The sequence below is a fragment of the Lynx canadensis genome, chromosome A3 (genome assembly GCF_007474595.2).
Source record: "Lynx canadensis isolate LIC74 chromosome A3, mLynCan4.pri.v2, whole genome shotgun sequence".
Classification (NCBI taxonomy): domain Eukaryota; kingdom Metazoa; phylum Chordata; class Mammalia; order Carnivora; family Felidae; genus Lynx; species Lynx canadensis.
The window spans coordinates 98538077-98610165 of record NC_044305.1 but is presented as its reverse complement, the minus strand read 5'-3'; the positions used below and the strand labels follow the sequence as shown (position 1 = coordinate 98610165).

The window sequence follows — 72089 nt, the reverse complement described above, 5'->3', positions numbered from 1 at the left end:
TTTCCCCACCACCAAGCAATTCTTGGACACCAGCTGGGTGGGTGTTCTACAATTCAATTCAATTCAATCCTGACACTATCTACCTGGAGATAGCATCAGATCCCACAAGTTAAGGGCTCTGTCCCACAAACACTGTTCTCCACTTCAGATACCAATGGAAAGTACAGGTTGTCACCTGTGCTTCTGACCTGCCAATTACTGATTGGTGGTTCCCATGACCTCTTCCTTGGGTTTGATTAATTCTCATGGAATCCAGGAAACCCATTTACTCGCTAGATGACTGGTTTATTACAAAGGATATTAAAATATATGAATCAACAGCCAGGTGAAGAGATATGTAAGCGAGGTCCAGAACAAAAGGGCTTCTGTCCTCGTGGAGTTTGGGGCCTGGCACAATGGCACATGCAAGTGTTCTAGTTCACCAGTCTGGAAGCTCTCTAAACCCTCGATTTTTTTTTTTTTTTTTAATGGCGGCTTCATTACATAAGCATGGTTGATTAAATCACAGGTTATTGGTGACTGATTCAACTTCCAGCCCCTCTTACTTCCCCAGAAATCATGGGCTGGGACTGAAAGTTCCAGCCTCCTATTCCTTGTCACTCTCCTGGCAACCAGACCCCATGCTTAGGTACTTTCCAAAAGTCATCTCATTAATATAAACTCAGTTGTGGAGTTAAGGGACTTATTATGAATAATAAGACACCCATCTCACTTTTATGGCTCTGAAGGGATTTCAAGAACTGAGGACAAGTGAGCAAGCATTATAACAAAAGATTCTCCCATTGCTCTTTATCTCTTAGGAAATTCCAAGGGTTTCAGGAGCTGTGATCTAGGAAGCATGGATGAAGACCAAATCTATCTATTTTTTTTTTTATTATAAATCACAATATCACCGGATGGTTACTTGCAGAGTATTCAGGTAAAGGACATGGATTCAGAATCAGATAGACCTGAACTTGAACATACCACCAAAAGTAATAACTCTGTGACCCTGGATAAATCATTTAATCTTTCAAAGTGGAAGTCTGCAAGCAACATTCAGATCCCTCCCTTCAGAACTGCAGTACCAATTCCCCAAGGTGATGAGACCATTAGCGGCTGGTGGCTTTAAGTTCCCCTCTGTGATCGGCTCTCAGGGTTTCCTATGGGATCAGCTGAGGTCTTTGTTGACACTAATTGCAGTTCACCTTCCTCTGCCCACTCTCCGCACGTGGCTTTCCCCAGTCAAATCACTGAGTGTAAATATCTGTCCCCAAGTGCATTCCTCCCAATACATATTGCAACTCCTCTTTGAGTATCTGTTTCCTTTCAACAGTATTGACCACCTCACAATTTTGTAGATAAATAGAATAGTTCACACAAAGCATGTCATACACTTCCTGACACAATAAGCAAAAGAAGAAAGAACATGCTATTGTTGTTGCTGTAACAAACTGGGGGGAAGGCTCTGCTCTCCTTCCAGGTTTCTCTTCCTGCTGCCCCCTCCTTTTTCCTTCTTTCTCCACTAAGCTTTGCAAAAGGCTGGTTTGTGGCTGCCATAATCTTTCCTTTCCAGGCATTATTCTTAGCTCACTATAAGCTTTTTAATTTTTAATTTTTATTTTATATTTTTATTTCTTAATTTATTTTTTACTTTTTATTTTCCTGTTTAAAACTTTGGTTTCTTTGTGAAAGAAAGCTTAACATTAAGTCCAAATATTGTGTGTTCCTTGGCATCTAGGACAAGACAGGAGTACTTCAAATGCCCTAATCACAAGTTCACCTCCTCACTCTGCTCCTGGGAATAAGACTTCCTGGTGAAACATACTGTAAAGCCTGGCTCCCACTACCACTGGCTGTTCATTCCGTGCCTCACTGCAACTGTCTGGTGGTTGCATGGAGTGCGGTGTCCTTCCCTCCCAGGCTGTAAGTATACGTGATAGATAAATTGCTGTCAATCTCATCTGCCCAGTGTCTGTTGTGGGTTTGTCCATTTCCACAGCCCCAAGGCAAGGATCCATTCCTCATCAACAGGTGCAGAAGAGGTAATTAACACACTTCACTGAAAGGAAAGGGCCCTTGTCAGTGGCTAACTTTACTGTTATAAACTTTTACCTGTGAGATAAGAATTGTAAACAAGGCTCAGGTCAGTTTCAGGATGTGTAGAGGACAAGGGCAGGTGGCCCCAAAATGTACCACTTTGGCATATTGATTATTTTAAATTAAAAGTTACTTAAAAAAACAGCCAGTGCAGAAAGAACACCCTGACCTCCCTTTGTCTCCAGAAAGCAGAAAGTGAATCTCCCAAGTAAAAGATACCCTCCCTGTACCAGGAGGTAAGACACATTCTTATCACCAGAGATAAGGAACTCAGAGAAGAGAAGGCTGTATAAAGAACCCTTGCTGATTTTTACTAATTTACTACCCCCAGCCCAAATCCTGTTTAGAATTCTTTATTAATTAAAACTCCTAAACATAGGTTTTCATTGTCCTGTCAATTCCTCACAGATTTATTGTCTTTTTGTCTAAAAAGTAAAAACTGCCTACTGTCATTGCTTTGGGTTTCAATTTCATTATTGGTCCTCTGTGAACATATAATTAAATTTTGTTCCTTTCTCCTGTTAATCTGTCTCATGTGAATTTAATTCTTAGGCCAGCTAGACGAACCTTGCAGGGTTGAGGCAAACATGTCTGTATCTGCAATCACACAGGCATCAACCACTGGCATCTTATTTCAACTATTATTCCCTTGGTTACTTCTGCAATTCTTTTGTTACCCAGTCCCCTAAATTCCCTCTCTACCATGTCCCTGGATATTATTGTCCATGCCCACATATTAGGAATTTTGAATGCCTGAAGCTGGCAGGTACAACTTCCAGGGAAGGTGGTGGAGTAGGAGGTTCCTGGGCTTACCTAGTCCCATGGATACAACTAGGTAACACCACATCAGTCCAAATAACCCAGAAAATGACCCAAAGACTGGCAGAACAGAATCTCCACTGTTAAATGTAGAGAGGAGGCCACACTGAAGAGGGTAGGAAGGGCAGTTTTCTGTCAGGAGCCAAATAGACCCACAGGCCATCCACAGGAGGGAGGGAGCCTTGGGAACAAGAGAGGAAAGAGAAGCAGAGCTCCACACCAGGCACCCCAGGTACAGAGAACCCACAATGGGAAGACAAATATCTAACATTTGGCTTTAAAACCCAGAGGGGCGTGCTTTGTGAGTTTTTACTGTCAGTGAGGCTGAATACCTAGAACTTTAAAAACCAGAGGTCTGGGCTCTGGGAGAGCTGGAGGATGATGGGACACTGAGCCTTCATGCTTAAAGAGATAGCACAACAAAAAGCTTTGCTGAGATAGAGCACAGAATCAGCAATTTGAGCCACTTGGGGTATACGTGAAGGATATTTATTTAATAATCTCAGAGCATGTACTGGAGGGGAAGGGATCTTTGGGAGACTTGACAAGAGCAAAGGAGCTGGCAGGCACCATTTCCCTCTCCCTACCCCCATCTAAACTGACACCTGTGGGAACCAGCACAGCATTTGAATACTCTCCCCCTTGCTTGCTAACAGTGCGGCAGCCCTTTCATGCTTCTGCAGATCCACCTCCTCCAGCCCTGATGGCCTCAGCAGGAGTTTTCTCAGGCAGCTACAGGTCCCCTCCTGCAGCAGACTAGCACAGATTTTGCTGCCTCACATGCCTGACCCCCGCTTTCTCCTGTGGACATGCCCTCCAACATGCCTTTGGCAGGAGTCCATCCAAAGATGTGCCACAAGCCTGGCAGTGTGCAAGCAGCCCTGAGGGGCCGGCACCAGACCAAAGTGCCTCATGCCCCATGGGGAGAGGAATATAAACACAGTCAAACCAGTCTCAGTCAGCTCCAGTGGTGGGCTCGAGGCAGACATTGAGGCTGGCTGCAGGCTCTGCCCACCAAAGAAAGATTCTCAGGAGACAATACAGGGAGAGTGCCCTGCAGTTCAGTGCTATTGCAGCTCTGGAAAAGGGATGGTCTGGCTCTTCTCAAATCCAAGGTGACCCCATACCAGCCCACTAACAACACAGGGCCCAAACCTTACCCCAAGTAGGCAAAGAGGATCATTGCAGACAACTGGACTGAAGGCAAAAGTGGCTCAGCCACAATAGTAGGGTACAAGCAAACACACATAGGAGATGCCCCTCTAGTGCCAGGTTCTGGTGAACGGAAGATAGTACACTGCAGGGTACTACAGAACTTCATCTTTACAAAGTCACTACTTTCAAGACCAGGAGATATAGCTGACTTCCCTAAAACACAGCAACAGACACAGAGAGTTAGACAAAATGAGGAGACAGACGCAATATGTACTAAATGAAAGAACAGGACAAAATCGCAGCAAGAGAGCTGAAAGAACTGGAGATAAGAAACATGCCTGATAAAGAATTTAATGTTTATAGAGATACTCAATGGACTTGAGAAAAGAGTGGAGGACTTCAATGAGCGCACGACAAACAGATAAGAAACTTAAAAAAAAAGAACCAATCAGAGATAAAGTGAAAGGGCGGGCCTATGCCGGCCGACTCCATCTTGTTCTGTGTCCTCCACCTTGAGTGACTATGTCCCCGACATGACCCCTTTTCCGGGAAAATCGCAGAAACCTCAGACCGTGCCTCCTCCCCTTGAGTAACCTCCCGCTCACCCGTTCAAACTTCCTGATCAAAACATGCCCAGCGACCTGTGTAACAGGACTCCGACCCTTCCCCAGCCAATCAGCTGAGGCCACAGCCATTACCTCACCAACTGCCCCTAGACCCCTATACAACCTTTGTGCTTTTGAAACTCGCTCTCTCTCCCTGGTATCTCACCGCTGCGTCGGTGCAGGTAGGGGATTGAGCTCGAGCTAGTTCGAATAAAGGCTCTTTTGCTTTTGCATCGGACTCGGCTCCCTGGCGGTATTTGGGGATCACAAATTCTGGGCATAACAAAAGAACGCAATAACTGAATTTAAAAATACACTAGATGGAATAAAGAGTAGAACAAGAGGAAGCAGAAGAACAGATCAGCAACCTACAGGACAGTGTCATAAAAAGCAATCAAGCTTAACAGGAGAGAGAAAAATGAATATTAACAAATGAAAATAGATTCAGGGAAATCAGTGATACCATCAAGCACAGTAACATGCACATTATGGGGATCCCAGAAGGAGAAGACAGAGAAGGGGGAAGAAAATTTATTTGAAGAAATATAGCTGAACACTTCTTGAATCTGGGGAAGGAAACAGAAATCCAGATCAAGAAGGTACAGAGACCCCCAACAAAATCAACCCAAGAAGGTCCATACAAAGACACACAATCATTAAAATGGCAAAACGTAGTTATGAACAGAGAATTTTAAGAGCAACAACAGAAAAGAATACAGTTGCAGACAAGGGAAATCCCATAAGGCTATTACTGGGTTTTTCACCAGAACTTTGCAGGCCAGAAGGGAGTGGAATGGTATATTCAAAATGCTGAAAGGAAAGAACCTGCAGCCAATAATACTCTATCCAAGAAGGCTATCATTCAGAATAGAAGGAGACATAAAGAGTTTCCAAGACAAACAAAAATTAAAGGAATTCAAATCCACCAAACAATCCTTACAAGAAATATTAAAGGGGATTCTTTGAGTGGAAAGGAAAGAACATAGGCAGAGAAAAGAAAAATAGGAAACACGAAAGCATTAAAACTAAGTATGTATATAAAAATCAGTCATGGGATTTACAAAATAAAAGGATGTAAATTATGATACCATATACCTAAAACATGGGGGAAAAGGAGTGAATATTTAGTGCTTTTCGAATGGGTTTAAACCTAAGCGACCATCAACTTAATATAGACTGCTACATGCATGTTATATGTACGCTTACTGATAACCACAAATTAAAAACCGTTAATAGATATGCAAAGAATAAAGAGAAAGGAATCCAGGGATATCACTATAGAAAGCCAGCAAACTGAGAGAAGACAGCAACAGAAGAAAAAGGAACAGAACTACAAAAACAATGGTAAAAACAAGTAACAAAATGGCAATAAGTATAAACTTATGAATAATAAGTTGGAATGTAAATGAGCTAAATGCTCCAATCAAAATACATAGGGTGGTGAAATGGATAAAAAAGAAAGACCCATCTATATGCTGCCCACAAGAGACTCATTTTAGACTTAAAGACACATCAAGTTGAAAGTGAAGTGAAGGGAAAAAATTTATCAGGCAAATGGAAATGAAAAGAAATCCAAGGTAGCAACACTTATATTAGACAAAATAGACTTTAAAACAAAGATTGTAACAAGAGACAAAGATGGACACTATATAATCATAAAGGGAATAATCCAACAAGCAGATACAACAATTGCAAATACTTATGCACTAACCATGGTAGCAGCCAATACATAAAGTACCTAATAACAAATATAAAGGAAGTAATTGATAGTAATACAATAATAGTAGGGGACTTTAACCCCCTCCCCACCCCCACTTACATTAATGGATAGATCACCTAAACAGAAAATCAATAAGGAAACAGTGGCTTCTAATGACATACTGGACCAGATGGATCTAAGAAATATATTCAGAATTTTCCTCCTAAAACAGTGGAATACAATTTTCTTTTCAAGTGCACATGGAACCTTCTCCAGAATAGATCACATATTAGATCACAAAACACATCTCAACAAATTCCAAAAGATCAAAGTGACTCCATGCATCTTTTCTGACCACAACACTATGAAACTAGAAGTCAACCACAAGAAAAAATCTGGAAAGAGCACAAGTACATGGAAGTTAAATAACATGCTACTAAGTAATAAATGGATCAACTAAGAAATCAAAGAGGAAATGAATAAATGCATGGAGACAAATGAAAAGGAAAACACAATGATACCAAATCTTTGGGATGCAGCACAAGGTATTCTTTTTTTTTTTTTTTTTTTTTTTAATTTTTTTTTTCAACGTTTATTTATTTTTCGGACAGAGAGAGACAGAGCATGAACGGGGGAGGGGCAGAGAGAGAGGGAGACACAGAATCGGAAACAGGCTCCAGGCTCCGAGCCGTCAGCCCAGAGCCTGACGCGGGGCTCGAACTCCCGGACCGCGAGATCGTGACCTGGCTGAAGTCGGACGCTTAACCGACTACGCCACCCAGGCGCCCCCAGCACAAGGTATTCTAAGAAGGAAGTTTTTACCTATATAGGCCTACATCGGGAAGCAAGAAAAATCTCAAATACTCTAATCTTATACCTAAAGGAGCTGGGAAAAAAAATAAAAACAAAACCCAAAACCAGTAGAATGAAGGAAATAATAAAGATCAGAGCAGAAATAAACAAAATAGAAACTGAAAAAATAGAACAGATCAATGGTACCAGGAGCTGGTTCTTAGAAAAGATCCAAAAAATTGATAAAACTTTAGCCAGACTCATTTAAAAAAAGAGAGACAGGACTCAAACAAAATCACAAACGACAGAGAAATATCAATCAACACAACAGATATACAGAAGATTATAAGAATATATTATGAAAAATTATGTGCCAACAAATTGTACAACCTAGAAGAAATGGATAAATTCCTAGAAGCATTTAACCTCCCAAAACTGAATCAAGAAGAAATAGAAAATGTGAAGAACTCTGACTCATCTGATTTCTTAGGTGAATCCAGAAATCTACATTTTCATTAAAAATTTTTCAATTTTTAAATATTGGTTCAATTTTGTTCATCACTATTTGGGCCACACAAAATGTTTGTGGGCTATATTCTGCTCATGAGACACTTGTTTGCAATCTGGAACTGAATGATCTTTAAGTCTTTCTCAGTAAACAGCACTGTATTCATTGGGCAGGTGTTCACACATTGGTCCAGAATAATATTATGGAAGTATCTATTTCATTATATCATAACCCTGCTTTGAAAACAAAAATTAAAACAAATCAACAAAAATTCCAGAGCTGCCTGGCCTTTTAACCTTGTAGCACCCACTCTAAGGTCTTCAAAAAAATATGCTGTGTTCATTTATTTGTGTTTGTATACCTCTTCTACTGTGCCTGCCACCATGCGATCATCTATGTCCCCACTGCTTAGCCAAATCATACCAATCCTTAAGGGTCACTCAACTCATTCAAAGCAAACTTCCTTGATCAGAACAGTCATCATTAGACCACCTTTATTTCAAATCCTTGATGCATTTATAGCTGAGAGCATATAAGTTGCCTTTAAATACATTATCATGAATTAGTCGTACTATCAAGTACGTTAGCACTAGCTTTTAAACCAGAATGAGGGCTGGGACAGTTCTTGACTCATGCCATTTTTATATTTCTCAAAATGCTCAGCACTATTCTTCAGCATTAGGTAACAAATTTTCCTGTCTCTCTCAGACTGCTAGTACATAGAACAATAGCTCTAATACTCTACCACAAATGTAGCTGGTTAACACTCTTTAGCATGGGTAGGTGAGGCTATCATAACTAGAAAGCAGCCTATGTCTGGTAGAAGGTTGGGAGTGCAGTATGGAGAAAAACAGTAGATGTCAACAATTGGGTAGATGCCAGAGGTACACCTAGCACATCTTAACAATAACTACTTACTTAATATATAAAAAAGGCAAGGGGGGGGGAGGAGCCAAGATAGGAGAACAGCATGGAAGTTTTTTGTGTGTCTCACGTCCATGAACTACAACCAGATCAGCACTAAACCATCCTGCACACCTAGAAAACGGATTTGAGGATTAATACAACAATCTGCACAACCTGAACCACAGAACTCAGCAGGTACACTGTGTGGAGAGGTGAACTGGGGGAGAGAGAAGCTGTGGATGGCAGGGAGCTGTTTTTACATGCAGAGAGAGGACTGAGATGGGGGTGGGGAATATGGGAAAAGCACCCCCTCCACCCTGAAAAGCAGCTGGAGAGAAAGTGGAAAAGTGGAAACAGCCACAGGGACTGAACTAAAAAGGGAGAAAGGAGAAGGTTTAAATTCCATTAAGACTCTATAAACAGGGGGAATGCAGAGTATGAAATGCCACAGCTCAATACCTGGTGGTGCTCTGGTGAGAAGGGTGAATTCCTAGGAGCAGAGTGAAGTCCGGTGGTCTTCAGGCCACACAGTCAAGGCAGTTCCCCTGCTGGAAGGACACGTGGTAGAGGCTGTGTGTGTCCCCCAAAAGGCAAAGGCGCTAGTGGACCCAGGAGAACAACCATATTTGCTGGTGTTGGAACAAAGTCTCTGAGGGGTGGAGCCTGGTACCAGATGTGTGTTGTGATTTTCCATAATCTCTGAAATGCTGCTGCTATGCTATCTCGCGAACTTTTTCTGGGATGGGCTGGCATCTGGCCGCAGTCTCTGGGCAACGGCAGCAGCACAGTCCAGCGAATGTTCCAGGGTGCGGCCAGCACCCGGCCACTGCTCGGTGATACCTTCCTGCAGAGGGGCAGAATGGGTCAAAGCCGCAGTTCCTCAGAAGAAAGGGGCCGGGAAAACAGCCACATCTGAGATAAAACTTAGGGGGGAGGTGCTGCCTGGGGCTTGGTCACGGACAGTGTAAAGGCGGGAGTGTACAGAAGCCAAAGGCAAATGATGGTGTTTGCTGATTGGGGAGAGCAGAGTTCCGATACTGGAGACCGGTTAGCTGGGTGACGCCATTTTCACTGTTCCTGTGCATGTGCATACACACCTACAAGCGGCACAATCCACCCCAATCAGCGCCATCTAGTGGAAAACAAAGTCATTACACTAAACCCTGCCCAACTGGGCTAACCTTGCTCTTCAGGAACACCAGCCTCTGCCTCCTTAGTTTATGGCCTATAAAGCGCTTCACAGTTTGACTTCTAGGGGAAAATGAAGTAATTTCAATCATATTTCAGTCTGTTCACCGGTCCATCTATTAACTTTTCTTTTTTTTTCTTTTTTCTCTTTTTAGTTTCTTTTCTTTTTCTTGAATACAGAAAGAAAAAAAAATATTTTTATTTTCAATTTTTATTAAAAATATTTTATTTAATTTTGTTCTATATTTTTTACTTTTGTGTAAATTTTTTCAAATTCTATTTTACTTCCATCAATTTCATTTTATTCTACTTCAGTGTATTCATTTTTTTCAAATTTTCAAAGGATTTCCTTTTTTTTTTCTTTCCTCCTTTTTCTCTAATCTGTCAAGCCCCTTTCAACACCCAGACCAAAACACACCTAGGATCTATCATAATTTGATTTGTGTGTGTGTGTGTGTGTGTGTGTGTGTGTGTGTTGCTTTTAATTTTTAATTTTAATATTTTTTAATTTTAATTTTTTTTACCTCATTAATTGCTTATCTCGCTTCAAAATTATGAAATAAAGGAATTCACCCCAAAAGAAACAGCAAGAAGTCCCTAAGCCAGGGACTTAGCCAACACAGATACAAGCAAGATGTCTGAACCAGAATTTAGAATCACAATAATAAGAATACTAGCTGGGGTCAAGAATAGATTAGGATCCCTTTCTGCAGAGATAAAAGAAGTAAAAGCTAGTCAGGATGAAATAAAAAATTCTATATAACTGAGCTGAAATCTCGAATGGATGCCACAGTGGCAAGGGATGGATGAGGCAGAGCGGAGAATCAGTGATATAGAGGACAAACTTCTTGAGAATAATGAAACAGAAAAAAAGAGGGAGACTAAGGCAAAAGAGCACGATTTAAGAATAGGAGAAATCAGTGACTCACTAGAAAGGAACAATATCAGAATCATAGGGGTCCCAGAAGATGAAGAGAGAGAAAAAGGGGTAGAAGGGTTATGTGAGCAAATCATAGTGGAAAACTTTTCTAACCTGGGGAAAGACATAGACATCTAAATCCAGGAAGCAACAAAAACTGACCATCAACAAGGTATATCATAGTCAAATTCACAAAATAACTCAGGCAAGGAAAGAATCATGAAAGCAATAAGGAAAAAAAAGTCTTTAACCTATAAGGGAAGACAGATCAAGTTTGCAGCAGATCTATCCACAGAAACTCGGCAGGCAAGAAAGGAGTGGCAGAATATATTCTATGTGCTGAATCAGAAAAATGCGCAGCCAAGAATTCCTTATCCAGCAAGGCTGTCATTCAAAATAGAAGGAGAGATTAAAATTTTGCCAGAAAAACAAAAATTAAAGTAGTTTGTGACCACTAAACCAGCCCTGCAAGAAATCTTAAGAGGGATTCTCTGAGGGGAGAAAAGATGAAAATAAATAAATAAATAAATAAATAAATAAATAAATAAAACCAAAAGAAACAAAGACTAGAAAGAACCAGAGAACAACACCAGAAACTCCAACTCTACAAGCAACATAATGGCAATAAATTCGTATCTTTCAGTACTCACTCTAAACGTCAATAGACTAAATGTTCCAATCAAAAGACATAGGGTAACAGAATGGATAAGAAAACGAGTCCCATCTACATGCTGTTTACAAGAGACCCACTTTAGAACTAGATACCTTCAGATTGAAAGTAAGGGGATGGAGAATCATCTATCATGCTAGTGGTCAACAAAAGAAACCCAGAGTAGCCATACTTATATCAGATAATCTAGGTTTTAAAATAAAGACTGTATCAAGAGATGAAGAAGGGCATTATATCATAATTAAGGGGTCTATCCACCAAGAGGGCCTAACAATTGTAAAAATTTATGGTCCAAACGTGGAACACTCAAATATATAAATCAATTAATCACAAACATAAAGAAACTCATTGATAATAATACCATAATAGTCGAGGACTTCAACACCCCACTTACAACAATGGACAGATGATCTAATCAGAAAATCAACATGGAAACAATGCTTTGAATGACATTTGAATGACCAGATGTACTTAACAGGTATATTCAGAACATTTCATCCTAAAGCCGCAGAATATACATTCTTCTCCAGTGCACATGGAATGTTCTCCAGAATAGACCACATACTGGGACACAAATCAGCCCTCAACAAGTACAAAAAGATTGAGATCACATCATGCATATTTTCAGACCACAACACTATGGAACTCGAAATCAACCAAAAGAAAAAAAATTGGAATGGTAACAAATACTTGGAGCTAAAGAATATCCTACTAAAGAATGAATGGGCTAACCTACATGTTAAAGAGGAAATTAAAAAGTACACAGAAGCCAATAAAAATGATAATACCACAACCCAAAAACCTTTGTGATGCAGCAAAGGTGGTCATAAGAGGAAAGTTATACAGCAATCCAGGCCTTCCTAAAGAAGGAAGGAAGATCTCAGATACACAACCTAACCTTACACCTTAAATAACTGGAAAAAGAACAGCAAATAAACCCCCAAACCAACAGAAGACAGGAAAGAATAAAGATTAGAACAGAAATTAATGCTATTGAAACCAAAAACAAAAAAAACAACAAAACAAAACAAACCAGTAGAACAGAGCAATGAAACCAGAAGCTGGTTCTTTGAAAGAATTAACAAAATTGATAAACCACTAGACAGTTTGATTAAAAAGAAAAAGGAAAGGACCCAAATAAATAAAATCAAGAAAAAAAGAGGAGAGATCACAATCAACACAGCAGAAATAAAAACAATAATAAGACAATATTATGAACAATTATATGTCAATAAAATGGGCAATCTGGAAGAAATGGACAAATTCCTAGAAACATATACACTACCAAAACTGAAACAGAAAGAAATAGAAAATTTGAACAGACCCAAAACCAGTAAAGAAATAAAATTAGTAATCAAAAATCTGCCAAAAAACAAGAGTCCAGGGCCAGATGGCTTTCCAGGGGAATTCTACCAAACATTTAAGGAAGAGTTAACACCTATTCCCTTGAAGCTGTTCCAAAAAATAGAAATGGAAGGAAAACTTCCAAACTCTATGAAGCCAGCATTACCTTGATTCCAAAACCAGACAGAGACCCCACTAAAAAGGAAAACTATAGACCAATTTCCTTGTTGAACATGGATGCAAAATCCTCAACAAGATATTAGCCAACCAGATCCAACAATACATTAAAAAAATTATTCACCACGACCAAGTGGAATTTATACCTGGGATGCAGGGCTGGTTCAATATCTGCGAAACAATCAATGTGATTCATCACATTAATAAAAGAAAGGACAAGAACCATATGATCCTCTCAATAGATGCAGAGGAAGCATTTGACAAAATACAACATCCTTTCTTGATAAAAACCCTCAAGAAAGTGGGATATAAGGATCATACCTCAAGATCATAAAAGCCATATATGAAAGACCCAATGCTAATATCATCCTCAATGGGGAAAAACTGAGAGCTTTCCCCCTAAGGTCAGGAACAAGACAGGGATGTCCACTCTCACCACTGTTATTCAACATAGTATTGAAGTCTTAGCCTCAGCAATCAGACAACACAAAGAAATAAAAGGCATCCAAATTGGTCAGGAGGAAGTCAAACTTTCACTCTTCACAGATGACATGATACTCTATATGGAAAACCCAAAAGATTCCACCAAAGAACTGCTAGAACTGATTCATGAATTCAGCAAAGTTGCAGGATATAAAATCAATGCACAGAAATCAGTTGCATTCCTATACACCAACAATGAAGCGACAGAAAGAGAAATCAAGGAATCGATCCCATTTACAACTGCACCAAAAACCATAAAATACCTAGGAATAAATCTAACCAAAGAGGGCAAAAGCCTATACACTGAAAACTATAGAAAGCTGATGAAAGAAATTGAAGAAGACACAAAAAAAATGGAAAAAGATTCCATGCTCCTGGATAGGAAGAACAAATATTGTTAAAATGTCGATACTACCCAAAGCTATCTACATATTCAATGCAATCCCTATCAAAATAACACCAGCATTCTTCACAGAGTTAGAACAAATAATCCTAAAATTTGTATGGAACCAGAAAAGACCCCAAATAGCCAAAACAATCTTGAAAAAGAAAACCAAAGCAGGAGGTATCACAATCCCAGACTTCAAGCTGTATTACAAAGCTATAATCATCAAGACAGTATGGTAGTGGCACAAAAACAGACATTCAGATCAATGAAACGAATAGAGAACCCAGAAATGGACCCACAGTTGTATGGTCAACTAATCTTTGACAAAGCAGGAAAGAATATCGAATGGAATAAAGACAGTCTCTTCAGCAAATGGTGCTGAGAAAACTGGACAGCAACATGCAGAAAAATGAACCTGGACAGCTGTCTTACACCATACACAAAAGTAAACTCATAATGGATGAAAGACCTAAATGTGAGAAAGGAAGCCATCAAAATCCTCGAGGAGAAAGCAGGCAAAAACCTCTTTGATCTTGTCCTCAGCAACTTCTTACTCAACATGTCTCCAGAGTCAAGGGAAACAAACTGTACTATTGGGACCTCATCAAAATAAAAAGCTTCTGCACAACGAAGGAAACAATCAGCAAAAGTAAAAGGCAACCAATGGAATGGGAGAAGATATTTGTAAATGACATATCAGATTAAGGGTTAGTATCCAAAATCTATAAAGAACTTATCAAACTCAACACCCAGAAAAACAAATAATCCAGTGAAGAAATGGGCAAAAGACATGAATAGACACTTCCCCAAAGAAGACATTCAGATGGCAAACCGACACATGAAAAAATGGTCAACATCACTCATCATCAGGGAAATACAAATCAAAACCACAATGAGATACTACCTCACGCCTGTCAGAATGACTAACATTAACAACTTAGGCAACAACAGATGTTGCTGAGGATGCAGAGAAAGAGGATCTCTTTTGCACTGCTGGTGGGGATGCAAACTGGTGCAGCCACTCTGGAAAACTGTATGGAGGTTCCTCAAAAAATTAAAAATAGAACTACCCTACTACCCAGCAATTGCACTACTAGGTATTTATCCAAGGGATACAGGTATACTGTTTTGAAGGGGCATATGCATCCCAATGTTTATAGCAGACTATCAACAATTGCCAAAGTATGGAAAGAGCCCAAATGTCCATCGATGGATGAATGGATAAAGAAGAGGTGGTACATATATACAGTGGGAGTATTACTCGGCAATCAAAAAGAATGAAATTTCGCCATTTGCAACTACGTGGATGGAACTAGAGGCTATTATGCTAAGCGAAATTACTCAGAGAAAGACAAATATCATATGACTTCACTCATATGAGGACTTTAAGACACAGAACAGATGAACACAAGGGAAGGGAAGGGAAGCAAAAATAGTATAAAAATAGGGAGGGGCACAAAACAAGAGACTCTTAAATATGGAGAACAAACAGAGGGTTACTGGTGGGGTTGTGGGAGAGGGGATGGGCTAAATGGGTATGGGCATTAAGGAATGTACTCCTGAAATCATTGTTACATTATATGCTAACTAATTTGGATGTAAATTAAAAAAATAAAATTAAAATTAAAAAAATAAAAAATAAATAAATAAAAATAAAATTCTGGAACATACTGGGGAAAATAAAAGGCAAGGGGAAGGGTCATGATTATTTAACAGAGAATCTGAATTCCCAAATAAATTATCTTACAGAAAATCAAACTTGCCTTTAGAAACATTTTTGTACTTACTAAAATGAAAAAAAAAATCACATTGCAAAGAAAAATGTAGGCTTATACAGCAAGTTAAGACCATTATATTTATAAAATAAATCCTTCAAATACTTTACAGAGATTTAAATTTTCAAAAAATATATCAAATATTTACCCTTGTTTGGACAGCTAAAATACTTTGTCAAAGTGACGTTAAAATGGGCTGCAACGGATATCCTAAAAATTGTACAAGTGTGTCACTGAGGCTGGATATGCACAGGTGCATATTACATACATGTGAAATGGCTAACACTGCTGTGCATGGTATTTCTATAAATAGTTTTATCCTATAAAAGTCCTTTAGACTATCTTGAATCAAATTACAAGAAACAGTGAGGGAAAATGCTTTGACATTTGGTCAAAGAATCTAAGAATGCCAAAGTTGTAATGGTTTTGGGATTTAAGATTATTGAACATGAGATACAAGTCAAGATTCCTTACAAAATATCTGGATATGGGGAGTATATGCAAATACTCATCTGGAGAGTACAAGGTGAAGGTATATTACAGAACTCTGATTTCTTTAGGTATATTCCTATTGTTTTATTCTGTTTTATCTAGACTTAGATGGAGATTTAATCAAATAATGTTATATTAAGTTTTTCAGTTCTAATAAGCAACTTTAAGAAGAAGTACAATGGAAGGGTATAGACCTTTCTGTACTCGTACTTTTATGGCAATTTGATTTTTATTATAATGTGATATTGTAATTAACATTATGCTAAAAATAAAATGGACTGCATTATGGTTTTGCCCACAGTGTTCAAGTATTTTATTGCTAAAATATTCTACAGTGAATCCAGTAAACGTTTTCTATTTCCAATTGCCTGAGAGATGATCCAACCTTTTTTTTACCAACTGCAACTAAACTAGGCTCAGAACAGCTGTGTTGAAACCCCTCAAACCAGAGCCAGTCATCCAAAAATCTAAAATGCGAACACTTTCCACCCAAGATAGAAAAACAAACATCCAAAGAAAATCCCACAATTAATCAAGTAACCAATCAACATTCACTTCACTGTTATTCAAACTAATAGTTCTTTGAAGTTTCTGCCTTTATTATTTACTGATGGTTCCTGCAGTCACAGTGTCAATGTCAAATGGGAGAGTCCCATTGCCCCCCTTGCCCAGCAGTTTTTTTGGGCAGCAGATTATATTTTTTCCACTTAAAAAATGGCAACATTTGTACTAACGCAGAGTGCTTGATCCTTCTACAGAGTCACATTCTGTGACTATGCTCTGCACACACTCCTATTTGTCTCTTTTGTCTAGTTACATCTCACTTTCAACTATGAATGCTAATGTCTGCCCACAGAAATAAATTGGAATGTGGGAGCTGGATTTAGAATCATTCTGGCATGTTCTATTTCTTCCATTGCTCAGGCAGTATCTCTCAAGGCCAGCTTTCCACTCATGAGGTGCAAATGTGGAACGCATATTTGGGGGATGTTCCAAGCACTCCACTCCTCTTAGCCATCTCCCCCACCAGAACTGATTATCAACATTGGAGTCTATGTGCTGGCCACAAAGAAAGAATTAAAAAAGAAAAAAACCTGACAGTTCTGTTTGGCTGCAACTGGTACCTGTCAGCCTGTGGGGGGTTGGTGCGAATGCCTGGGGCGGGGGGCAAAGTGCAAGGTCAAGTGGTCATTTTATAACAAAGAAGTCAGTAAACCAGGCTGACTAGTTGACTGACCTAATTTCTAACTCCCAACTCCAACTGAAACTCTGTATTCATTTAGCAGTTATTTTCCCCTCTTCATCTATTTTCTGATTACTCCAGTTGGTTTTGAGCGTAAAAAAAAAAAAAAAAAAAAAAAAAAAAGCTTTTTTCTGGTTAAATTATATACAACTTCTAAGGCAGAATTTGAGAGAGTTGAGCCAGGGGAATTAACACTGAAATGATTTTTATAAGCTTCAACAACATTATGACTCAGGAATAAAGTAATAATTTTAAATGCTTTGAATGTTTTATGAGGAGAAAATGAGTTAGGTACTGAAGGAAGAGTTCAAGTGTTGCCACTTTGCACTGCATTCCTCACAGCTCCTACGATGCCTAGACTGGTGACCTATAACTGTGAAGGTTGTAAAAAAAAAAAGGCACGGCATGATGTAGAAAATTGAGATATAAAGGGTATTAGCCCAGGGGATGTGTCAGCTACATATACTCTGGTTATGTCAGCATGAGATGAGATAGATCTGTTTTTCCCTCCACGGTGCTGGGCCCACACGAGGCCTTTGGTTTCTTCTGTTATTGCTTGGGTATCCGGGACTGCCTATTCCTGAAAGGGAAAGCGAACGTGGAGCAGACAGCAAGCCACATCTGCCCTGGGACCAGGCATTTTGTATGCTGTTCACGGTGCTGCTGTCACAGACTCTGACCTTTCTGCCCATCTGGGACTCTGGACCTGCCTGCTCCTGTCTCGGTGAACTCCCTCATCCTGGACCCACTCTCTTCCTGGACTGCAGAATCTGCCAGGCTTTTTCTGCTCCAGACCCTTTCTCTCCCTGGCTCATTCTGAACAAAAGCTCAGTGCTACTTACCACCCTGTTCTTTTTCTTCAGTGATCACAGGCACGAGGGAGAGTTTAGCTAAATGAACTTGCTAACCTTTATTGGATGTTTTCTGTATACCAGGCACTGTTCTAAATGCTTCACTCATATCAACTCATTTGATTCTTGTGTTGACCATGTGAGGTCCATATTATTATCCCCATGCAGTAATTTGCCCAAGATAATACGGATATTAGGGGTCAGAGCCAAGATTCAAATCCAGATAGTTTGGCTCCCAAAGGCTAAACTCTTAACCATCACAACATAAGGCCTCTGTAAATAAACACCCAGGTGGTAAAATGTGAAAGCCAGAGCAGCAGGTGGAATCATTCAATATTTATTGTATTTGTAATCTGTGCCAGGCTCTTATGCCTGCAATGACAGACCCTAAGTTATACCAGATAACAATTTTACATTCTCTGAGCTTCCAATCTAGTGAACAATAAAATAAAGGACACTGTGATTGCAACTAGATGGAAATGCAGTCTATGTACTAAGAGAGCACAGCAGGAGAGTGAGCAGGTCCCAGGACACAGGATAAGGGAATGCTTTACTGTTGAGGCAGAATTTGCTCTGGATCCAAGCATTCTATTTGGGCATTAGAAGGGAAGAAAGAAGGCAGCAGTTCCAGGAAAGGGACTAACAGAGGGAGAATCTCAAGGGCACAGTGTGTACAAGGGCAGTAGCACATAACTCTGCACAAGAACTAGAAAAGGAGCAGAACATAGAGCTGAGAGGGTAAGGCCAGAATTTAGAAGATCTCATATGCCTGGTTAAAGAGTTTGCGTAAAGATTGAAAGGTGGTATACGTTAGAGGTCTTGAGCAAGCTTCAGGAGGATTGACTGAGCAGTAGACTCTGATATCAATTGCAGCTAGGAGCAACTGAACAAGAGTTAAAACAGCCTCTTAGAGGGTCATTAGGCCATGGGCAAGATGGGGGAGGTGAGCTTGAGAACCATCTGAGAAACAGGGACAAAAGTCCTACTGAGTTGGATATGAGAAGTGAGGAAGAGTGAGTTGTTGGAGCTCGTGAGAGAGAGTGTCCTGGCCCTTCCCCGTTGGTAAGTATCTTTTCCCTCCACCTGGTTTCTCAGCACATCTTACCCAACAAACGTGAAGTGCAAGACCTCCACCTCCACTACTCCCTCTTCTGTGACCCTCAACAGAAGGGATAGCCTGACTGAGATGGCTCTGTGATCCACTGTGATCAAACTCTGCTTGGTACATATGAAATTGATACTGATTAGTATGTAGAACACTTTTGGAAAATTTGTGAGGCTACATTTAGAAATTACATTAATTCTTATTGCCACAGTTTTCTTTCTTTTTTTTTTTTTTAAGTAAGTTTGACTTTAAAAAACATGTTCATTTATTTATTTATTTTTGAGAGAGAGATAAAGAGAGCAAGAGAGAGAGCAAGCGTGCGCAAGCAGGGCAGGGGTAGAGAGAGAATCCCAAGCAGGCTCCCTGCTGTCAGTGCAGATCTCAGGAACTATCAGGGCTGGAACTCAGGCACCGTGAGATCATGACCTGGTCCGAAATCAAGAGTCGGATGCTGAGCCGACTGAGCCACCCAGGCGCCCCTTATCACCACAGTTCTTTAAAAGAGTCAGGGGAACTCCCAAAGTAGCCTGGAGAGCCACAGCTCAGACAATGATACGCTGAGTTAATTGCTCACTTAGATCTTTATTTTATTCTGGGATCGGAGGAAAGGGAGAAAATGAAGTACTCTTTTGAGAAGGGCTTGGAGAGCAGGTATGACATACTGAGTAGCAATGCTGGTTGCGGGTACAGGAGGGGGAATCATGGAAATGCACCACATGTAAGTCATCCCAACCCAGGTCCAGTTTTTGTAGGATCCTTGGCGTTGAATTCGGTCAACATCTGTAGGGACAACATCCCTTGAATATTTCTGGGGGACTTTGGGAATCTAGCTTTTTTCTGTGAGAACCTTTTAAAGGAAATGTCAATAACCTTAAAAAAGGTATGGAGAGGGGCATGTGGATGGCTCAGTCAGTTAAGCATCTGACTTTGGCTCAGGTCATGATCTCGTGGTTTTTGAGTTTGAGCCCTGCACCGGGCTCTGCACTGACAGTGTGGAGCCTGCCTGGGATTCTCTCTCTCTCCCTCTCTCTGCCCCATCCACACTCTCTCTTTCTCTGTCAAAATAAACAAACTTAAATTAAAAAAAAAGTATGGAGATTATTTTGTTTAATTAGTGGTCTTAGGAGACTAGCAGATAGGTTGGACCTCGTTTGGGCAAATTATTTTACCTCCTCCCTTCAAAGAGAAGAGTAGGACCTGATGTGATGGATACATGGGGACTGCCACTTCCCTTAAAGTTCTTCTTTCTAGTATTTCCCTTCCCTTGGTCCCAGGAGAGTGAGAAAATGAGACAGAACTGGATGACTTAAACCTATCTTTCCTTCCTTGACCACAATTTCAGAACACGTGTCCTTCTGGCATAGCCATGTGATAATGGATGGCAGTTCCAAAGTCATAGAGTTGTTCCCAAAGCATGCCCAGATTCAGTCTGAGGTTGAATGACCTAGGCATCCAATCCACTGCCCTATTCATGACTGCAAATTGGAATACCAAATGCTGCTTCTTTCATGTCATTTTGTCACACGTCAATCGATATTCTCGGAGTCTGCTGCTTGCCCAACTATCACTCCTTTTATTCAGATGAAAGTCAAAGCGTTAAATAATATACAACGTACAGCCTCCATTGGTTCCTACCAATGAAACTTCATAAAAGAGGCTGATGTGCCTACCTAAAACTCGAAGTGTTATTTAATTTACCTTCACCAATCCTAATAGATCTCCTTTTTCTTCTTCAGGGGTTGCTGAAGTGTGGCTGTATTAAGTTTTATCTCTACATTTGTCTAGTATGAATCAGGTAATGGCCAGCATTGTGTTTATCCTGATTTTCACAACTGATGCCTTATCTTATGAGCAGATGTCAATCACTTTAGAGGTAGGGGCATAAGCAAAACTTGGCAGTGACATGGCAGAATCTTTCGCTCAAGGGCTGGAGTCAAGATTCTCTGGGTTGAATTCATCAGGATGTGGCATGGGTAAGAGACGGTAGTAGAGGCCAATGAAGCAAGGTTGTCATATTTAGAGTGCTAGACCTGGTTAGTAGTGGGCCACTCCTCAGTGAACCCAGAAATGTTTCCTCCTTGACTGAGTTTACTGGAAAAAAACTTGTTCCCAATATGTATGAGGCTTACCTTTTGCTCTTTGCACTCACTGTGTGAATATTCAACTTAGCCAGTGAGGAATTTGGAAGAATCATTTTCATGTGTGATTGTTTAAAATATTTTCACATGGATCAATAAGATGGACATGTAACTCTTTAGGGGGTCTAAATCCACAGCAACTCAGAGAAGCCATTTTGCATGATTTATACTGGAATTTATCCAAGGCTGTCCCAGGTCCCAAAGATAAGCATCGTGGGGCCTATGATGGCTGCATAATAAATTGAGCTGAGGATAATAGGAGAGGTCAAATCCAAATCCAAAAAGCAAACCCCTTATCTACCACCAAATCTCTTTTTTAAAAATGAATCCCTAGAAAGAGGTCATTCTGTACTTTTGCTATATTGGGATTGAGGCTTATTCACCAGTAATTGCACCCCGGAGAGATTTCTTAGCTTCTACTTGGAAACCAGGAGGGGAAATAATTCCAGGTGGGAGGTTTTTCATAGCCCATCAAATCTCCTACATAGGTTTCTTATTCTAAAATAGAAAAAGCTGGGTAGGAAGGCTGTGTTTTACTCTCTTGCCTCAACTTTTTTTTATACTTACTTGGTTTCATATTTGACAAACAATTATCAAGAAACGGCTGTTTGCCTGGCAGTGTGCTAAGCATATTTGCCTCGTGTTCCCACTAAATCACTTAATACTTGGAAAAAGATATTCAGACCTTCATTTCAAATATTGGGAAACTGGATTTCAGGAATACATAGTGCATCACAAGGTCACACAGTGAGGAAATGGTATCTCAGGGATTTGAATGTGGTTTTCTCTGAGCCTAGGATTCTTCAGATGGCAAAATGCCATCTCTTTAATTTTATAGCTACATTATAAACACATTTTTATATCTACAATGTTGATGTCTTTATTTTTGTATATACAAAATTTTACTTTTCATTTTCAACTTTTGAGAACCTAGAAGCAGAAAACATGCATCTTATTGAAAAAAAAAGTTAAGTGCATTTTAGGGGCAGATCTTGATTTGATAAAATATTATCTGATAAATATTAGATCAACAAAATTACACATTTTAAGTGGAATTAACAAGCATAGAGTTTATTCCCATACATTCTCTTTCTTTTAATGTTTATTTATTTTTTTAGAGAGAGAGAGTGCAAGCTGGGCATGGGCAGAGAGAGGAGGACAGAGGATCCAAAGCAGGCTCTGCACTGACAGCAGCAAGCCTGATGTGGAGCTCGAACTGGGGAACTGTGAGATCTTGACCTGAGCTGAAACCAACTGAGCCACCTGGGTGCCCCTACATTCTTCTTAATTCCTAAAATATCAACATGCGGTGAAATCCCAGAGTAACTGTATAACATTTTCAGTTGAGTCACCTATGATAAGCACGTAGGCATTTAAAAAAATTTTTTAATGTTTATTTATTTTCAAGACTGAGAAAGAGACAGAGAGCAAGCAGGGAAGGGGCAGAGAGAGAGGGAGACACAGAATCTGAGGCAGGCTCCAGGCTCTGAACTGTCAGCACAGGCTCTGAACTGTCAGCACAGAGCCCAACGCGGGTCTCAAACTCATGAACCGCGAGATTATGACCTGAGCTTAACCGACTGAGCCACCCTGGCACCCTAGAAGGTAAGTATTTTGATTTTTATCGTTTTACCCTTGTAACCCATGTCTCTGCAGTTGGTTAGTTTAATTCAAGGTAAGTCTCAGACCAATCAAGGCACTTACTATCTCATTATGAGATGTAATTAATAGATCATTCCTTCAAATTACTGAAGATTTTGATTTCCAACATTCTCACCTGGTAGGTCTTTAGGATGCCAGATCTCAGACTCTGTATGTAAACACTTTAACACACTGGTTGTTTACTTTTCCTACAATTCCTAGTCTGGACTTTCTGTGCTATGAGACTGTCAAGTTTCTATTTTGCATCTTTCTATTCAAGGAACTCTCATCCTGTACTTCTAACTTTTTCCTACCCTGAGGGCTCCCCTCCCTGGCCTCACTGACCCACAGACTACTTTTGCCAGGGGAAAAGTGACATTGTCTCTTTTCAGTAAAGTACATAATGGATATCAATTCCTAGAGTCTCCTCATTCATGCAAGTAGAGAATCAGAGCCAAAGTTCTCCTCCTGTGAAAGTAATCACTTGGGATGGCAGAGAACCCCAGAAATCTCCAAATTAAGATGTCTTTCTTGCTGGAGGGCATCTGTTTTTTCTAATGGCATCTTTGGAAAAGTAGGATCTCTCAGCTGCTCTGCCTAGTGGCAATTTCTAGCCCTGCAGCTTTTGCTGGAGCCCTTCTGCCTTAAGGAATTGATCCAAGCTCCCTTGGTCATAGGAAAAGTTATATTATTTTTAGTTCTACCTTCTGATTTTTTTTTTTAACTATAGAGCTCTTTAATGATAACTGTGAGACCATGCAACTAATTTATTGGTCAGGTTTTTGAAAGTTTCTTTTTAAAGTTGCAAAGAGTTTCACAAGAAAGTAAGCAGGGATATCTCAGTAGCACATATTAAGTTCTTCCCTTGTGCCCTTTCCACCATGTTGTAAGGGAGGGCTCAGCTCCACTGATTCCTTGAATGGAATGAATATTCATTTACTCACAGTTTCCAAGCATTGGGAAATGCAGGATATAACCAAAGAGAAAAATTCCTGCCTACATCAAACTTATTTTCAAGTAGGAAAGAGAGACAATAAAATAAATATGTAAAATATGTACAATAATAAATGATAAATCAGGGAAATTGTGAGTGGGGGACCATGTTCTTTAGCCCCTACTCATCCTCAGTCTCTTCAGATAGTGTTTGAACTCAGATTACTGGGTATAACGGACACTGTCTTCTGCCGCCTATCTAATATCCTTACTCCCTTGTTTTTACTAACAATGCAATACAACTCAGTTCTAGTCACGAGATACAAGCAAATGTTCCTGAGCTGGTTGTCTCAGAGACTTTAGAGAAGACTCTCTATTTCCCTTTTGCCCAGAATATGGACACAATCTCTGGAGTTGCAGCAGTCACCTTGCAATCATGAGGCAAGGTCATGCCAGAGATGGCAGAGCAGGAAAATGGAACTCAATCAGCCCTGACAACCCATCAGCCCTGACTACCAGGTTCTCTCAGCACCAATACAATGCACGACCTCCCTGGGGGACTCTACCTACAGTGTAGCCTCTGCATGTGGGGCACAATGGACCACAATTCTAAAGGCTGCAATATATATGAGATTCTCTGGAATTGTGTAACACTGCAGCACTGTTGTGTGTGTGTATGGTGTGTGGGTGTGTCTTAAATAATCCTTTGGTTTATTCACAGTTGTATTATTACATGCAGCCAAACACAACTTTAGGGTTAACAATAGCTGCATTTCTTCTTCTGAACTTTTCTTTCAGGGTACAGAGGCACATGCTCAAATTGAGTCTGAGGACAATTCAAGTATCTTATATGACAGTTACACAAAGTGAACTGTAATAGTCACTCTTTTAGTATGATTCATCTGTCAAGTTAATTTTCTTGCCAACCCAATATCTTCTAGGAACCCAATTTATTCAGAGAGGAGAATTAAAGAAAGGATGAGGTTGAAATATTAGACTTTAAGTCAAACATTAGGGCACATTCAGAATTCTGTCTTATATTGTATAAATTCAAGGGGTGGTATCTTAAACAGGTTCAAGGGGGGCTGCCCCTCAGCCCCATATCTAAGAGCTCACACACCTGGCAAGACTATTGTCTGGAATCTAGAATCTGTGTCCATTGTCACTGAACAGATTTGGCCTCATATGTCTTGCTCAAGCCATCGTATTTGCCTTGCCCTTGATCTCCTTATCTTCATCTATTCTTCCCTCTAAGTAAGTCTCCATATTACCACAGACTTCCCTTCCTCAAAGAAAATCACATTTCCTATCACCTTCTTTCTTGAAAACTTTCTTTGGATAAATGTTGCCTTCTGAATGAAGTCCAGATGCCTTAACATGGAGCACTAGGCTCCTTTTGTTATGGTAGCGTTTGACTTTCCAGCTTCAGTTCCTGTCACTCAGCAAATCTTGACAATTTCTGAATACACAGTGCCATTTGTAATTTGGACCTTTCTTTATGGGTTTTCCTTCTGTAAGAATGTTCCTCTTCCCCTCAACTTTCTTTGTTCCCCTTGCTCTTCTGTCAAAGCTCAGCAAATAGAACTATCTCTGAAGTTTTTCCTGATTTATGCAGACAGTTGTTTATACCTTACCCTTCATTATTCTTTACACATCACTTGGTACTACTTCATAACAACACATATTTCATCCCATTACAATGATCAACTATTATTTGTTTATATCTCTCTTTCTATATTATGTATTCTTAAGGGTTCATGTCCTTGTCTTATTAATCTTTATATCACAGTTTTTAGTATAAGTGCTTGGCAAATATGAGTTTTCCTAACATGAGTTTAATTTTTTCTTTAATTTAGAATTTAATCTAAGTACTTGTCTCAATCATAAGTGACCTGGTTAAAGCAGAGACCAGAATGAAGTAACCAAAAATTCCAAATGCAAACTTCTAATTATTTGGAATCAGAGCCAAAGCCTTGAATTATATTGGAAATTACTAATGAGGCCATTAGTACACTAGAGACTTTGAGCTGGATTCAGGATAATATCAGTGCACAACATAACTATCAACCAATACGTGTGGATATATCTTTATACACCTAATGGCATAAAATATATCTTAATATGTTTTGTTACTAACCAAAGCAATAATATTTTATGAGATTATACTGTACAAGGGTACATATTAATTTTCAGTTGGCTGGGATAAGAACTCATCTAATTTGATTAGATGGCAGTGGTATAAACAATACATAGTGATATCAAGGGAGCCTATTGTATTTAATGTTGATGGATGCTAACAACATCAATTCATACATGGTTCCAATTGCAGTGAGTAGGAACATTGCTTTTAGGTGCAAACCTATTAATAAATAAAACTCATTATAAAATGTCATCCAGTGGGCCTATCTTTCCCCATTGGGGAAAAATACAGCTAATGCTTATATGTGACATGTTTGAGGGGACTGAGCTAGGAGACACATGAATAATTACTGTGCTCTGTATTAGAAATTCTCAGGTTGCCATGAGAAAGTGGAGCCAGAAGGACACTGCTTACACAAAATTTTATACTGAGTAGTGGCATTACTCTATTCTGTCTCTGTCTTTCTCTCTGTCTGTCTCTCAAATAGGCATTTTGTTTGTGCCCACTGTATTTGAATGGGCTATTAGATTGTCTGTACTTTAAAATACATCAGTATAAGTTGTGTAATACATATTTGGGTGAGAGAATCAACTTGGCACCAAAGTAATTGTTTAACACTTGATATATCTTATTCAAATCCACATTCTAATGGTGGTTCGTGACCATTTTAAAGATCCTAATCAGGAGTCTACATTTTAAAGGAGGCGCAAACTGGCACTTCAGTATCACCATCCAAACCTGCACTAGCCTCTTCCTAATCAGTGTAGTTCAGAGACCAGTAACAGGCATTACCTATACACTTGTTAGAATGTAGAATCTCAGGCCCTCAACCCAGATATAATGGATCAGTCTGCATTTTAACACAACTCCCAGTGGATTCTATAAGCATTTAATTTGAGTATCACTGCACTAGGCAATTTGTTAATTAGCATATGAGATGTTAGAAATAATTTTTGCATTGGTGAAATGAGTAATTACCAAACATGTGGTTTATTAGAAATATTGTATGGGTATCTCTGCTCTTGATGGAATTTGGGGAGCCCGGTAGCTTTTTGTGTGGCACTCCGAGATGAATCTAGGACCCACTGGGTCTTGTGTCCCCGACTTAACATTAGATTCTTGGATCTGCTCTGACTGCAAGGTTAGCTGGCCCTGCTGTCAAAGTATTGTCACATTTACCTTGGAATGAAACTTTTATGCAAGGTGCTTGGCATTGTCTACAAGAACAGGGAATGAGGATGTCATATGATTCCTTTTGTACTTGCTTGTTTGTATGTGTTTCTTGGTTTGGAAACCGCCTGGCAGTTTGCTGGATATAATCTGAAACTGGCTCTTCTATGCAGAAGGCAGGGAGAGACAAAGAAAGAGGCAGCCTGCTCCAGATTGGTAGGTGGCAGGTTTAAAAATCAAGGGAACTATGAGGCTTGTTTTAGCCCCAAGACAAGTAGATCTGTGCACTCACAGGCCAAATCTTAAAGCTTTATATAGAGGCCTACATTGTGTCTAGTCACCCCCAGACGGTCTTAATACCACATCACCATCTCAAGGCTGTGTCCTTGGGGCAGCTTCTGAGAGTGAGAACCCAAGCAGAATGTACTTTCGAAGGACAGGGGACGGAGTGAGGAGCCTCTGATTGCCTGGGCCCACTTAAGGGTCAGCTGGTGGTCTGTGCTCTCAATGACCTCCCACAACAGTGTTTATAAATTTGTATGTCTGAGACTTCTTACATTATAACATGCTACCTGGTGGTGAGCACACTTATAATCCTAACAACCCTGCCATCTTGATATTGGCACCTATTGTCTCTTCATTTTGTTGGAAATCCTCCTGGTTCTCAGTATGATGAAACTTTTTTTTTTCCTAAACCTGTAACTTTTTGTGTTATAACTTTAGATCTTTTTAAACCTTTTTAGCTGAAGATCTATGACACCATTTCAGTAGAAGGAAGGGTGTTGCCTCATTATTATCAGGTGGCTATAGAAACCCAGGTTCCTTAGTCTTTGTTGACACATGAGTCCTATTACTGGTTGGCAGGCTGGGAGTTCCAACACCCTGTGTGGTTTTATCAACAGTGCACTGGTGGTAGTTTCATTACTGTCGGTGACTATGAAAGTCTTGTCTCTCCACTGGTCTCTTCTTTTTTTTTTTTTTTTTTTTTTAATGTTTATTTATTTTTGAGACAGAGAGAGACAGAGCATGAATGGGGGAGGGGCAGAGAGAGAGGGAGACACAGAATCGGAAGCAGGCTCCAGGCTCTGAGCCATCAGCCCAGAGCCCGACGCGGGGCTCGAACTCACGAACCGTGAGATCGTGACCTGGCTGAAGTCGGACGCTCAACCGACTGAGCCACCCAGGCGCCCCTCCACTGGTCTCTTCTGACTCTACCTGAGCAAAGAGAGGGCTGGGGCATCTCATTATTGTGTTTGGGAGGGGGTTAGGGGGTGGATGCACAGGTTTCCCACTTTGTCTACAGTGTGGATAAACACCAGAGATTGTTGACTCCAGACTTCTAACAAGTTCACTATAATAAAACTGATTCTAAATTAGAAAGTTGAATTCTCCAAATGAGAGGACACATCTGAAATCTTTGAGAAATCAGATCTAGTAGAAAATGGAAGGGGAAATATTCCTTATGATTTTGTTCTGGAAACTCTGCCTTTCCTGTTAATCCTTACTTAACATGTTAATCCTTACTTAACATTCCCCCATTTCCTCTATTCTGTGCTTTGTGTATGTGTGTTCTTCTGCATTGAAGACTAAGCAATTGTATTCTTGGGAAGTTATAGTAGTTTCTCAGAAACATTTTGATCTCTCTGAAAGAAATTGCTTTTGCAATGCTATGTCTGCATGCTGTTCTCTCCTTGCATTGCAGCTAAGACACAACTTCATATGGGTGAGTACATCTCTGGAAAAATTCTCTTCTACCAATTTCCCTAGCCCAGACGGCTCAGTTGCAGAAAGCTCATGGTACATTGCTCTTGAAGAAAAGAATAAGTTTTATAAGAAAGTTCAGGTCTTGACCACATATTTTCAACAGTTCTATTTTTTTTTTTTAATTATGAAGTTAATTTTCCTTCTGCTTAATGTCAATTAAGTGCATAGACTGATACCGTTTATGGAAATTACATATTTGGGCTACGGATGGAGAGAACTTTCGACCAAAGCTTCCCCTTATCTCATGTGCAGTTCTCACAGGGCAGAATCAAATTCAGGAGGCAGCAAAGGAGATTAGACTCTAAGATGCAACAGTATTTTAAGGGAGATGTCAGAAACTATCGATGTTCATATTTTAGGACAAAAAAAAATATCAATCCAGAAAATAGATCCAAGCATGAAGGATTTGAAAAAGGCTACAAAAGCAAGTACATGGACAAAAAGGTTATTTTTGCTGAGGAAATATGACAAAGTGTGAGACTGTTGTCCACGTGAGACACTAATTCTCTTTCCAAATCTTGGTAAGACTTAATTGTGATCATTATTACATTTCACTATTCTAGAAGTAGTATTACAGATAATATCCATTTCTGCCATATCATCTAGAGGGATCTGTTTAGAATTTAGTTTGTGAAAAGCAATGGTAGAGAAATGGAAAAGAGTGGCAGTTCTATAATTTCTAAAGAACTGTCAACAACAAAGGAAGAGAAACTTAGAAAAAAGCTCTACATTTTCCTGGTAAAATTGCACTTTGTTTTTTTACAAATATTTTCTTAGTACACTCCTTTATTTCTCCAGCCATCTTGTTTTCCCTTTTCTTTCTATTTCAGAGAGATTGTTGGTTGTGTGGAAAAGAGGTGGGGGGAGAGACCCATTACTGAGGATTCTCAGCCTTCCACCTTTGGTTCATGCCTTGTTCCTCTGGAGGCAATTTCTCCCTTAAACATACCTCTTATGCTGTATTAATACATTGTGTCAACTGTCTCCTGCTTTCCCATTTCCAAATATCCTGCATATATACCCCTGCCTGGATCACTTCAAGATGAAATGGTCTTCCTGGGGCTGTACATGAACAGCACATACTTAGGATCAAAACGCAGGTGAAGAATTTTAATACAGGAGCTAAATATGTTCACTTTTCTTCATGCTTGAAATCTAACTATTTTAAGAGTAAATTTCGATGTTGGTGTCTTTCATGAATTTTACCTGATACTGAATGTGGTTTTAGCTCATTCTTCATTTCTAGAATTTCTGTTTCCATCTTACCACGGATTATTGCTTCTGTCCCATTTACTCAGATTTCCCTCTAGTACTGCCAGTCATCCATAGGCTTAATCTCTCTCCTTTGTCTCTCTATCATGTTTATTATCTATCTCACTGTTTTCATGGTTTTCACTTGATTCTCAGAGAGTTCCATAAGTTCTCTGTTACATATTAGGATGAGTGGGCATGGAAAGGGGTCACACTATGCATAGCCCCAGCCAAATTCTTATGTAGTGGAAACCTGTGGTCAAATCTAGCTTAAATGAGGAGAGAGCTTCTCTGACATGCATGTGGTGGATTTCTTTCTGCACGTTATGAGGCAGGTAGTAATTCTTATTTCTCCAAAGGAACTGAATGAAAAACTGTAAGTCCCAAACTGCCCTGTTTTCACTGTCTTTCCCTGTGTCTTCAGCTTCATATGTCACCTTGACACTCAAGCATGCAGGGGACCACCCTCCTCTTGAGATGTACAGTAGAAGGGGATGGAAGAGGGCAGTGTCAATCTCTGGCTGCCTCAAAACATAGGCATTTTGGTCTTGTTTACATTTGGGGCAAGAACCATATTTTTAAGGAATGCTGTTAGGCTGAAATGGTCTTTTTCCTGTACAAGTCAGCTGTTCAGTTTCAGGCATCAAAGCCTGTGTTAGAAGTCAAAGATGATGTTTTCCAATACAACCCTTTCTGGTGATGTAGTTAATAGAAATACTTGGATCACTTTACTTTTCTTCAAAGCACTTATTTCCACCTGTAATACTAGTTTATCACTCGTTTCTCTGCCTATTGTCTCTTTCTACTTGAATATAAGCTCCCTGTGAGCAGGGAATTTGATTGCTTTGTTTACTGCTAGATTCCTAGTGCCTTGCACACAGTAGGTATTCAGTAGACGTTTGTTAAAAATAAGGACATAACCATAAATTGGAGAAGACAAAGGTGATTATCAGTCTCTTTACTTCCTTGACTCTATATTTCCAATATATAAGTATCTAAAGTTGAGGATGAGTGGTTTAGGAAGGGAAGGTAGATGGTTTATTATAGAGCATATTGGGTTTCAGGTGCCCAAAAGACATCTTCATGGAGATGTCAACTGCAAATTTAGATTGAAAAGCTGAAGCTAAAGGGATACTTTTGTGCTGAAGGAGAGACTGAAAATTCATTAGCATCTATGTAGTATCTGGCGTAGGAAAAACAGTAGGCAGATTTTGTAGTATGAAATGATCAGTGTACTGAAGATTGAATTCTTGACACACTAATATGGAACTTAAAGAAAATATTTTTACATAATTATGGCCTTCTAAGTAAAGAACACTAAATAAAAGAACAAACATTGGATGTTACAGAGTGATTGAATAGAGACTTCCATAGATAGAGATTTATCTCCAGGAGTATTGTTTTTATATTTTAAAAGGGGATAAAATCCCTGGGGCCATCTGTTTATAATTAAAAAGATTGTAAAACAGTAGGGAGCAAAGATTTATCTCAGTCTTTCTGGAGGGAAAGTGGTAGCTTAGGGATAGTTCCTATAGGAGCTTCCAGATTCATAATTTCAGGATTCTTCTCTGTGGTACCAAAGAAAAAATTATCTATGCATGCAGGGTTATATCTGACCCCCATTAGCACCTTGAAGGGAGGTACTGGGGCATGGGGAACCAATACATTTGTTGCTGTAACATAATAATACTATACCTTTGATAGAAAAACCTAATGTTTGATTTCAGGACAAAATAAATACTTTAAAAACATTGACTAATATCTATAAGGCCATTGAGAGGAAAAAAACATGCAGATGATTGAGAACGGGAAAAGATGGTATCTTAGAAGGTAACTGAGTTTTCAAGTATTTGAACTCTCAAGTAGAAGACAGATTTAATCTAATTTTAATCTAGATCATAAAGAGCTGTATAAAGGTCAGTTGTTTCACATTATTGGGAAGCAAGTTCTGGTACAAAAAGGGAAAGCATTTTTATCAAAGTTTTCAGTAATGGACCACAGTCCCCAAGAATTTAAGAAGTAATATGTTGTAATGAAAAGAACAGTAGATGAGGAATAGGACACTTCCTGGGATTTTTTTTTTAATACTCATAGCCATGGTTTTTGGGGCACATTATCATATTTGAATCTCTGTTTCCTCATCCTTAATCCATTTAACAGGCCTGTCCTGAAGATCAATCATGTAAAAGTATTGACATACAAAAATTTATAAGTTTATAAATGCCAAATGAATCTGAAATAAAGTATCCTGAATTAAAGTATTAAAGGAGAGACAAGGTGGCCAGTTCTCAAGCCATCTTGGATGTCTGACATTCTGATGACTCCAACCCCAGGTATCTCCTCATGGAAGACACCAGTGGGGACCACCCAACTGAGTCCAGTCAACACACAGAACCATGAGAAACAATAATAAATTGTTGTTTTAAATTGAGGAGTAGAGCTACATGAATATATAGAGAGATATATAGATAAATATGTATCTTAGTGTATTTCCTGTGTGAACTGGGAATATGTAAGAAACTACACCACCTGAAGATTCCCAAACCCAATCATCTGGATATGTTTTGCTAAAAGTATATCCTTTTTTCTTATCTCAGAGTTATTTGTAACTTTTTAAACTTTATGTGCTCATTTTTCCCAAGCTTCCAACACAGTTCTCTGTGGAATAACTTCACTGTGACTCCAGCTACCTGAGAGGACATAATTCAGTGTTCCTTTCCAAAGCAATTTATGGTTACCAGGGATGTGCTGAAAATATATTGCATAGGGAGAACACCTGGGTTCCCCTTATAGTATTTTCTTTGCTTAAGAAAATAGAATTATGTAAAGAAAAAGAAATATATGTTTTCATTCTTTGAGAGGGGACATAAGCACCTGAGAATTGCATGAGACTATGTCTTACTTTTGAGGAAATGGCCCAATTTGGGCATCCTTTTCCTAAGATTGAGTGCTGATGTTATTTCACCATGGGACATGGTTTCTCAGCAAGGAGGTATGTGATAGATGTGTGTGTATATATATCTCTATCTATCTATCTATCTATCTATATCTGCCCTTAACTTGTCAAAATGCTTTCACATATATTAATAAAATTAGAGTATTAAAGTGAGTAAGAATGTCAGACAAAAGCAAGTCTAATTTCTTCATTTTCCAAATAAGGACAATGGAGGGTAGTAGGTAAAGTGATTTGCTCATGGCCATTTAGCTAGTTGGTGGCAGAATCCAGATTCTTCAGTTTCTGTCCACTAATCATTTCTGTCTTGGGAGACCCCTCTGGTCAATACAGCATTTGTTTGTCTAGTTTTACAATGAGTGAATTAAGGAAGGATATCATTATGTTTGAGTGATTTAATTCAGGTCAAACAGGTAATTTAAACCATAACCCCAAACACTGCTAAGACCCTTTATCATCTCAGCAATTCCATTCCTAGGCATATAAGGCAAAAAACAGAACAGAACAGAACAAAACAAAACAAAACAAAACAAACATCCACATGAAAACTTGTACATAGCTTTCCCATCTTGCAAGATGGAAGGCGAAAAAGCTGAGAAGCCAGATACTAAGGAGAAGAAACCTGAAGCCAAGAAGGCTGATGCTGGTGGCAAGGTTAAGAAGGGTAACCTTAAAGCTAAAACATCAAATAAGGGGAAGCCCCACTGCAGCCAAAACCCTGTCCTAGTCAGAGGAATTGGCAGATATTCCTGATTGGCTATGTACTGGAGAAAGGCTATGTAAAAGAGGAAGTATTCAGCAGCTAAATCCAGGATTGAAAAGAAAAAGAAGGAGAAGGTTCTTGCTACTGTCACAAAACCAGTTGGTGGTGACAAGAATGGTGGTACCTGAGTGGTTAAACTTCACAAAATGCCTAGGTATTATTCTACTGAAGATGTGCTACGGAAGCTGTTGAGCCATGGCAAAAAACCTTTCAGTCAGCCTGTGAGGAAACCGCGAGCTAGCATCACTGCTGGACCATTTTGGTCATCCTCACTGAGTGCCACAGAGGCAAGAGGGTGGTTTTCCTGAAGCAACTGAGCAGTGGCTTGCTACTTGTGACTGGACCTCTGCCCCTTACTCGAGTTCCTCTGCGTAGAACACACCAGAAATTTGTCATCACCTCCACCAAAATTGATATCAGCAGTGTGAAAATCCCCGAACACCTCACTGATGCTTACTTTAAGAAGAAGAAGCTGCATAAACCCATACACCAGGAAGGTGAGATCTTCGGCATGGAGAAAGAGAAATACGAGATTACAGAGCAGCGCAAGGTTGATCAGAAAGCTGTGGACTCGCAAATTCTGCCAAAAATCAAAGCTGTTCCTCAGCTTCAGGGCTACCTCTGCTCTATGTCTGCTCTCGTGAATGGCGTTTACCTTCACAAACTGGTGTTCTAAATTTCTTAAAAAGAACCTAATTAAATAATGGATCTATCAAAAAAAATTTGTACATAAATGCTGACACCATTCACGATAGACAAAAAGTGAAAACAACCCAAACGTCCACCAACTGATGGGTGGATACACAAATTACGGTATTTCCACGCAACGGAATATTATTCAGCAATAAGAAATAATGAAATAGTGGTATATTCTACAACATGGGTTAGTTTTGAAAACATTAAGTATAAGAAACCAGATGTTAAAGGTCACATATTGCATGATTCCATTTATATGGAATATCTAAAATAGGCAAATCCATAGAGTCAGAAATTGGATTAGTGGTTGCCTGAGGCTGGGGGTAGTGGGAGAACAGGGTGACTAATAAAGGACATGTGGTTTCCTTTTGCAGTGATGAAAGTGTTCTAAAATTGATTGTGGTAGTGACTGCACAACTATGTGAGTATACTGTTGGAAAATGTCATCAAAAAGACATGACTACTGATTAACCCATGAGCCAGACCTGGGCACTTGGAGGCACCTTACCCACTCCCCTCTCCTTGGAATGTGGGTTCTGCTTGCCTTTCCCATTCCCAGAGGCTGCTTCAAAGACAAATCCTTGGGCTGGTGATGTCATGTTGGAAACACTTACATGGTATATGTGACTGAGCCTCGTTAGGGCCTCTTTATAAACTTCTAAGATTTGGAGGGCTGATGCAGGAATCCATTCATCTTGCAACAGCCCAAGACAAGTTTCATATGCAGGTTCCCTTTGATTATTACAACTGCTACCTATTAATCTGGGAGTGGCCTACCTCTTTCTTTACTTTCTTCCTGCCTTCTGTTTTTGGGGACTAGTTTCAGATTATACCTTGGAAGCTTCTGAGAGGGTTGCAAACCAACATATACGATTAAATTATTTTCCTTAAATGGGTCAACTTTATGGTATGGGAATACCTCAATAAAGCCATTATGAGAGAGTCAGAGAGAGAGAGAGAGAGACAGACAGACAGAAAGATAGACAGACAAAGGGAAAAGAAGACAGCTCTTCATCATGATCAAGGAAGCCAGGATTGAATTTAAAAATGGCACATTCTACAATACTGAAATATGACAGCTGGATAACTCCACTAAAGTGAGACACAAATGAGTTAGTTAAGATTGTGATTTATTCCTGACAGGTCAGATTTGTCAAAAGCAGTATTTTCTAAAGTGTGGTAAGCATTGTCTTGATGGCACACATGATGATATTAAGGAGTACTCAGATTTTAATTACTATGAAATTAATTGATGTGGATATTCCATTTGTGGTGGTAATATAAAATTTTCTTTGAAATTTATTAATCTTAATTAAAATAAATTAATCTAAAGCAACAAAAATATACAAATAATTATATAGCTGGAAAGAGGATATGGTAAAAAATTATGAAGATGGTTCATGAACAATTCACTTTTGGGAAACTCTAGTCTAGAGTAAACTTCTCCCAATACTCAGATTATTCTCCAAACTTCTTCAAGGTTAGTGAATTTTTGGTTACCTAAAGGGAGGATTAGGTGTGTGGGGGTATATGGCTCGAGATCACCTGTTCTGAAACCAGGGGGCACATGGCTTAAAATGGCAAATCAAAAGTAGCTCACTTCTATGTGAAAGACTGTATCTCATATTTGATTCAGTGATACAGTGAAAAAAATAAGGGCTGTTAGTTCAAAGAACTTGGATTTGAATATTTGCTGTGTGAACTGTTAAGCTTTGAACACATCACCATATCTCTGACTCCATGTCTTATGTGGGAAATGGAAATACTAGGACTTATTTTAATAGCATGGTTGTGAGGATTAACTGAAAAACCATGTAAGTGACATATCTCACCTTACATAGAGTACATAATTAAAGACTGGTTTCCTTACTTTCATTGTAGGCTATACAATCACATTCCATGGAACAGAGTGGAAAGTTGATTGGCTGTGTCATTCTGTCAAGAAGATACATGTTAAGGCTCTTGTAAGGGTTGAAGGGTGATCCCCTCTGGTCTTTCCAAGTCAAGTGCAGTTATTGGTCAGTCACACTCCAGGAACAATTAGCACAGTCTCTGGACAAAATTCACTTCCTTTCAAAAGATTTCTCTGTTTAACTCTGCCATTCTGATTACAATTCTAGACTCTTTGGTTGCTATGCAGAATGTGTGTGTGTGTGTGTGTGTGTGTGTGTGTGTGTGTGTATGCGTGGTGACTGCATCTTCTCTGCATAATGACTAGAAGATCATCCAGGGAAGCCAGATACTTCCTACTAGAGGAAGCTGATCACCAAGAACCTGGTAGTTTAGAACACTTATAGATGGAGCAGAAATGACTTCCTCCTAAGTACCATTGTATCTTTCACATAAATTACATAATTGGGTCTTTACTCAATATGCACTATGAGGAGATAGAGAATGGGCTTTGCAGTTTTACATACTTGCATGTACCTTCTCTAAGTTTTACTGGCTTTAGGACCAGTACAATCATTTGCTTCTCTTAGTCTCAGAATTCTTTTTGATGAAAAAAGAAGATAAAAGAAAGGGAGAGAGGGAGGAAGAAAGGAAGGAAGGAAAGAGGGGAAGAAAGAAAGGGAGGGAGGGAAGAAGGAATGAAAGAACGAATGAAGGAAAGGAAGGAAGGAAGAAGATTAATATCTTTTTTTGTGTGTGTGAGTGTGTGGATAATGTCTTTTCCACCAAAATGTGAGAATAAATAAAAATGAGGTAATTTGGGAAAGAATTAGAGTAGTCACTTTGTATTTTTGTGCCTTCTATTCTTCCCTCCTCTTCTTTTGACTCAAGTTTGGAGGTTAAAAGCACTTGTTAAGTAACTAATCTACTTAGATATGATGGGTAGAGATTACAAAAGCCATAAGGGCATAGTTCTTATCATTGAAAACAACTACCGCTTAGATTAGACAAAAACGTGTTTAACATAAATTGCATTGTGGAGCAATGGTCAGGAACTGTATGTAAAAGCTAATAAAAATCCTTATAAATATCACTGGGAAGCTTCTACTGAGAGGATCTTCTTTCTCCTATATCACCTCATTACAGTGACATTTCAGTCAATATATTTTTGACTTGATGCATGAGTGGCTTTGTTCCTAAGGCAGCGAATACTGTTTCACCAGCAAACTTGTCATACTTAGAGAAACAGCAAGATGGGGCTGTATTGTTATTGTCACTTTATAGTGAGGGAATGAAGCCTCACTGAGGTAGAGTAACCCACCCAGAGTCATATAACTAGGGAGGGAGCCCCCAGAATCTGCTCTATGCAATCCTAGAGACTACTCCTTGTCACCGTGTGTCACAGCCTCCCCAGGTAGGTTGTCTGGCAGATGGCATGTGTGAAAGGCATTCTGCCGGTTTTCAGAAATGACAGGATAAAAGCCTTAGTAAGTTCTGAAGGGACAGACATCATGCACATAGATCAGAGGCATGGGCTAGCTAAGGTTGCTACTGGAGCACACTTTGGGGATGGCACTGATTCCAGGTTTAAAAGAGCACAGCACGTGTTCAAAGAGCAAAGCCTGGGTGCTTGGTTCTGAAATAATTAACTTTCTTTTGTTTTTCGGTTTGAGCAGACAAAAGGGACCCTGCCATCAGCTTCCTTTTTCTAACTCTTATTAAAAACTCTGCAATTACAGCCCTCTGGGTTAATATTCCTGCCCACATGCACATGGAGACCAACTCTTTCCATTTGTTTGTGGAAAAGGCCATCATGATGTGAAGTAGGGAAAATGTTAATAGTCTCTATCTTTTGAAGAGCGATCTGTTTCTGAGAAACCATCCATTACATCTTGAGTGTGATTTTCAGCATAATGCTGAGAATGTATGGTTTTTACTGCTTTTTTAAACTTTTGCAAGATGGATACTGTTTAAAAAATACTGTGATAGGGGCGCCTGGGTAGCTCAGTTAAGCATCCGACTTCGGCTCAGGTCATGATCTCACGGTTTGTGAGTTCAAGCCCCGTGTAGGACTCTATGCTGACAGCTCAGAGCCTGGAGCCTGCTTCAGATTCTGTGACTCCCTCTCTCTCTCTGCCCTTCCCCTGTTCACACACTCTCTGTCTCTCAAAAAATGAATAAATGTTAAAAAATTTAAAAAATACTGTGATAAAAATGCACATAGAGAAGGGTGGTGTTTGGATTCTGTGTGGTGAATGTTGGGGGTTTGTGGGGTTCTTTTCTTCAGTTGAAAGCTGATCTAGGCAAAGTAATACTTTGGATACATACAAGTTTGTCTTTGGGGCATCTCTTTCTCTCCTTTTTGTGAGCCTCTCTCTCCTACCTCCTGGAATCCCATTCCTTTACGAAATTGCTCAAGCAGCTTACTCTCTTGGATTTAATTCACACGTCAAACACTGTCCTCTGACACCAATACGCAGGGCTAGGGGTTCAATTTTGTAGAAAAAAGAGTAGTGAAAAAAATCTCCATTTCTCTCATCTCAAGTGGAGCAGGCAGATCGGACTTTGTTTTTTTAAGTTTATTTGTTTTGAGAGAACAGAGATAGCATGAGTGGGGCAGGGGCAGAGTGAGGCGGGGAGAGAGAGAATCCCAAGCAGGCACAGCACTGCCTGCAGAGAGCCTGATGTGGGGCTTAAACCAACGAAGCCATGAGGTCATGACCTGAACTGCAGCCAAGAGTCAGACGCTCAACCAACTGAACTACCCAGGTGCCCCAGATCTCAGGCTCTGCTACTTAAAGCAGGGTCCTGGGACCAACAGCATAAGCACCACCTGGGAATTTGTGAAAAATGCAGAAGTCTGGGCTCCACCTCCAACTGAATGAATCAGAATCTGCCTTTTAACAAGATTCTCAGGTGATAAAGGTTGAGGAAGGTCTGCCCTGGAAACCCGCTGGTTTCCATGGGAGAGAAAATCCACGTTGGGATTTCCTAAGTATCATGTCTCAGCACAGTATACTAATACCAGATGATCTTAATACTTACTAGAGTGCGAGGTTGATTTGCTCAGGTTTAGGGTTAAGTTGAATAGGCAGTGATAATCATGAAAATACTAACATTACTACTACTGCTACCAGCTGCCATGTTTGAGTGCTTATTATATCGATACACTGGAAAAGTTTTCTCATTTTTCACCATGTTTCTATGAGGTAAGTACAATCCGTGTCTCTGCTGCACGTGTGGAGAAACCAAGCTTCAAGATATTAAGGCCACACAGCCGGTGAATTAGAGATTAGGTTGAAGCCCAGGTGATCTGGCTCCAAAACCTAAAACAGTATTTTGACCGTGAACTTTTAGAATTCTGATCTGATTTATGAATCTTCAAACCAGAAATATAACAGTTAAGTTTTCACCAATGAATCTGACACAGAACCCCTTTTTGGAGTGATGGAACAACTCTCTAGAATAGATTCTACAGAACCTCTGAGAGCTGTCTCCTCTTGTCATAGCTTCCCAGATGATGACGGACATAGGGAACATGGTGGGGCAGGTAAGTGGGCACTTTGCATGTAACTTTGAGGCACTGAAAGGCCCAAAAGTCTCTGACAGGTCTGTGATCAGTATGAAGCTCTTGCAACTACATTCATTTTGTTTCAGCCCTGGAAAACATTTTATGGTAAGTTCTCTGTTAGGTCTCCAGTTAGCAGCAGACCATAGATTTTTCTTTCTGAACACAGTGATGAGCCACAGTGGGCTTTTCTCAAGCTCAAATTTTATTTCAAGTTTCATTCTTTAAGCTTCAAAAGTGGCATAACTTCTGCTTTCTGCCTTGGGCTCTATAGTCTGTTTCTTCCTCCAGATTCACATGCTACCCTCCTCCTCCTTGCTCTGGGCCCCCAGCCTCTATGGATGGCACTAACAGGCTGCTCTTGCCCTCTGGCTTATGGTTGGATTTGGTCAATGGGTAACGACACGTCAGAGTGCAGAGGGATAGAGAGGTCAGGTTACTTATTTACTTGGTTCTCTGCCTGCTGGGCGACACTTTCAGTGCATTTTTGCAACCAAATGTCACAGCTCCAGTTGGCAGTTCTTTCTTACAGCTGCATATTATCCTAGGCTCCCTCAGGTCCAGGGGTGGGAATGGACCCTGCTCCTCTGGTGAGTCACTGCCCCTTGTTGGTTTCCCTTCATTCCACCCATTCATCTGCAAAAAGTCCTTTATTAGACTCTGCTCATCTTCACCATTTGGCCATGCCATTTACTTTCTGCTTGGACCTTGAATGATATATAAATCAACATATAATTGGGTCTACTTAAATTAAAATGAAATTTAAGTTATTTTCTTATTACATTGTGTTACTTCTTTCTCATATATTCCCCTATTTCCTGAATCTTTCAATAAAATCAGTATTCCAGAAAATGTACCATGTTCTTCCACTGACTTCTTCCAGGTATTTCCAAGAGTAGTATGAGCAATCTAGATGGAGGATGCTGTGAAACTGATACGAATGTTCACACCTGAGAGACAAGAATAGAACCAAAATCATAGCCTTGAGACGCTAATTTCTTCTAATCAGAGAAATGGAGGATGTGGGTCACTGTCTCGGATGAAAACCCTTGTGAATCACTGCAGCGGGGTGAGAAACAGCGTAGAGACGATGGGGAGATGGGGAATGCTATCAGGAAGACTCCTATGGAGAAAAAAATAAAACAAAATAGCTGCCCTGGAAAGTGCCTATGGCCTCAAGCAGGAGTGAAAATGGAATGTAAGGTGTAAGATGTTTCCCTAGTTGTGAGAGATGTTGGTGTTAAAGCATCTCTGAATCCACATGGTGGCTGGCAGAACACGAACACCTTTTCTAGAGGCAAAAGACATCCGGATCAAGTCAGACATGTTGCCGGGGCCAGCATTGGAAAGGAGGAAAGAGAACTGATGAAAGACTGAGAGGCCTTTTGAAGAAATGGAGGAGAAGCTAATGAGAGCCTTCTCTGGAGCACCAGGGGTGATGGAGGGAATGCTGAGGAAATGGCTGCCTGAGCTCAGTGGACTAAATAAATCCCCCCCACCCAAGATGGCAGGTGGACTCTTTGTCTTGTTAATAAGGATGACTGCCAGGACAGAGATTTTGCTCTGAAGCCAAAGAAAATGTGAAAAATGGGAGCTAGAATTTCTTAAGCAGATATTGTGCCAGGCTCTTAAACAGAGTAGTCTCATGTTTATCTTCTTAAAGATGTTTTTTCCTTTTCATTTCATACAGGAGGAAACCAAGGCTCAAAATTTACTAGCACAGGGTCACAAAACTAGTAAGCATGAGAGCCACACTCAAATTCAGCTGGCTACAAATCTGGAGCCAGATGTCCTAACTTCCTCGTAAGGCCCAGAGAGGGTCACTTCCCTGCCTCATTGTGGATGAAGGGATAAGCAGAAAGCAGTCAGCATAGGGTTGGAGTGCAATAAGTCAGACAATTAAGAAAAACTGATTCATACACCCACAGCCTGAAGGAAGAGGTCTATGAACTGGAAAGAGGAAAAATTGAGGAACTCCCTGAAAGAGACAGTTTTAAGCTAGCCATCTGTGGCCAATGAAGTGAATAAGGTGAAAGCCCATATTTTAAGCTTACATTAACCATATGTATTATTCAGTCAGACCCCACAGCACATCCCCTCCCCCCCACACACACACACTCCAGCAAATCTCAGCTGAATATCAGAATGCATTTAAAGCACCAGACCACAAAATGACTATATTGAGAAAACTGATCCCAAATTTACTGTGCATGAAAATCACCCAGGAGTGGCAGTTAAAACTGACTCCTAGGCCCCATCTGATTCATTAGGTCTGGACTGGAGCCCAGGAATCTGCATTATAACAAGCACCCAGGTGACTTGGATGGAGATTGCTCCTCTGCTTGAAGCACTGGCTTTGAAGCGGTTTGATTTGAAATCTGACCTAGGAAGTGGTCTCAGTAGGAAAACAAGGATATATGGCAGAAACATAAATGAAACTAGTCATTAAGTGTTGTTTAATATAACTCTGGACTTTTTCTCATCAATTTTTCTGCTTAGGCTCTATACCATTGTCCACTCACTCTTGGACCATTTAATAGACTTTATTATTGAGGTTCCTAAACATATTCTTTTTTTTACCCACTACTTCATCTAATCTGATATATCCTAACAGGTAACTTTTCCATACCCATTTCATAATGCTATTCTTTTCCCCAAAAGTTCAAGTTTTCTTTATGATTAAGGGATAAAGGCCAGTATCCTTGCTGTGGCATTTAAAGTTCTCTAAAATCTAGCCCTCCTTATCTTCCAGGATAATCTGTATCCTACATAGAGTAAGCTTGTTTCCTCTTCTTTAGCAAGTATGCTCTGAGCAGCCATTCTTCCATGTACTAGCTAATACTCCAGTTACGAGGAACGAAACTCCTCATTCCTTCTACCTGATGGAAGACAGAGGGAGGTGTGAGGACTAAGCAGTGGTATGCTGGTATAAGGTTAACAATCAGCTCTCTCTGGGGAAAAAAAGGTCCTGATGGTTAGCATTTGTCAATTTCAGCGGTGTAAATAATCTCATTACAGCTGATTTCAAGCTAGAGATATGACAGCACTGAAAGTAAGGCCTGGAAGTTCTGTGCACAGGTGGACCCCTACATAAGCTAACCGGAACATATCACTGGGACGAGAGGTCACTCCCTTCTCATTTCACACACCCCAGTCATGTCTGGCTGTAGGAAAAACTCGACACATCTTTTTCACAGTGGTTGGAGGGATGACTAGTCTACGTGCAAAATTGGTTCCCAGGGCCTGGCTGGTTTCTGGCCTGATGGCTTCTGTCCTGGGTAGCACTCAGAGTCCTGCCAGCAAATGTTGACATCTAGGTGGTGAACGATGCATTCTGCACTCTTGGTACTTTCAAGGCCCCGAGCCCCTTCCTCATCAGCTGACTTGCTTCACCTCAGCCTTTGCTGGGGCTACAGTCTCTGTGTTATGGTCCATGTGGCTCTTGGCTCATGCTGGGCTCCCATAATTGCTTCCCCACTGCCGGCCTGTCGTTCCCACCTCAGCCATCTTCCAAGTACTGATTGGGTGCAAGCAGGGACTTCCTGATCCCCAATCGGGGTGGCTGAGGACACTCTGGCGGCAATATGAATGATCTTCTCTCTGTGTAGTCTCTGCCTTTATTTCTTTTCCACCATATAGATAGTGCCATGCTAGTCACAGAGATTGTTAAAGAGAACTTGAAAGCTCCCCGGTCTTCCTCATCAAGGAATGAGTGCCAGTGGTCTGAAGTCCCCTAACCTGTTTGCTGTTTGCTTGTTTCTAAAACCACAGCAGCATTCTTTTTATATTTATTTATTTATTTATTTATTTATTTATTTATTTATTTATTTATTACTTTTTTTGTTTGAGAGAGAGAGAGAAAGAGAGGAAGAGGGAGAGAGAGACATAATCTTAAGCAGGCTCCATGGTCAGCTCAGCACCCATTGTGCGCTCGGTCCCACAACCCTGGGATCATGACCTAAGTTGAAATCAAGAGTCAAATGCTCAACTGACTGAGCCACCCAGGCGCCCCTGTGGCATTCTTTACCCCGACTTTCAACTTAGAGTGGTTAGCAGGGTTCAACTCTTCTCTCTGTCCTTCCCTATTCTCCCCTGACTTTTATTTTCCTTGCCAAAGGGCTTCTATTTCCATTTCCTTTTTGGAAAATCACCTTTCTTATATACTGAGTTCTCCCTGCACTATAGGAAGGACATATGAACAAACAAATACACTATTTAGTCTCTCCACAGGTGCAAACAAAGGTATAAGAGCAGCAAATAACAAAATGACATTGAGCTTTGACTCCAGAATGTGGAGTCAAAATGATGGAGTCTCCAGTCTCTCAAAGTTTCTTCCATTAATTGTTCTCAGGCTGGCATATACTGTCTGTCATCTTAGATGGACCAAGGTGTGCGGACTCAGGGGTACCAATCCCACCGCCTTTCTTTCTGCTGCACTGATGCTACTTTTGTCTTTTTCATGGGATTCAGTTATCAGGTTTTTAGGCTTAAATTAATATTCACGTTTGCAAGATTTCTGGTTTTTAAGATTATAGTAGGAAAGAGGTCAGTTTTGAGATTCCAATCTGTCTGCCGACCTTTTGTCTACTCACCACTTTCTCCTTCTCTGGCATAAGGAGCTTCATGATTTAACCTTAATGGTGAGAGAGTAGGCAGAAGAACAAGGGGGAAAAATCCCCTACCATTACTTTAATACTTTTGAATATTATGTTAGTTCACAGTTTCTAATACATCGTTGCTCTCCTCTCTCCATAGGAGGAGTAGTGGTATTTTATTATTGGGTGTAGCTTCTCTGCCCATAGTGGGGAACTGACTTTGTGCTTTCTCTTTTATTTCTTGTACCCAGGGGTGGTGCATATTCTTTTCCTTGCAGGAAACACCCTTGGGTGATAGTTTCCAGAAGAATCCCTTCCTCTCTATTATGGCTAAAAAGGAAGTGAGGTCAGGTCTCTACTGAAGACCTGTTTGTTGCTAATTTGAGGGGTAGGAAGCCTACATTGGCACATTTGAGCATATTTGACCTCAAACTGCATCTGGGGGGAACAGGTACTTGCTCACATATATTATTATTATTTTTTTTTTCCTTTTAGGTTGTTGCTCTGTGGCTGTATATACTCCATGGTCAGGGTTCTGGAAAGGAGGAGGGGTATGTGACAGTTCTTAACTCTAACACTTCCCACCATGGGAGTCTTCTTTCTTTCTTTGTTTGTTCTAACTTTTATATTTAATCAAAGATCAGCTTAAATCCCAATTTATTTGTCAGCTACCCATCACCTATTTTAGCCTGTATTTCAAGCTATTCATCAGTCTGGTTCACTGACCTGATAGCATGCTTTTGAAAGTAGTGATCTTGTAATTCTTTGTATCTCACTACACTTGGCATAATATAACCTTTAAATAAATTTTAATTAACCAATTAATAATTGTACTGCATTTGATATTTTATAAGCTCTTATTCAGATGCTCTTCTATATATTTAAGCACTTTACATACTGGAAATCTACATTTCAGAGGATGCACATCTATCTCAGGCAAGGGATCTGCCTCTATAGAGACAAGAGACAAGAGACAAGAAGAATCCTGGCTGTATTGCTTTCCAATGCTGTCATCGCGCCCAGAGTCCAAGTTCTGAGACTCAAGGGCTTGAAACAGAACCATAGATGAGTCAGCAATTACCCTGATGGCAATTCTCCCAGAGAGAAAACGTTGAACAACTGGAATGACTTGTCCCTTCAGGGTCTTAAGTATTTAGGGGGGTAATCTTCTCACTGGGTATTTCTAAATTATTTAAACTAAATTGGCCTACCCTGTGGTCTGTTCTCTCCACAGGATTTGAAAGGCTATTTCCTTCTCACAAGTGGGTAGGTTTATAGCTTAATCAAAATGACAATTACCTAAGGCATTATGCCTATTATAAACCACATCCATTACAGGGTCACCAAGGCAGGGAAGAGGGAGTGGGGAGGAGGAAGTTCAGGCTGCTAGTGTAACTGGAAAGCAGTTTCTCTTTGTCTTCTATACTTTCCCCTGACGGTTAGAAGTGAGTCGGCCTTTGGCGTAATTCATCCTTCCCAGAGGCACTCAGTGGCCCATTTCTGGGGTCAGTATGTAAGCATGCTAGTTCTTCACATCTACATATTTGATGACACATCACGACAGGACACAACAGCCAGGAATTCAGGCTGCCTTTGTCCTCCATGCCTCCAGATAATTTCTTCTGTGACACACAGGACTTTCATTATTTTGACAAGAGGAAAAATAGAGAGTGCTGGGATATGCAGACATTCCAACATTTTAGCAGCTGTTGTATTTGGGATTTATATTTTTCAATGTGGAAGCTCTAAAAGTGGTATTGAAACCAATGGGTAGATGTTGTACTGAGGCTGTTTTCAGTTTTATGTAACCATTCTACCAGGCCATACCTGCATGGATAGGTACAATCAAAGAGATATGAGCAGTACATAAAATTTTTAATGACCTTAAACTTTGACTCAAGAATTGACTAGAAATATGGAAGCTCCAGTCTCTAAAAATGTCTTCTCTTAGGGTGATCAGGTTGGCACATAATGCTCATCTTGGCAGACCAAACTACCCTGTTTAAATGCTAAGCCCACTCTGTGATATTTCTTTTTTCTGTACTGATGCAGCAGAAATAAGTTGATGTTATTTTTTCTCTTTCATGAGGTTATTTGTCACTTGCTCTCTAGTCACAATGGTTACTAAAATCAATCTTCTTGCCTTAGATGGTTATGGTCACTTTAATACTTCAACAATTAGATTAATTCTCTATTATTCCAAGACTGTGTACTGCCCCTCCCCTATGGTGATTTGGACATACTATTTGCACATAAACTTTTGCATAACAAATTAGGTGAAGTGAAGTGAGGAGAAAACTGGCAGAAGGGAATTTTTTTTTTTTTTTGAGTCCTTAAAGCAGGGAGCAATTTATCCCCTAAATGAGATCTTCATTCTCTGGGAGGCCCCCATGGCTAAGCTCATTAAAAAATAGAGCTATAAGCACATCATAAACCAGGTAAAAGGTCTCAGTGTGATCCTTGGAAAGATGCCAAAGTAGAGAATCACAAAGGGAGGTCGGGGACCAAGATGAGAAATCTGGATCTACCTTGCTTTGTGGATATATTTCTCCAAATTACAGTGAAAAAATGCTTAGAGACAGAGCTGTAGAGATAGAAATTTGGGTTTTCTTTTAGGAGATCACCCTATTCATTAGTTTTGAAAATAAGAATTGTCCCTTCTGTAAAGACCTATAGAAATGGGATGGGAGAAGATGAAAATAAAGTCGTGCTTATATTTTAATAAAGATAAGATGCACCGAATTCTTAAGCTACCACTGTGAGAAAAGGAACAAGGACATGAGCACAGAATAAGTACAAAGACAGAAGATAGTTTAGGGGCCATCGCTGGGGACATATGGATGCACAGGAAGTGGAGTGGGTTTTTTAGAATATACACAAATTAAAGCTAAATAAAGTCATGTTTTTTGCTGTATAATGAATGGATTTAGATATCCTATTAGGGGAGAAGAATCAAGTATTGGTGCTGAGATTCTTTTATTTTTTATTTTTTTAACGTTTATTTATTTTTGAAGGAGCGAGAGGCAGAGCAGAGAGAGAGGGAGACACAGAATCTGAAGCAGGCTCCGAGGTCCAGGTTCTGAGTTGTTAGCACAGAGCCCGATGCAAGGCTCGAACTCACAAGCCATGAGATCATGACCTGAGCCGAAGTTGGAGACTTAAACAACTGAGCCACCCAGGCAACCCTAGTGCTGAGATTCTTGAAGAGGATGTTTTTATGGCTCCTTTAAAATAATTTAGAAGAGAGTGATGCAAATGCTTGTTTGTTCTAAGCTCTCTGGGGGCTACCTGAAAGAATTGGCACAAAGGATTTGTTTCTGTTTGCCTAACTTGGAATTCACTCAGAGTGGAAAAGCAGTAGATGTTGCCCAAAGACATTAAAGGGAAATAGAAAACCTACAGTTACTTGGAACTATACATTATGGTTGAGACATACAATAAATATTCTAAAATCTGGGGATCAAACAGCAGAAGAGAATTTTTTTCCTGAGAAATCAGGGCATTTAACTGCTCCCATGTATACTTGACAATTTATAAAGCCACACACATGCCTAGGACTTGATGCATGCTCAGAAAAGATTTGTGAAAACCCTAAGCTGCATGTTTGGCTGATCTCTAGGCTCAGAGCAAGCAGGAAATTAAGGCTAAGGCAGAGTTGTAAATGGTCTGCCTAAGTAGTATTGCCTCAAGACAGAGACAACCTGCAAAGACTGGGAGAGATTTTTTTTTTTTTTTAAGCTCCTAGTAGTCAAGGAAATCTCTTTCAAAATACTAGCTGAAAACAAGCTAAAGGAACAGCTTTCAGTGATCACACCTGGAAACAATATAACCTTTGCAAAAGTAGATTAGAAAAGTCACTAATCAAGTGGATGACTGGACATCTGTGAAACATCCAGAGCAAATGTATTTAATGATGAAAGACTGAAAGCTTTCCACCTAAGATCAGGAACTAGACCAGGATGCCCACTGTTATTAACCACTGCTATTTAACATTGTACTGGGAATTCTAGCCATAAAAAATTACTTCTGAAGTGTATGGAAATTTGGATGTTGAGAGGGACTTCTTGGGTTATGCATCTATTACAGTGTTTGACTTGGGAGGTGGGTTTACCGTAAGTTATTCATCAAGCTGTGTCCTTGTGATTTGTAAATTTTTATATCTGTATTATATTTTAATAAAAACATTAAGACATATATCATTGAATAAAAAATTTAATGTTGCCACTGTATGAGATTGTATTTTGCTTCTCATATTACTGCTTCCCTATCTTTGGATTAAATAATAAATCTATTTTTAATGGAAAATAATAAAAAAATATAGAAAAGCTTACATTAAGCCTCAAGTAAATGAACAGTAAATACTTTTTACAGCAGTTACTTTCCCAGGGAGAACCTGTGATACGTATGGCATTTCTGATTTCAGCAATAAAACTCTCACTGGAGGTTGCTGATGTAAACTAGAGGAAAGCTCTGATCTGATGATTTTACATTATTAGCCTGGCTGTTTCTTTATTGTTTTGTCCCTCTATAATTTTGTGAACATTACAATGGAGAAATGACTCTTTATTTCCCAGAGGATGTCTTACAAATCATTATTTATTCATTCATGTGTGCTGATTTTTTTTTTTTTTTTTTTTTTTACCATTACTATCTGAGACTCTGAATGTGTGGAAAAGAAATCTTACTATTCATATTTTGGTTGATGTTAAATTCATTAAATTTTGTCCTTTAGGTATCACCTTTGACATTTTAGAAAGCATTTCTGTTTTCTGTCAAGAGTATGATAAATCCAGAACCATTCTGATATTTTCTTAGCCACGTCATGGAATCAGGTACTTTCCACGATTCCCACTGATTTTCCCAGTTACACATATTTGGCTGCTTAACCCAACTTTTTTAGCATGAGGCTTCATCAGCTATTAAGGCTTTCTTCTACCCTGATAATTTACGAAAAGGAGACCAAAGGAAGCCAGTATGGGGGAATTACAGAAGATCTTTGCTACTGTAATATGGAGGACAGATCAGCTGAAGCCACGTAACAGCAGAATTCTATCTCGGGAAGCATCACAAGAGCAAAGTGTGAATGTTGCTTCCCAGACTCAGAGTTGTGCTCATTCTGTACAGGCAGCCATTTTGGTGGAAACAATGGGAATATACTGATGGTGAGATTAGCATTTCATTATTTCAATAGGTAAGAGCCCGCAGAGTAATTTGGCTAAGGTCTATATAAACGAGCCATTTCACAGCAAGCCACAAAAATCACTAGCCAACTGTAATTATGGGTCTTAGATGGTAATATGAATATATAGTAATGTGAATATAATGTGATTCACAGCGTATTAGTTTGCTAGCGCTGTCATGACAAAGTACTACAGACTTGGAGGGTTAAACAACACAGGTTTCTTTTCTTATGGTTCTGGAGGTTCGAAGTCCAAGATCAAGGTGTAAGTAGGTTTGGTGTTTTCTGGGGCCTGTCTCTTTGGCTTGCCGATGTCCCCCTGTGTCTTCATCTTTGTCTGTCTGTGTCCTAATTTCCTCTTATCGTAAGGACACCAGACATGTTGGATTAGGGCCCATAATAATGATAATATTTTAAATTTACCTCTTTAAAAACCCTATTTCCAAATACAGCCACATTCTGAGGTACTGGGGATTAGGACTTCAACTTATGAATTTGTGGGGGGACACAAGTCAGCCTATAACGCTGTAGTACTCTCCTAATCTTAGTCAGGTGTATTGACTTGCAACCAACATATTATATGTAATATCATCACATTCTCAAGTCCATGCTCTCCAAGTGCAACTAGTTTAGCCGGTCTTTCTGAGGTGAACATGGGTGTGAAATATAAAAATGAAATGGAAGCATATGATAATACCCTATGACTTCTTTGCAGAAGGCATATTAACATTTTAGTGGAGTTTTGTAGCTAGATATATTTTAATAAGCCTACATATTTGCAGAATTGTAAAAGCTGGTTTTAAAATATCAGTGTTACTAAAGCACTGCTTTGCCCCTTTCTCCTTTGTTCAGTAATATTGGAACATATGCTAATGTAAGAGGATATTAGAAATTAATGACCCTCATAGTCAAAGTGAATAGGTTTGAACTCATCCTATTTACCATCAAATCTGTTCTTTCTTTAGTATGACCTGTGTCTTTTAATGATAATACCAGTTAACTGTCGCCTAGTGTTATTACAAAATGTGGCATCTTTGACTTTCTTCTTTTCTTTCTCCTTATTATAACACAGCAATTGGAGACAAACAGGTTCTGGGTTCAAAATCTAGGTTTGCCGTTTAGTCTCTGTGACCTTGACATGTTATTTATCCTCAGACTTTACTTCAGTTTTCACAGCTGCAAAGTATGGGACAGTAACAGTCCCCATTTCATCAAATTGTTGATAGAGTCAAATGATAAAATGGATGCATGGTAAATATTACTAATCATTGTTATTATTGCTAAGTACCACTGCTTCTACCTCTAAATTTTCTCTAACAGCTGCACATTTCTGTGTTCATACTGCTCCTGTCTTGATTGAGAACTAGTCTTCTTGCTACACTGAGCTCTTGGAAATCTAATGCAATTCACTCTTTTCACCCACTTTTATTCCTTATCTTATCCTGTTCCCTCTATAAATCGTCAATGACTTCAAATTATCCAGAAAATGAGGTTTACTTGTCTTGAGCTGGAATTTTAGTCCCTTAAAGTCTTGGATGAATGTCTCTTTTCAACTCTCTTTGGTCTCAATCTGCTATTAACCTGTTGTGTGATTTTGAATCAGTCACTAGACTTAGTAGTAAGGATGCCTACTCTCAAGATTTATTTTGAGGATTATTTAGTTTAATTTCTAGAAGTTCTGGCTTTGAGAACTCCATTAACCAGCAGAATGGCTTTGGAAAAACCAATGAACTTCCCTGTGCTTTATTTTGGTAATCTGTAAATTGACATGGTTCTAAAACATAAGCGTGCACAAGAATCACTTGGGGAATTTATGAAACATGGAGATTCTAGCTCTTATTCCAGAGATTCTAATAACATAAAAAAATTTTAAAGTTCAAGTATAGTATACAATAAGTGTACAAAGTACACTAATAGGTGTACCTCTTGATTTTTTATGTGCATATTCTTCTATGAACACCATCCAGGTTAAGAAATACTGTATTTCTAAGCAACCTAGACATTTCCCATGGCTTCCCAGTCTATGTCTCTTCCAGAGATAGCCACTATTCTTACTTCTATCATGGTTCCATTTTAACAATCTACATTAGATGAATTTTGGTGTTCCCTTTAGATCTGGTTTTATCTCATTCTGAATTTCTAATTCAGATGGAGAAGTACTTTGAGTAAGTTCACATTGTTATCCCCAATTTAGATATTATTTAGAAACAAAACAACAGAGGAACTTCCTCTCCTTTGATTCTCCATCTCCCCAAACCTTCATATTCTTATTCTTCAGCTCTCTAGTGGTTCCTTCCCAAGCTAGGCTAGAAATACAGAGAGTTAAAGTTAAAGATCAGGAGTTCCACACCCCATCTCTTACAGCAACTCCTTCTGCAGCATCCTTGGCAAATGGCTTTTTACCTCTGCTTGAAACTTCCAGTGCCTGAGACATGATTGCATGACATTATTGGATATTTTTGTTTGCTAGAAAGTGCATTCATATGTTGAGCTTGATAAATTATTTTTTGATACATTTGATCATAGTTATACCCTTTAGAATAATGAAGATTATTTGGTCTTTTTTCCTATGGCTGCCGTTCCAATACCTAAAACAGTTGACACATACGGCCTAAGATTTTTCTTCTTTGGTGGTTGGGATTAGTTTTCCCAACACCTTACCGGATCATGCTGTGGTTTTCAAAAACCTGACTCTGAGAGGTACTATGCAGTTAAAAGTCGTAATAACCTACCAGGAGAGAAATTACACTTCACGCTGTAATACAACTGTTGAAGCAATAATGTATTGGTTTTACTCCACTGGTACATACAGAACAGCCTATACCTCTTCCCTTCCCTCAGGACCAGCTTTGTGGACATACAACCTATGCAGCATCCCTGATCTCATGCCTACATGGTCCCTATGCTTGGTTTGGTGTTCTGCTATTGCTATCTTAAAATTCTTAATATATTTTGGGAAAAGGGCCCCGCACACATTAATTGCACACATTAAAACACATTACACAGCCAGTTCTGCCGTTCTGTTTGTATTGCATTTGCTAATGTTCTATATATTTTGATTTTTCTTCTTTAATAATGCTTCCTATAACTGCCATTAAGAGTGTATTATATTTTCCAGGCCTTTTTACTTATTTCACTTATTTCAAAAAGCTTTTCCTTAGAGCAATGCAAATAGTTCAATATTATAATCACACTCATGTTATAGATGAACAACCTAGGGCTTAAAGAAATTAAGTGAATTGCCAAGTTTTTATAGCTTATTAGTAAGAAAGCTAGGACAGAACTATGTCTCCTGACTTTAGTATCTCTCCTGCCCATTTGCTGGAGCCATGCTATATTCCATATTTCCAGGGTTCAGGTTGGATACTCTAATTTTACTAATTTCCTAGGTTCCTATAGTTCCCCTTTTACTTCACTCTCTCAGCTTCATGCCTCCACTTGACACTGTGTATTGCTGACTCATATTTAGTCTAGAGTTCCATTTGCTCCTCAGGTCATTTACCCATAATTGCCTAGTCCTTTCTTATCTAATAATTGAAGCTTATTTTTCTACCCTAAGTGATTTACCCTGAGCTTGCATTTTTAAAAAAGTAATCTCAGGTTAATTTTGAGAAAATTCCAATGCAATCTCATTTTTTCCTCCCTCGATTATAATTCTGATCTATAGCTAATCTCCAGATCATTAAGGATGTTCCAGTAATTGGAAAGAAATCGCCATGTTTTTTTTTTTTTTTCCATTAAGTGCTCATCTAACTTGTGAAGGGAAGTTAAACTAACTTAAGCTGCTGAGACTTGCCTTATTTGACCAAAAAGAAATCCAAAGCAATTCTACGAAAATGCAGCTTCATTTGCAATTATATTAGTCGGGGGAAAGGAAATGGAGAGTATAATGTAACAAGGTTATAATGACTATCTTAATATGGCAAGGTTGATAGTGGCACGAAACCTCAGCATTGGTGTTACCGCTGCATACTTCACAGACTGATCGCTTAGCATTGTGGGCTGTCTCGCCTGAGTAAAACTGTGCAGCTGGTGTCTTTGTCTTCTGGTGACAACTCTGACTCAGTCTCTGCCTCCTGAAGAGCCCAAGCTAAAAATATGCATTTTCATATGCAGTGCTCACCACCTGAGGTAGTCTACGGGCATTATTAACTAATTCCTAAAAGGTAAAAATAAAAGGACTTGACTGAGATTATTTAATTGTCCGTGTATCTGTAACACTGCCAGCCAGCTAAGGACTACTACCACTTGAATCAAGTACCACTGACCTAGAAATGAATTGAACTGGTAACTTCTATACCAGTCAATGACACTAATCTTCCCCACTGAAGAGTTCGGAACATGGGCACTCTCCTTGTTCACTCCTGTTACTTTACCCCCACATCCAATCAAACAACTAAACCCTGTGGCTTCTATCTCCAAATACACCCCAGATGATTCCCGCTCGCCATTTCCACAGCTACACCTACATAATACACACTACACTCGCATGCCATACACTACACTTATCCACTAAAACTCATCAGCACTGCTTCTCACCTGGTGTCTGCAATAAACTCTTAACTGGTCTCCCTTGGCACCTTTATAAGCCATGTTCCACATGGCAATGAGATTGGATTTTTAAGAATGCAAATCAGATCATGTCACTCCTCTCATTACAACTCCATCCTAATTCTGCATCCCTTTATTCTGTTCTTCTTTTAAAAATTGCTCTTAATACCATCTATATACCCCCCACCCCCTTGTTTTATGTTGTTCTTTTCTTTCTCTCCACCCCAGCTTAGAATGAAAACAAGGGGCTTCTGGTTTTGGTCATTTCCCTATCCTTACAAGGGTGTTGGCACCCAGTGGGCACTCACAAAAGATTCACTGAATAATTGAACCCTCAAGCCAGGGCTGAAATATAGCCCATCTCTATTTTAGGCCATTCTCTTCAATACCCCAGTGATAACTCCAAGCCTTGGCAAATTCTGGCCCCCTTGCTGTTGGCCTTCAGGACTGGCATCTCCTCTGCTTATCCCGTTGGTTTGGATATAGCCAGAGACCTCACTTTGATTAGAGCCTGGCTTCCCATCTTTCCCATATGCCTCTTCTGCAATATATCTTCAGTTCTACAATTCTAGTAGGAATTATCCCTCCTATCTGATTTCAGCCTCTGATTAGTTGGGTCTTCTTGTCTTTCATTTCCCTATCTCCAAGGTTGCCTAGATTGCTATTCCCAGCTTCCACTGTTCTAGCTCCTTCCCTGAGTCAACCAGTACTTATAAGTCATCAGCTACCTGTTAAAGCCTGTAGGGTTTGGTGGATCCCAGGTGGACAGTGCGTGGAGCGACTAAGCCAGATGAATGTCTCCGTCTGATCACATAACATATGCAGGATAAATGTTTCCTCCAAGCTGAGATTTGCAAGTCTTCACTGCTCAAATATAAGCACTTGTTTTTATAAAAATAGTTTGCATATTTGTGCTCACTGAGTCCACCTATGAATCTGTGATGAGAATACCATTGCTTGGCCCCGGAGAAAAATCGAGCTGTATGTGAATTATTCCCAACTGTTCTCTGATCTTAAAACTTAGCAGTTCACTTAGAAGTCAAAAAAGAGTGCAATAAGCAGCTGGCAAAACAATCGTAATGGCAGAGATGGGATGTTGAGCACAACTTTGGCTGGCATTTTCAGGATTTTTAAATGCTTGGCTGCAACTGTCACTTCCATAAGGATTTCACGAAGATTAATAATGTAAGAAAAAGGCCATATTTCAAGTAACTGAACACAGTAACTGTTAGGACTTTTTCTGGCAAAATAGAGAAGAAATCTGTCTCCTTGTATGTCTGTACCTATTTTTATCCTGTTTTTCTTCTTTAAAAATCTGTATTCTGTTGTCAAGTATATCTCAATAAGTTTGCATTTCCATTACCATTATATCATGGTAATGATAATAATAATATACAATAATATATACATGTATGCAAACATGCAGATACATATACATGTAAGCTTGTACATATGTACAATATTTTGTAGGGTTATTTTGATGATAAAAAATAATGTGAATAAATGAACTGGACTAGCAAATATACTATAGGAGGTACTCAATAAATATTAGCCATTGTCATTGTTTATTATTATCATTTCTATAAATAATGAATACATGAAAATAGATAAGGAAAATCAACTTTCAGCATGACAGTGTGGGGAGCTCCACTGTCCTGTCTCCTAGTGAAACTGGTAAAAACTATAAAAAGCCAACTATTTAAAAGCCTCTGTACAATGGTCCTAAGGGCAAAAAGCAAATAAACATCAACTCAAAAGAATCTTTAAAAAGTCAGTAAGAGGGGCGCCTGGGTGGCTCAGTCGGTTGAGCGTCTGACTTCGGCTCAGGTCATGATCTCACAGTCTGTGAGTTCGAGCCCTGCATCAGGCTCTGTGCTGACAGCTCAGAGCTTGGAGCCTGCTTCAGATTCTGTGTCTCCCTCTCTCTCTGCCCCTCCCCCGCTCATTCTCTCTCTCTCTCTCTCTCTCTCTCTCTCTCTGTCTCTCTCGGTCAAAAATAAATAAACATTAAAAAAATTAAAAAAAATAAAAAGTCAGTAAGAGAGGTAATAGTCTGTAGTATTTGAATCAACAAATTCCTTCCAGCTCACCAAGAAAAATACTTCTCTCCAGAAATACACAGCCGAGAACACAGGACTCCCACTCCCCTAACGCATCTTACGGCTTTCTTAGGGTGCTGGGCATCAGTATTCTTAGCCTGCCCAAGCTGAGGCTAATTTCCAGGTGAATGTGGTTTAAAAAGGTGAGGGTTCCCTTCTTAGCATAAATCCTAAGGTGATTCAGATCAGTTAAGAAGTATATGGTAAACCCTAGAGCAATCTCTATAAAAATGACTCAAATGAAAAAAAAAATAAATGACAATGCTACATTAGAAAATATTCATTTAGTGTTAACAAAAGCAATAAAGGAGAAACAGGATAAAAAAGACACATCATACAGAACAGAAAAGGTAAAATTGCAGACATATATCGAATTACAGTTGATTCTCATTCTTTGTGATAGTTATGCTCTATAAAATGAATGCTAACTCTCCTGCTAGCTCTAAACAGAAAACCCACTGCCAAGAACAACTGAAGTTTCTAAGGGAAAGGAAGTATGTAAAGAGAGCAAGCCTGGATGGTCTATCTACATCCTTGTTACTAAAGGTGTGATCTGCAGGGTAGCAGCCCCTGGGAGTGTGCTCGAAATGCAGAATCCCAGGTCCCCACTCTGGAACTACTGAGTCAGAGTCTGCCTCTGAACAAGATCCCCAGGGGGTTCCTGTGCACATTCAAGAAAGCACTGGAGGCTGTACAGCTAGGTTGGCTCATGCTCGAGGAAGTCTGTGTGGGGAGGGGTGGAAAGGAGGACAATTCCAAGACCCCCTAAGAAGCAATAAATGTTACATGGCTCTGACAAAGGTTTCAGTCTGCAGGTGGGTATTTTCTTGAGGATTCATGTGGCCAGACATCAGTGATTTAGCATAAAGATTTTGTCGAGACCATATTCTAACAACACAAACCTTGTTTCATGTTATTTGAACATATTTAGTTAAGTCAGTATTTAGTGTTCTTTACTTTTTTAAAACTTTTTTTGTCCCTAATCTCTCATTTTTATGGCAATAGGAGAGAGAAGGCTGAACCCTGCATCCTAAAGGCTAAGCTGTTTCTCAGCTCTTTCTGTCCTACCTTGTGCTTATGTATGGAATACTAACGTTTCCTCTTTCTAACATACGTGGTGGCCATTGCAAGTATCAATGTAACGATGTTTGTAAAAACGCTTTGAAAACTGTAACTGTTGCTAACTATTTTTAAACCCACATTTTCCTTTTCTTCCATCCTAATGATTGGAGATGAGTTAACAGTCATGGTCTTCCCTTCCTAAAGAGCTCTTCCCATATATGCGTCTGTCTGCGTTATGTGTGTCCATTCACAGGAGCAAAGTAAGATACTGAAGCTCACGGCGTGATTATAGGTTAGTAGTAGCAGGATGCTAGTGTTTATTCCCACTTCCTCCATCTTCACATTAAGCATTTCCATCCTACCACAGGCTTGATAATGTTTCCCAAACACTACTGTTTGCAGTTACAATCCTTTGCGTTTTACTCTCGCTTCCAGATCGCTGTGTCTCTGCTCCAGTCTGGAACGCACACTGGGGACTATTTCATTTGTGGCGCCTTCCTGTTCAAGCCTTTGGATGGTTTCTTTTTCACACCACACAGAGCTAATTTTGTCATTAACATTTCAGGAAACACACAGTGGCATTTTAAGTGAAATACAAATGAGAAAACTCTGCTGTTCTTAGTTACTCTTTTCTCCCAAATTTGAAAAGAAATCACTATCAAATTACCCGAGTCGTATTTATCTTTTTTAAACTGCCTCGGTTGTTGTCATTATTCTGCCAAACTCTCTATTTCTAGCCCCTTAGATAGAAATTATGCCCCTTTTGGAGTAACAGTGGGGGGAAAACTGAAGCATGATGTATTTAGAGGAAAAAAAATTCCATGAGGCACAAAGAGAATTACCTCCCTTAGCACTTGGCACATCCTCCTGCTTTGTTGGCTCTGGTAGATGTGAATGTGTGAATCCATGTTGCACCCACACAATTTCTGGATCATAGTAATCAGTCAACAGAAGTTGATTGGCCAACTGATTGATGAAGAAAACCTTCATTTAACTAGAATTATAGATGAAGATTACGCTCTTAATTCTTAAAAGCTAACATTTTATTGATTTTTTTTTTTTTTTTTTTTTTTTTTTACTGTGTGCCAAGCACTCTGGTAAGAACATGAAATGCATTCTCATTCAGTTCTTTCCCTACTCAACAGTCCCCTGAGGTAGTGACCGTTTCTATAGCTAATTTACCGGAAATGGACCACATTGGAATATGTGAAGAAGCAGTTAAGCTTCCACATTGAGTATTAAACCCATTAAGTATTAATTAATTTAGTCTTAATTAATTAATGGAATACATGGGAACATATGTTTTATTTCATCAGGCAAACCTTCCCAGCATAAAATTAACCAGCAATTATTAAGCATTTATAGTGTGCCAGGCACTATGATGTGATTTACATAATTATTTCATTTACTTCTAATAATTGTCTTATGTGGGAGATATATTATTAACATCCCCCTTTCGTGGAAGAGAAAGCTGAAGCTAAAAATGTTGAAGTGACAAACCTAAGATTAGAAAAATAATAATGGGGTTGGGCTTGGCAATCAGGTTTGAATGCTTAGCCCACATGGTAGGAGAACTCAAGTCCACTGTAGAGCTCGCCAGTGAATCAACGACACTGGCAAAAGTCACCATCTACTTGCCAGCAATCTCCTTTGAATTCACTTGCTTTTCTGGGTGAGGAAAAAGCCGGGGAGTTGTCACCAGATCTGTGGCCTGTAGGACAACGGAGCAAATGTCTTCTAGGGAAAATGATTTTACAAATAGCTATGTATCCTGTTTTATTTTTCACTTAACATTATAAGGTAAAATTTTCTAATGTTATTACAAAAGCCTTAATAAGCCTAATTTTCAATGGTTGCTTGAAGTTTTAAATCAGGTGATTGTACTGTAATGTAATTATCCATCTCCTTTTTATCAACTATTTATTACTTCCTTTTTCTGTTATTTTACATAATGCTGGAATAAGCACCTCTTTACACAGAACTCCCTCCACACCCCTGATTTACGTATAATGCACAAAAGGAAGGTGCCGAGAAGTGATTTTTAGGGCTTGTATATTTTAAATCTCCTGATGCACGTTGGCAAATTTCCTTCTGAAAGTGCTGTTCCAATTTATACGAAGCTCAGGAAGTTCACTATACCCTCATATCAGGTACAGAATTAAAATAAGAGAAACCTTCGCTAATTTTATGGGTGAAAAACCCCATCGCATTATTGTAATCTCTATTTGATTAATTGTAAAGTGAAATATTTTCCCAATATTTACCAGCCACTGACTATCCTTATTTGACAATTTTCAGTACCCATTTTTTGCTGTGGTGAGATTTCACTGCTTCGTTTGTATTCCTTATCAGGGAATTCAAACTTTTGCCATATTTCTTGTAAATATTTTTCTAGTTGTTGCCTCCTGCCTGGAGCAAAAACAGAAGGAAGGATGTTGCTGAAGGCCAGGGAGCAGAAGTGGCCTTCAACAAAGGAGTGACAGCAGTTTCCACTGCTACAAAGGCAGCCAGCAAGATAAGGTTTGGGTGGTATCCGCTTTTATCTCCACACACTGTAAAGGATGATAATAAAGCTTACATTTTGCTTCAGATCAGGTAGGCAATAATTTACTATTGTTCATTGAAAGAAAAGTGGTATATCACTTAAAAAAAACCTAATCTGTCCGGTAGTGGTTAAAAATTAAGTAAGAGTGCACATATTCAATACTACAATGGCAAGAACTGTCCTGCCTACATCCACCCTCTAACAGGATAGGAAACTGAGGTTCGGGAGAGACATGTATGATTCTGGTCCAAATAATGTAGATTATAATCAGGTTTCCAGTTTCAAGTCTCTGCAAATATACCATGCTCACTCACTTTCTTGCTCAAAACAGTTCAAATGGAAATATTTTCCGATTAAAGTAACAATAATAACAATAGCAATAATACAAATTTTTAATCTGGTGCATTAGTCAGAGTTCTTAAGAGAAATAGAACTGGGGCACCTAGATGGCTCAGTGGATTGAGCAGCTGACTTTGGCTTAGGTCATGATCTCACAGTTTGTGAGTTCGAGCCCTGTGTCAGGCTCTGTGCTGACAGCCCAGAGCCTGGAGCCTGCTTCATGTTCTGTGTATCCTTTTCTCTGTGCCCCTCCCCACTCATGCTGTCTGTTGCTCTCTCAAAAATAAATAAACATTAAAAAAATTTTTTTTAATTTAAAAATAGAACTAATAGAATGTATGCATAGATTGTGTGTGTGTGTGTGTGTGTGTGTGTGTGTGTGAGAGAGAGAGAGAGAGAGAGAGAGAGAGAGATTTATTTTAAGGAATTGTCTTACACAATCATGAAGGCTTGGCAGGTCTAAAGTTTGTAGGTTAGGCAGCAGCCAGGGAAGGCTGAGTCACAAAACTGCCTGCAAGAAGAATTCCTTGCTCATGGCAGGTCAGTCTTTGTTCTGTTAAGGCCTCCAACTGATTGCCAGAAGCCAGCCGCTCACACTATGGAGGGTAATTGCTTTACTCAAAGTCCACCAATTCCAATGTTAACCACAACCCAAAAACCTTTACGGAAATATCCATAATAAAAAAGCTAGGCACCAACAAAAAATTAACCATCACACCTGGTGAGAAGGTTAATCAAATTGTAACTAACCTTAAGATTTTTGTTAGTTAAGGTTTTATTTTCACTGGGATATATCTCATTAAGACATGTAACAGCTTTCTCTCTCGTTCCCATTCCACTTAAAAATTTACTTTAAGGGGTGCCCAGGTGGCTCAGTAAGTTAAGCATCTGACTTCAGCTCGGGTCATGATCTCACCATCCATGAGTTCAAGCCCCACGTCGGACTCTGCGCTGACAGCTCAGAGCCTGAAGCCTGCTTCAGATTCTGTGTCCCCCTCTCTTTCTGCCCCTCCCCTACTCACGCTCTGTCTCCCTCTCTCTCAAAAAATGAATAAACGTTAAAAAATTAAAAAAATATTATTTTAAGTCGCTATCATTCTTCTGTACTTTCTGATCTTGCCTATGACCAAGCTAGGAGGTAAAGACTATGTGGAAGGAGGGGGATGCTTTTTTCACTGGGTTCTTAAGAAGTTAGTTTCTGTAGAGATGTAATGATGTTACCGTTCTCTATTCCCCTGGGGCTTTTGTACCTTTTCATTTTGAGTTCAGCAGCCACAATGAAGTTAAGATGATGGATGTGAAATGGAAATTTTCTGGTTCAGATACAATTATACCCTTTTCAGTGGCTTATTTTTTAATTTTAGTAAATATTCATTTAGCAGCCTCAGGTAGTAGAACTAATGATTACAATTTTGCCTCAAACAAAGAAGGAGACAAATACTATAATTATATAAAGTACAAATCAAATCACCTAATTAAATAGAGAAAGAAAATCTGCAATAATTACCGGGTATAGGCCAGTTAACAATGCACAGAAAAGGACCCATAATTTTAAGAAATACACCGATGCCTGATTTATCAAAAAGCAAATGCAATAAACAAGTGCACTTTAACTTAAAATAATACAAGCCGCATGTATAATAAATAAACTCAAATGACTCCTCAGGTGTCAGATTGTAGACTTTCTTGTCTGTATTTCTTCAGAGAATTAAAAACAATATTTAAATTTCATGTTCTGGGTGCTAAGAACATTAATACTTAATTGTGAAAATTTAAATACTTCTTTGTTATATCCAAACTCCAGGAAGCCTCTGTGGTTACTGCCAGCCCATAAGAGCTACATTTTGTGCAAATCTCAGCTCTTAGGCATTTGGTTTATTCCATTATCTTTGGCACTATGTTTGACATATATGGCTTGCTCTGAATGCGCAAGTTATTTCCCATAAGGGCTGACTCTACCCTGCCCAAGAAGACTCTACATCTATCAGAAATAGAAATTGTGCTTTTAATCTTTACTGTCTCTTTCCATTACTACACCAATTACTTAAAGCAGTAGTCATTCAGTATGTGTGTGTATGTGTGTATGTGTGTGTGCCTGTGTGTGTTCATATAAGTATCATACTCTGCCTCTTTCCAGTAAAGATTGAAGGGTTCCCACCAGAGTGTTGCTGGAAGCATTTCAGAGCCCACTTCTTGGCATTATGTAATGCACTAATCAGACTGGATTTTTACCACATCTGAGGTGTTGGTTACAAAATCTTGATAAAGATATGACAACTATCAAGATGCTCTGTATTAACAACTCAAATTACATTCCAAATTCTTATGCCTTTTCATCTTTATCTTCTTAAACTGTTAAAGAGAATTTCCATCAAGAACTCTCACCTTTTCAGAGGCCTCACTGCAGGGGACTTCAGGATTTCCATTATCTTCCTTACTCCTACTTGCTCCTGCTCAGTGGGTAACCTTAGCCCTAACTTCACTGAGAAGATGGCCAAATTCAAGCAAAATGTTCCCTACTTTCTTTACTGTGCATCTCAGAATCTTCCTGTATCTATACTCTTCGCAGTTTTGCCTTGATCCTATTGGGTACAACTTTCCCCCAGATCATGCTCTTCAATAAGGTCTTCCATCATTAGTTTATCCTTCTTCATCCATAAACTTAGGTCTCTCCCATCCTAAATCGGTTCTAGTGCATCAGGTTTCACTTCCTTCTTCTCTTTCTGTAACGGCTGGAAGTCTCCTACGACTTATGTTTCTTATACTCTCTTAGTTACCCAACCCACCTCCCCCTTTTTGGTGTATGCCCCATATTTTTTTCCAAAATTGCTCTCTCAACACTTTTCAGCAACTTCTAAATGAATCAAACTAATAACCAAATCACGTGATTATTTTCCACTTCCTAGCCTCCTTGAGTTCTCCGCAACATTACAGGCTATTCTGAACATTCCATGCCTAAAATGTATTCTTCTCTTGGTTTTCCTACAATGACCTCCTGGAATGTTTTTTACCCCCTCTATCATCACCTCTCTGTTTCCTTCACTAGCTCTTCATTCAATTTTGTGGTCTAGTGGGAAGAGCACCAGTGTTACAGGCTTTACTGGGCTTGAACCTCAATCCTGGTTTCTTCATAACTCATTTATTATCCTGGAGATTTCTTATTCTCCTTGGTTCTCAGCTTTAATAGCTGTAAAATGGGGGGGGGTGTAGTTCACACCACTGGGTTTTACCCGTGCTCTACAGTCTTAAGAATCCCTTTCGCATTCCTCAGTCACCACATGATTCCTATCTTCATTTCAACCACAAGAGCCACATTCTAATCTGGTTTATGTATTGGGCACCCACCTGGATTTCCATCACTAGGGAAAGAGGAGTCTGTAAATGCAAAAACTTTGGACAAGTGAGTTCAGTGACTGTTAGTCTGTATGAGTTGATAGAGACCATTCCCAAAGGTAAAGTTTGATAAAGGAAAATATGCCACGGGATGGGATAAAAGGGATGCTGCACAAGCCATCTTTTGGGATGGGTATTCAATATGGCAGCTCATGGTGGTGCAGGAGTGGGAGGTGGAGGTAGCGTCTGGACCAATGAAAGCACTTTCCTCTTGAAGTCCTAGCATTCATCGCTAAGATTATATTTTGTTCTAAATGCAAAAATTCAGTATTTATTTTCTGGAGTTGATGTGAGAATTATGTAAGATAATATTTTTAAAGCATTTAGCACAGCACTTGGCACACAGCCAGCAGTTAATACATTTATTTGCTTTAAGTTCTTTCTCTGCCACATTGAGGAAATGCCAACATGCACTTTTCATATAGTGGCCCAACCACATTCTGCTCAAATATATTAATAGTCTGAATTCTGCCACTCATTGTGCAAAATCAAAACATAGAAAAGTGGTTCTATAATCAGGAAGGGGCACCAAGAGAGGCATTTAAAATTGTCTAGCTATGAGAACCACTCTCTCAGGTTTCAAAGAGTGAAAAGGAAAAAAAAAAAAAGCACAGTCTTGTTCCATTAGATTTCTGCCCTTTGAAAGTTGGAGAGGTCAGGGGTTCTCTGAAAGCAGGGCACCTGAACTTTGGAAGCCCAGCTACAAAGTTTCTATTTGAAAAGCCACAAAGATTGCACTTCCCCCTCTCTAGAGGGACACTTCCTCCCTGAAGTAAAATTCTTTGTTTTATACCACATCATGCTGGGCTGGGAAGATAATACTTGTGATTGCTCCTGTATGTATTTCCCCTGAAAATTGCTGCCAGTACACCCCAGTTCTGTGCAGTGAATCGTTATTTTGTCACATCACAAATAGCAGCAGCACCTAGCTGATTCCACTTAAAATCAAAAGAATGAAACACACATACACACACACACCAGGAACAAAGCCCACATCTCAAACAAAGCATTAAATGTCCCTGAAATTCCTGCAGCAGGCTTGATGTTCTTTTTATGCAGAGAAATGGAGCCACAGTCTGCAATGCAGTATTGGCTGTTTTCTTGATTTGCTTAGGTTAGTTGTAAAGGAATTTCTGCTCTTGCTGTGCATTTAAGTGTGAATGACAAAGAACAGGAGAACAGCTGTGCCCATTAGCACTTTCCTCAGGCACCGACTCTTCAAGTTGGGCACTAAGTTTAAAACCAGTGCCCTAGTCACCAAAGATGCTAAGAACATTACTTCTTCCTCTGCTAAATTCTATTATGATCACTATAGTGTGGAATATGTCACAATTTTAAAGTCCCTCTCTCTCTGTCCCAAAAAAAATAAATAAACGTTGAAAAAAAAAAAGAGAAAAATGCAAGAATTTAAATAGTTACCACTTGCTTATCCAATTGTGTCTCTTTGGGACCTCTCCTGAACTTGAGAGAGATGAGGTAGGGAAGGGTAATTTCTCAGCTTCAGCACTACTGACACTTTGGATCAGACAATTCCTTGCTTTGGGAGACTGTCTTGAACATTCCCTGTCCTCTATCTACTACTTGCCTTTAGCATTCTTCCCTCACTTGTGGCAACCAAAAATGTCTCCAGACACAGCCAAGCATTGCCTGGGACAAAAAATTGCCCCAGCCAAGGACCACTGGTTGTAAGGGTTTAGTGTGTGACTCTGGAGTTAGACTGCCTTAAACCTAGGTGCCCCTGTCTAGGGGCTGTGACCTTGGGCACTTGACTTAAACTCTGAATTTCCATATGTGTGGAAAGAGATAAGGGCACCTATGGCATAGCACTGTAGTAAGAGACAAGTGAATTAACAAATTAAAAGTTCTTAGAATTGTGCTTGGTGCACAGTCAACACTGATAGAAACTATTATTCGTATATTAATGTCCTCCAGATGAATCTCCATTTTGCAGATTTACTTCTTTATAAAGACAAGAATAATCATAAAAAACAGGGCCAGAGAGTTGCCATTCTAGAGTCTACAGCTGGTCAATGTCAGTCTGGTGAAGGGTATATTCCAGCTTAGAGTCAAGCTTGATTTGGCTATGGACAACCTTCCCTTTGCCCCTCAGCATTTTCCTTTAAAGAAGAACATCACTTATGCCACTTATGGTATTATAAGGATTAAAACCATTCAGTATAAGACCACAAAAACAAAAAACTCCCACCTGCCCCTGCCTGCTTACCCACCTTCCCATCCTTGTCTTTCTTCTTTTTTCCTTTCTTCCCTTTTTCTTTCCATGTCTGAATATCAAAAGCTTTATTTTTATTGGTTCTTATTCTTAAAGAGGAGTGATTCTCAAACCACTTGAGAGCTGGTTTAAATACAAGTACCTGGGTCCACTTTCAGAGTTTCTGACTCAGTAGGTCTGGGGGTGGCACCTAAGAATTTGCATTTCTAATACATTTCCAGGTGATCCTTATCCTGATGCTCCTGACTGAGGACCACTCCGTAAGAACTAAAGTCATAGTATTTACATAGTAGAACAGTGGTTCTGAATCTTAAGCATGCATTAAAATCCTCTAGACAGTTTTTAGAGACACATTGCTGGGTCCCCATCCCTGAGTTTATAAGACCACACATCAACAGAACCAATGCTTTAGAAAGGCTCTCAACTTGAGCTACACGTTAGAATCACCTGGGGAGTTTCAAAAATAAGTCCTTAGGCCCGAGTTCCAACCCAGCCCAATTAAATCAGAATCTCTCTGTAGTTCATGAGGCTTCTCAGGTGATACCAATATGCAGCCAAGGTTGAGACATTGTTTGAAAGCAGATACAGAGATTTACAAAATCTGGGAGAGGGAGGAGGGAATTTGAGGATTTCATACTCAATATAATGGATGCTAAACAGAAAAAGCAATTCAGAGCTTTGGGTATTGATGTGATGAGCATATATTTGGTCCTATCTACCTTGGATGAGTGACATAAAGAATCACAGGTTTTGGGGGTTGTAAGAGACTTTGCAGTGTTCAGGTAGGAAACTTGGAAAATTCATGGCAATCTGAGGCTAAAGGCAGAAACAGCTTTTTAAGTGATCAGATAAAGGCACGATCATTTAGGACATTTTTAAAAACAATAAAAAAGTTTTTTAAGGCATTCTTAGACTTTGATAGTTAGATAGTCTTGGTTTTCTATATTCTTTCTCCTGATCCCTGTTGAAAGACGTAGAGGGACTTGACTCTAAATAACAACCCTGACTGTTTAGTGATTAGGCCCATTATCCTCAAATGGAAAAATTATGTCTTTAATTCTTCTAAAAGATTTCTGGAAATGCCTTGCTCCTCTCTATTCCAGCATTACGTGGACTAGTTGATCAGAGATAAGTATACCTGAGTGTTCCTCAATCATACAGCCATCGAAACCAGGAGCTTGGGTGAGGAGGACTAAGGAAGCAGTATAATACTGGAATGAATATAGAGCAGCCTGAGACTAGGACTACGTAATGTCATTAGACCATGCCACTGGGGCTTTGAGATCAGAGAAGAGCTTCGAGCCTTAATGGAGACTAGGGTTACTGGGTGAAGACAAAGACGGTGGCTTGGAACTGTGTCTGGCCCTTATGGACCTATTAGTGGGTAGCTGTGATCAGATGGTACTGTGTTGGTGGTGCCCACTCCCAAGAACTTACCCCGTGTCTTTCTGGACACAAGACATTGTTCTAGTGAGAATGATAAAAGGCTCTCTCCTCACCCATAATTGTAGCACTTTAATTAGTCTCTTTAAAAGTAACCTACCCTGTTTTCAGATGTTACCATCTCTTAAGCAATGTGAGAAAAGCCTGTCTAAAACATAAAACCAGTCAATATCACATTCAAAATTCTTCCCCACCTCCATCCCCACCAGGTCTCAGAATGGACCTCCAGATCATTCAGGTCTCTCCTATGCCATTTTGGGTTTCCTGGAATTGGGAATTCCTGTAACTTGCCACAGCTTCTTCCCCCCCCCCCCCATTTCTTGGGCATTAATCCCATTACACCTCCATTTGACCATGAATGACCTTACCAGACTCCTCAGGTTTTCTGAGCAGGTTCTTCTGCAATTTGGCTGTCCACTCCCTTCTCCCCCACTCCTGGCACCACTCTGATAAATCCATGTCTCTGATGGTTAACGTGAGAAGGCTTGGTTTTTGTGTATCTAATTCAACTGCATTTCTTGCTAAAGCTATATGGGCTTTTTGAACTTCTTGCAGCAGGAGAGTGGTAAGGAGTCAAATAATAAACGTATCAATGAGAATTCTTCTCATGTCCTAAAAGCAGTTGTTCCCCACCCCCCCTCCCCCACCTTGCATCCAAGAAGTAAAGTTAGTTGTGCTCATTAGTGATAAATCTTGAAGGCAGGATGATTTTCCTATTTGAAAGTTAGAGAGCAAGAGTCAACTTAGTTTCTAGTTCCTGCTTCCCACAGGAACAAGGACATATAGAGAAGGCACAAAGCAAACATTCTCAGATCATGTTCCTAGCAAGTATAAAGGGACTTCAGGTCCTACTTTAACTTAAAGTGAAGATTTTGATAAGTGTTTTCCCAAAGGACCAATTTTGAATTCCATGATTATTGTAGTAAAATTAGTCAGACATCATGAAAAAGTAAAATAATAATTGCAACATGTGGTTTTAAAGGGTTGAAGGGGTTTGGTTATGCAGTGGTTTTCAAACAGGGTTCCTCAGAGCCCTGATGTTACAAGAGGTGCCTCAGGGTGGGGAGATATGATAGAAGACAGGTCGGGGGTAGCATTCTATTGCTTTGTATCCCCACCATTTCAACAGAGCCACTCTGCTTTGTGTTCACATGTGGGACAACTTAAACAGACTTACATACTTTTTATGGCTTTATGATGCAGATTGATAAATTTATTTAAGATTAGATTACTGGCAGCCATTTACATGACAGGCATATCCCTGAGCAGTAGGACTGGCATTTCTTCATGGCTAGTAAAGGCAGGTCTGGCCTGACGGAGATGCCCCCTCCAAAAGAGATGAATGTGGTACAGGGAGGGAGGAAGAGGGATCCTCAGCCAGCTTCAAAAAATGAGCCAAGTAAGTCGGGTTTAGTTTTCTGATACTTTATCCTAATATTGGCCACAAGAACTCATATTTCACAAACATTTTAATTAATTTACAATTAGCCACATTTAACACCATCTCCATGTTTTTATAAATACAAAGACCCATGCCCCAGGGAGGATAAATGACATGCCCAGGGTCACAAGTTTAGAGATGAGATGAAGCTTCTCTAATTCCTCATCCGGGGTTCTTTCCTCTACAATACTGATTAAAACCAACTTCAGAAGCTGATGAGCTCTTGTTTCCAACGTACTTTTACATAGAAGCTCTGTACACAAAATGTGAAATGGTCGAAATGCTTTAGATGAAGCTGAGTTGGGGAGGAGGCTTTTGATCTACTTTATCCCCATCATTTTCTCTCTCTGCCTTCAGCAGCAATCCTGGGGCTCCCATGGATCATGATTGGAAAATGACTATTCTGGGTATGGTATTAACAGCTGGAGTGCAAAGGCCTGTAGATCTTCTTCCTTTCATACCTATTGCTTATGTAAGTAATACTGGAAGGACTGAATGTGCTAGACTTTCTACCCTAAGACCTTGCAAGGCAAAATATTAAAAATAGACGTTTTGCTTTTAATTTGTGGTATTAAGTCCAATGAAAATGGTATGACATTTACTAGTAGCTTAATGGCCTATTAGGTGGACATTTTATTGCTTGCATAATTTTGAATTATATCCCACGTACTTTAAGTCCACATGGAATCCTCATTTACAACATTGTCACACTTGTCCAAACATTCCTCTATAGAAAAAGCATAAAATCTAAATATTTTGTGAAATAAAAACATGATTAAATCTCTGTTCCATAATTAATTGAAAGATGATCCTGTGTAATGTCACTATGATTTGTATGGAAATACTTAACCCACAATTACTCTATCAGGTTAACCTAAAAGACGTCTGTTCTCCCAATATTCTCCCTTTCCCTCCCTCTAACCCACTGGAGTAATGCTCTTCTGCTGCTTGGCACACTCAGTTTTTTAAAGCACTTTAAAATATATCTTTTAATATAATATTAATGGCAGGTAAAACATGCATTATTATTCCTTTGTAACAAATAAAAAAAACTGATGCTTATAGAAGTGAAATGAATTGCTAAGGTCACATAGAACAACACATTAAAAACTGAAAATAAGAATTCTTGTCTCAATTTCTAGTCCTTTTATCTCTTCTGTTCTATCAAGTTATCAGTCAGAGACCCAAGTTAGGGATCACCTTCCGGAGCATCTTCTCTCGTGCTTTTTTACTGCACCACAGGGGATGGTGCTGTATCTCACTGCCGAGGGAGGCAGGGCTAGGGCACCAAACTGCCTTTACAAACACAGCCCTGTGAGGAACAGGTGCTGAGAAAGCAAGAAGGTGACCACGCTGGCACTGCTCAGCTGTCTGGAAGTCTAAACAATATTTTGTTTCAAGTCACATGTGGGCTAAGCGGGAGGTGGGGGTGAGGGGAAGACAAGGGCAAGTCTCCTTAAGTCTATGTCTTCAAGACACAAGCTTCAAAGCAACATTTGAGCCCTGAAAAATCCATGTCCTCTGGCATAATTCTGAATCTCAAAAAAGGGTGAAAAATTTCTACTTCATGGATACTAAGGCTGTTTGTCCTTTTAAATGCCAATCAGTCAACCCAATGAATGCTTACTTTTTTTTTTTTTATGAAATTTATTGACAAATTGGTTTCCATACAACACCCAGTGCTCATCCCAAAAGGTGCCCTCCTCAATACCCATCACCCACCCTCCCCTCCCTCCCACCCCCCATCAACCCTCAGTTTGTTCTCAGTTTTTAACAGTCTCTTATGCTTTGGCTCTCTCCCACTCTAACCTTTTTTTTTTTTTTTTCCTTCCCCTCCCCCATGGGTTCCTGTTAAGTTTCTCAGGATCCACATAAGAGTGAAACCATATGGTATCTGTCTTTCTCTGTATGGCTTATTTCACTTAGCATCACACTCTCCAGTTCCATCCACGTTGCTACAAAGGGCCATATTTCATTTTTTGTCATTGCCACATAGTACTCCATTGTGTATATATACCACAATTTCTTTATCCATTCATCAGTTGATGGACATTTAGGCTCTTTCCATAATTTGGCTATTGTTGAGAGTGCTGCTATGAACATTGGGGTACAAGTGCCCCTATGCATCAGTACTCCTGTATCCCTTGGATAAATTCCTAGCAGTGCTATTGCTGGGTCATAGGGTAGGTCTATTTTTAATTTTCTGAGGAACCTCCACACTGCTTTCCAGAGCGGCTGCACCAATTTGCATTCCCACCAACAGTGCAAGAGGGTTCCCGTTTCTCCACATCCTCTCCAGCATCTATAGTCTCCTGATTTGTTCATTTTGGCCACTCTGACTGGCGTGAGGTGATACCCGAGTGTGGTTTTGATTTGTATTTCCCTGATAAGGAGCGACGCTGAACATCTTTTCATGTGCCTGTTGGCCATCTGGATGTCTTCTTTAGAGAAGTGTCTATTCATGTTTTCTGCCCATTTCTTCACTGGGTTATTTGTTTTTCGGGTGTGGAGTTTGGTGAGCTCTTTATAGATTTTATTTATTTTTTTTTTATTGATATATTATTGATTTTATTGAGACTCAGATGATTATGGCTTAAAAATAATTTTATGCTCCTTTACCTTTCTACAGATTTATAATTATGCTAGTATACAACAAACACACACACATTTTATTTACTTAGACCACAAAGACGAAGGAAATACCGAAAGAAGTTAATGATATTCAGGGTTCTGCTGAGGACTAGGAGTTTCAGAGGCCACGACAGAACATCTTGGAAGGTCAGGGAAGGACGTGCAATTGGGTCGGATTACATTACGTACAAAAAGCCACGCACAGATAGCGTCGGGACAATTTGGGCATGTGCTGGTGGGGTAAACGGGAATTAGGGGCAAGTTGAGATTAGTCCAGATGGCCTCTTACAGGAAGTCACCTCTCAGCCATCACAGGAAAGTTAAGTTGTGTCTGTTGTACGCTCTTAAGGACGGTTAAGAAACATGTTCTGGTCTCTACGGGTACTCATAGAGATGTGAGGTCCATGAGGGGCGGTGTAGTGCAGAACACCTAGACTCCAGATTCAACTTTGCCACCTGGAACAGCAGCTGGACAA

General features: G+C 39.6%; 1 protein-coding gene across 1 annotated transcript; it reads left to right on the top strand.

The window, feature by feature from the left end:
* Positions 1-18517: 18517 nt before the first annotated feature.
* On the top strand, positions 18518-34627 carry LOC115509746 (60S ribosomal protein L6-like). The gene is given in 4 exon segments (XM_032592752.1): positions 18518-18528; positions 21201-21204; positions 33975-34203; positions 34206-34627. Coding segments are annotated over 2 exon segments (528 nt in total). The 5' UTR covers positions 18518-18528; positions 21201-21204; positions 33975-34097.
* Positions 34628-72089: the final 37462 nt, after the last annotated feature.